General features: G+C 32.7%; 4 protein-coding genes and 1 pseudogene across 10 annotated transcripts; 2 read left to right on the top strand and 3 right to left on the bottom strand.

Annotated features, from left to right (window-relative positions):
* Window positions 1-527: 527 nt before the first annotated feature.
* LOC111022871 (phospholipase A1-Igamma1, chloroplastic) lies at window positions 528-10,275 on the bottom strand. Of its 6 annotated transcripts, none has more exons than XM_022300154.2 (4): window positions 9,005-10,274; window positions 8,326-8,552; window positions 1,123-1,250; window positions 528-726 (listed from the first exon to the last, which is right to left on the bottom strand). In XM_022300154.2, the coding sequence occupies exons 1-4, from the start codon at window positions 10,040-10,042 to the stop codon at window positions 677-679; spliced, it is 1,443 nt and encodes a 480-aa protein (XP_022155846.2). In that variant the 5' UTR covers window positions 10,043-10,274; the 3' UTR covers window positions 528-676. The 6 variants fall into 6 exon arrangements, with proteins under 6 accessions (XP_022155846.2, XP_022155847.2, XP_087973785.1 ...); XM_022300155.2 differs by having other exon boundaries at window positions 528-710; window positions 9,005-10,273; XM_088117659.1 differs by lacking the exon at window positions 1,123-1,250.
* An 8,501-nt stretch (window positions 10,276-18,776) lies between these two features.
* Window positions 18,777-22,342, top strand: LOC111022864 (RAN GTPase-activating protein 1). Of its 2 annotated transcripts, XM_088118125.1 has the most exons (3): window positions 18,777-19,002; window positions 19,817-19,950; window positions 20,419-22,342. In XM_088118125.1, the coding sequence occupies exons 2-3, from the start codon at window positions 19,904-19,906 to the stop codon at window positions 22,061-22,063; spliced, it is 1,692 nt and encodes a 563-aa protein (XP_087974251.1). In that variant the 5' UTR covers window positions 18,777-19,002; window positions 19,817-19,903; the 3' UTR covers window positions 22,064-22,342. The 2 variants fall into 2 exon arrangements, with proteins under 2 accessions (XP_087974251.1, XP_087974252.1); XM_088118126.1 differs by lacking the exon at window positions 19,817-19,950.
* Window positions 22,343-27,757: 5,415 nt separating this feature from the next.
* Window positions 27,758-32,581, top strand: FBL17 (RNI-like superfamily protein). The gene is made up of 11 exons (XM_022300122.2): window positions 27,758-28,506; window positions 28,995-29,096; window positions 29,303-29,447; window positions 29,528-29,712; window positions 29,861-29,965; window positions 30,279-30,376; window positions 30,491-30,708; window positions 30,785-30,851; window positions 30,973-31,058; window positions 31,209-31,307; window positions 32,217-32,581. Exons 1-11 carry the CDS (start codon window positions 27,872-27,874, stop codon window positions 32,280-32,282), a joined length of 1,806 nt encoding a protein of 601 aa, XP_022155814.1. The 5' UTR covers window positions 27,758-27,871; the 3' UTR covers window positions 32,283-32,581.
* Window positions 32,582-42,149: 9,568 nt separating this feature from the next.
* On the bottom strand, window positions 42,150-44,631 carry LOC111022844 (auxin-induced protein AUX28). Its single transcript, XM_022300121.2, has 5 exons — window positions 44,181-44,631; window positions 43,902-44,080; window positions 43,556-43,694; window positions 43,347-43,408; window positions 42,150-42,548 (listed from the first exon to the last, which is right to left on the bottom strand). The coding sequence occupies exons 1-5, from the start codon at window positions 44,462-44,464 to the stop codon at window positions 42,511-42,513; spliced, it is 702 nt and encodes a 233-aa protein (XP_022155813.1). The 5' UTR covers window positions 44,465-44,631; the 3' UTR covers window positions 42,150-42,510.
* A 14,365-nt stretch (window positions 44,632-58,996) lies between these two features.
* LOC148208892 (uncharacterized) lies at window positions 58,997-59,882 on the bottom strand (annotated as a pseudogene).
* Window positions 59,883-60,948: the final 1,066 nt, after the last annotated feature.

Below are 60,948 nucleotides of genomic sequence, written 5' to 3'. Positions count from 1 at the left end.
GATAGTAATGGTCATTCAACGATGTCAAACAAATGTTTAGAAAACGGTGTAAACATATTTCAAAGTGGGCTCTTAAAAAGCTACTCATCCTAAAAACTCATCAAAGATTTCTTGAAATACTCAATATATACATTTAGAAGTTCGAAATTCCATATGTTTAGTAATAGAAATGCGTTGGAATTTTTTTTAGTACAACATGTTGGGGAGGAGATTGATTGGAAATATATGCCAACTGCCGCTCTGAGTTATGCTCGCTTTGACAACTTATTATCCCTTGACCAGAGAAAGTTGCCAATTAACAATCAACTAAACTCTTATTCACAAATCAAATTTATTAGTTAGTAGTAACTAAAATTTGTTGTGACACAAATAATAAAAATCTATCTATTATCTCAAGGTCGGCTTAAACTATAGGTGAGTATTTTGCTACTTTATTATATTAATATAGAAGAATAGAACATTAAAATTTTAAATAATATATTCTATAGATTAAGACTCTATAAAAAAAATTTGTCTAAAACCACATATCATCTTGAACGATCCTCTGTTATCCATTTTGATTTACCATATATGCATAAATGTGCTGCATCAGTTTTAATTAGAGGTAGTCATGGATCGGTCTCACGTCGATTTTGAGCTTAAAAATTGATGCTGACCAACAACTTATCAGTTTTTTTTAATCGGTTGGAGCTCGACGGTCTTGAAAGGCTCTGCAACAACGACCGACTGTAAAGAAAAGGCAAACATTCTAAAAAAGATATTTGAAAACTTTTTTTTAATACTAGTACCATTTAAAATAAAGAAAATTGATATTTTATGTATACATTTAAAAATATATATATATATATGATAAAAATGTAAAGAGATAATACCCTCGAGGGAATGCTAAAAAACTCAGGTTCATGATATTTACTCCCTAAAAAGATGCCAAAGAAAAAAAAAATTATATTTTAATTCCACAAACACTCAATTTAAAACCCACAAAACAAAGTCAATTTAAAAAATTGGAAAGAATTTTAGGATTTAAGAGTCAAAATGTGAGGGTAAATGCTTGAGGATGATCATCGTCAAATTTGGATCGATCAGGCTGGATCCAACGGCCATCCTTGTTCCTTATCATACCTTTATTTTCATCTTGCCTCCAATTTGGTGGGACCAAGTAATGATCCTTAAGAAAATCACAAGCCTTGTTCACCAGCGCCGGATCCCTCCCGCTCGCCAGCACGAACCTACCGCCCTTCCCATGGTATCTGTTCCACCCAATTACTTTTATATACAATTTTTTTAAATATTTCAAACACCATACAATTTTTTTTTTTTAAGTTAAGAACAATTTTTCCCAAGTTTATACCAAACTCAATCATCCTACATCTACTATATAATTTAGGTTAAATGCCCTCATAATTGCATTTTATATGTTTGATAGTAAGTTTTAGACCTCATTTTAATGGAAGATGCTTTTATTTTCCATCCTTATGCTTTTTAAAATATCTATTTTAATTTATAAACGTGTAAAAAGAAATATTATTAGAGTCTCTCAACTTTTAAAATTCTTTTATTTTGGTTCTTAAAATTGTAGTAGTAATAATAATAAATAATAATATTATTATTATTTGTGTTTAAACTTTCAAACAATTTTCATTTTTGTCCTTATACTTTGAAAAATACATTTATTTTAATATTTTTCTTAAAAAAATACAAAATTATTTTAATTTCTAAATTTTATATTAAAAAAATCAATTTTGTCATTACTACTTTTTTTTTTCAAAGTTAATAATATATTTATCAATTATATATTATTACTAATATTTTGCCACCTAACATATGTTCACTCAATACTTGCCAAAAGCTAAATAAATATAAGCACCATAATAAATATACTTTTATATATTTTTAAGTTTAGATACTAAAATAGACATTTTTAAAGTTCAACCACCAAAATAGAATCCACCTAAAACTTTATATAAAATGAACTTTTCTGAAAACTTGAATACTGTTAGGGAAGATAAAAGAAGAACGGATCAAATGACAGGAGGGAGATTCGGGCGCACGAACTGGGCAAGCACCAAAGCCTATTGACCACAGCTGGCCAGTGGTTGGCACCGACCAGGCCTCAGCGCCGAGACTTTCTCGGCGTCAAGGTGTTCTCGGCCATTGGCCGAGAACCTCCTTTAATTCTCTCTCGACCTTTGTGCCACCCAACCCGAATCTATCTTATTTCGACCCCTGATTCGACATTAGGCTCGCGGCGAAACATATGGGCCCAGGAATCCAGATCTCCTAAGCACACTAAGGTTCGACTTATGTAAATGTTAAAGGGATTGGGATTCGACTTCCATAATTTCTAAAGGACTAGGATTTGACTTCTATAAATAAGAGGGGAACCAAACCCTAAAGGTACGCCTAAATACCCTAATCTCTACCCTAGACTACTTCGATACTAACTTAAGCATCGATGTTGGTGTGACTCTAGGGTTATTTTGGTTTTGCAAGTCATGAAGATCCCTTTTATTCTATAAGATTGGTTCGAGTTTGGTGGAATCCCATGAGGTCAAATTTCTGCATCAACAATTGGCGCCGTCTGTGGGGACGATTAAGATCTAAACGTCAAAACAATTGACTACGAATTGACAGAGAATTGCTCGGATCCGAGGAGATCTTCAAACTAGCTTTTTTGGGAGAAACAAATCGACATGAATTCTGGAAGTAGACCACAACATGCTGACGACGAAAGTCACACGACTCAGGGGCTGCCTTTACTCAAGACAGTCGAGGGTGAAACAAGTCGACAGCATCCTAAGCAGGTCTTGGGTGACGCAAGACGACATATCATAAGACAGGAAGAGCGACTAATTGAAAATCTCAAATAGCACAAGAGCAGATGAGCCGCTTTAGAAGAGAAGGTCGCAGGAATGCATCAAAGCATATCTCTCCTTCTCAAAAGACTTGAGCAACAAGAAGAGAGGCTACCTACACTCATCCGGGATCCGCGGAAAGGCAAAGCTCTTGCTATTGAAGATGTAGAAAAATCAACAAAGAATCCTTTAGCACAAAGTAAACGAATAATTTGAGGCAACAACAAACAACAGAACGATACTCTTAACGTACAGGATCTGGTAATGACGAAACCGTAGAAGTTAGCGACACGCAGCAATGGACGAAAAACCCAACCAAGCCTCGAGAACACCTCGACCAACAAAGAAAAATCACTAAGACAGCATGAGCATGCAGAGGAATCGTAGAGATGTATGGAAAACGAAAAAATAGGGGGTACAATCTCGAAGACACCGTAGATCAGGCATATTTGCCATTCGCGGACGAGATAATGAAAGGAAAAATCCCTCCAAAGTTCAAACTCCCTACTATAAAGCAATATGACGGCTCAACAGATCCTATCGACCACTTGTGCACATATAAGGAATGGATGTACCTCTACAGAATAACAGAAGCAATCAGGTGCACGGTATTCTCTTTCACGTTAACCGGCATAACCCACATATGGTTTCAACAATTGAGAAGAAAGTCAATCTTTTCCTTCAGAGAACTGGCCATGGCATTTATCATACAATTCATCGAAAGGCTGAATAGGAGTCAACTTGTGACCTACCTCCTTATTGTGAAACAGAAATCAACGGGGAGCCTTGGAGAATATGTGGCTCACTTCGACGAAGAAAAACTACTAGTCAAATATCTTATTGGCGAAACATCGCTACTCGCTTTCATATCTGGGGTAAAGGATGAAGAACTATTGTTCTCCCTTGGAAAAATAGCCCATCAACTTTCTCAAAAGCATTAAGTTAAGCTAAAAAATATACGAGCAAAGAAAAGCTACTCCATTCAAAACGAGATATTGACAAAACTCAATACCAATCAGATCAACGAGGCCCTCTGAAGAAATATCCTCCAACAACAGTCTCGTTCGAGCAAGAATTAGAAGAGAGCAACGAATATCGCGGAGATGCCTGGCAAACATACATTACAGGACAATATCTAATTTCTCTCGTTTTTACCTGGTTAATAATTTAATAAGTTTAGGTATAACTTTTTATAATTGCTATCGTTTACTTCGTTTCAAATTATATTTGATCCTATGTTTCAGAGAATATTTACTTGCTTTTGGCTAATCATAGCATGTGAAGTTTAATTAATTACTTGAGCATTCATCTTTTATCCTAAATGAAAACTCCTCAAGTTGGGGCATGGTAAGCTAATCAACAGCTGGTCAAAGAGTTCGAATTGGGGCAAACCTAGAAGCAGGCCGATAAGCTAAAAAGCCAGTGAAACTGAGGAAGAAATTCAAAGTTGCTGAGAGACATGCGTACAGGCCCGGCAAGGTTAAAACAAAAGCAGGCATGTCAAACCAATCAACGAAACTCAGGGTATAAAACTATTTGGCAAAAGCCAAAATAAGTTAGAAACCAAGAGTATTGATTAAACTCAGAGTAAAAAACCGACAGACACCAAATATGTTAGAAACTCAAGGGTCCCAACTAAATTCAGGGTATAAAACCATTGGCGAAAGCCAAATAAGTTTGAAACCCGAGAGTAAACTCTGGGGTATAAAATCATGAACAAAAGCCAAATAGATCAAAAACCCAAAAGAAGTATCATTGGCCTACCAAAAGTTAGATCCCAAGACCAAAATCTGACGGTTAAAACTAATCATATAGCAAAACCAGGAAACTTGATTGTAGCTAACTACAACAAAGAGAATGGGGACTACTAAAGCCAGCCCAACTAATAGCAATCGAAAAGAGGACTATTCCACAAAATAGTCATCCACACCAAGCAACATGTATTCTCAATATATAAGCCTTAACATGCTTTTGCCTTCTATTATTTTGAGACTGGAGCTACTATTTTGGGAAGATAAAAGAAGAACAGACCAAACGACTTGAGGGAGATTCAGGCACACGAACCGGGCAAGCACCGAAGCCTGTCGATCGAGTCCACCCGGGCTGACCACAACTGGCCAGTGGTCGGCGTCGAGGTGACCTCGACCATTGGCCGAGAACCTCCTTTGTTTCTCTCTCGATCTTTGTGTTGCCCAACCCGAACCTATCTTATTTCGACCCCCGATTCATTAGGCCCGCGACGAAACGCATGGGTCTAGGAGTCCAAATCTCCTAAGCACACTAGGGTTGGATTTATGTAAATCTTAAAGGGATTGAGATTCGACTTCCATAATTCCTAAAAGGACTAGGATTTGACTTCTATAAATAAGATGGTGAACCAAACCCTAAAGGTATGCCTAAATACCCTACTCTCTACTTTCGACTACTTTGATACTAACTTAAGCATCTGAGCCCGTATGGTAGGAGCCACACCGGTCTTAGGGTTATTTTGATGTATAAATTTTATTTTAGTCTATGAACTTTCAAAAAGTACTTTCGTATTTGTTGGTGCGAATTTTGCCGGATCCCAAGAAGCCAAATTTCTGCATTAACAAATAGGAAAGTACTTTTTGAACGTTCAATAGACTAAAATAAAATTTATACATTGTTAAATTACAAGTTTAGTCATTGAACCTTTAGAGTTTGTGTAACAAGTCCCTAAACTTTGAATGTTATTTCTAATAAATTCTTTCAAATAAGAACTTATTAGAAAATTTTCAAAATGTAAGGACCTATTAGACACAAATAAAGTAGGTTTTCAAAGTTCATAGACAAAAAAAAATTTATACCTCGTTTTGTTACAAATTTAGTCCTTAAACTTTCAAAGTTTGTGTAATAGGTCCCTAAACTTTCACCTTAAGAACTTATTAGACATTTTTCAAAATTTAAGGACCTATTAAACAAAAAATAAAGTAGTTTCTGAAAGTTCATGTAGACTAAAATAAAATTTATATCCGGTAAAGTTACAAATTTAGTCCTTAAACTCTCAAAGTTTGTGCAATTGATCCCTAAACTTTAAATGTAGTGTCTAATAGGTCCCTAAATTTTCAATTTAAGACATATTATACATTTTTCAAAATTTAAAGACTTATTAGACACAAAATTGAAAAGTACCAAAGGTATTATACATTTTTTAAAATTTAAAACTTATTAGACACAAAATTAGAAAGTCAAATAACCTATTTAGATAAAAGTTGAATTTTGTATCTAATAAATCTTGAATCTTAAAAAAATTAAGAAATAAAAATATTTTATATATTATAAATCTATTAGATACCAAAAAAAACGTTCCCACGCATATGATATATCCATCATTTTTAATGATATGATAATTTGACTTTTAAAACTAAGTATAATGGACAACAGGTTTGCTTTGAATGGACGAGCTTCCCAAAGGGCTGTCTCGGACTTCATTAAATCCAAGAAAAAGTATATCTGATTTTGCTCCAGGATACTCAAGTCAAAGAGGACGTAATCGAGATGAGAGGGAGCAGCTACCGCGGTGAATTTTTTTTTAAACATAATATAATATATTATTTGAATAATCAATCTTAATATTTTAATAAATATTTTAAAATTATTTAAAAATAATTAAAATATTTTAATGAAGCAATCATTTTCATTCCAATAATTTTTTAACAGGGAAAATGCATACAATTAAAAAAAAAAAGAACCTAACATAATATTATATATTTTTTCTAATCATGCTCACCGCCACAAAATCATAATAAAAATACATCATAAAATAAATTACAAGAAACTCTACCTTAGTCTCTCCATCCATCTTCTTTAATTTGAAAAGTTAGCCTTTGTTTTGTTTTTATTTTTTTTTCCCTAAAAGAAAATACTTTTTTGTTTGGATTAAGCCTATTGAGTTTAATAATATTATTTATTATATATGATTATATAAAAATTATTATTATAAATAAATAATATTTCAAAGGTATAGAACTCCACATTTTCGATCAAATATAAAGGCCAAATAACAAATTATCCAACACAACTGAGTCAGGGGTCCAACCCCTTTTTCACTTTTCTTAGTCGTGGATATGGATAACTATTATCAAGTCACAAGTATGCTCAAACCTGATAATAGTTTTCAATGACCGCGACCGAAAAGATAAATACCCAATTTTTTTATTTTTGTTAATATTATATTCTTTGTCCAATCTAACAATCTCGAAATGCGAGCAAGACTAGATTTCTCTAAAAGATAATATTCTTTATACCTTTTAATATTAAAATAAATCTCTCCTCAAATTATGTTTTGCATGAGTTATTGCAATAGGAAAATACTTACCTCCTCATCTATTTTCACCACTAATGTTTAACAATAGAGAAATGTAAAAATAAATATTTTTTTTTAAATTAATAATTTTTTAATATTTCAACAGTGGTAAGGAAAAAATTTCATGATCGCTGATAAGAAGCAAAGATTTTCATATTTTTATTTCACTTAATACGCTATCCAACCTACTTCCCTATTATTATATTATGTCATTGTCATGCATAGTTGTCTGTGATGATATCTTAATTTTATTATATTTTTATTAAATTCATTATTTATTAATTTTTGGATTTATTCAACTTTAATTTTTATACTTTGTTTTGGTTCATAAATTATGACTTAATTCTTTGAAGTATACACTCGCATACCATTCATATTTCTAAATTTAAGAGTATTTTGTTAAATTTAATATAAAATTATCTCCGACTCTTATTTTATTTGTCATTCTACTTTGTTGTGTCGTGTCGTGTTAAATCAATCTCCTGCTAATCTAATCAAAAGGATTCCATAAACATAACTATATCAATACTTAGAAATTAAATTTATAATTGATCAACCATTCTTTAAACTTTTATGCAAAGATTATGCATCAAAGATACATTCCAAAGTAAAAAAATATATATTAATAAATAAATAAGTTACACTTAAAAAGCAATGTATGTAATGAAAACCTTTTTTTTTTTTTTACCTATCTATGCATTTTAAGATCAAATAAGAGAGAACTTAAAATCAAAATAAAGTAAGAGGTAAAAAAGAAATAGTTTAAATACTATTTTGAGTGTAGTTTTGTCTTTGTTCTTTTTTTTCTTTTTCTTCTTCTCTACTTTTCAAACATTCTAGGGTCATATATACTTTTAACTTTTGTTCATTTTAATTCCTGTATTTTCAAAAAATGACCGTTTTTATCTAAAAGATATAGCACAAATTTTTATATAAAATAAAAATATTTTAGTATAAATTTATAACTACATTTCAGAAAATGATCTATAATAAAAAACAGTTATTGTTAAAAAATTTAAAAAGTACGTGAACTAAAACAAACAAAAACATAATATTAACTCAAATAAATCGAGCTAAAATATATAAAAATCAAAATAATATTTAAACGTAAATAAATGAAAAGAAAAGAGATAGGAAAGTTACCCGTCAAGTAAATGTAAATGAGCTTCCAAATTATGGGCACAAACGGGGTCGTTTGTTTGCTTTAGGAAGGGTGAAATTTTGTGATCGAGTTTCAACTCTACGCCCACGTGTGAATAACTCCACGGTAATTCCTCTGCGATCTTCATCACCATCCTTGGTATGCCTTCGTTGAATATAAATCCTGGTGATTTTGGTACCACGTCATGAACATTTACCACCCTCAATACCTGTTCATTTTTATCATAATTCATAATTTCATTCCTTAAATTAGATCAGGTTTAAATATTTATTTGGAGACTAAATTTATAATTTAACCTAATAATCTCTTATAATTTGATTTTTGACTCTGGAAGATTAAGTTTATAAATACTAATTTTATCCATGTATTTTTCATTTTACTATCTACATTTTAAAGGCGTTTTTAAAACCTAAGTCAAAATTCGAAAACCAAAAGAGATAGTTTTTTAAAAACTTATTTTTGTTTTTAAAATTTTAGATAATAATTCAAATGTATAAATAAACAAATATAATTTTAAAAAATAAAAAACAAAAACATCAATCAAAATTTTAATCCAATTTTAGAGGTATATTTTTCAATTAAAAACCTATCTTATTTTAGTTAAATTGAAAATGTTGAAACCTATTTTTAATTTTACTTTTCTTTTATTAGCTTGATTACCTTCACTCCTAGTCCTTCAAGTCGTTCCTTGAACGAAACATTCCCAACTCGGGGCCCCGAAAACGAGAAAACGCAAACGGGTACGACCCGCCCATCTCCCATTCGGGTCAGACCCGTTTCCGCGATATCATAAGCGCTCAACACCGCTAAAGCGCTCCCCAAACTATGGCCGGTGATCGTGATACTCACCTCCTCGCCGCCGTACTTCTCCAGCAACCGCTTCATCTCCGTCAGAATCTGCTCTCTCGCCGATAATCTACAGTAGCCGCAGCCTTCATCCTTATCGGTGTACAGATCCAGAAACCCTGACTCGACCTTCACTGAGGAATTAGGGCAGGGGATTTTGCCGGCGGCGACAGGTTTGAGAAAATCCATCAAATCGACGATCCATTCGAGCCGCGTCACGGTGCCTCTCCACGCGACGACGATGTCGCGGCGGCCGAGACGCTCCGATTGCGCGTCGTTCGATACGGCGACGTATCCGATCCAGTTCGCGTTCTTGCTCCACACCTTGGGCCACCGCGATTTCTTGAAGAAATTAGGCATGTTGATGTTCGAGGTCGCGTAGAGGTACCGCGTCACCTCGTAGCCTCCGTCTCCCATTCCGAGGTTGTCGAAGAATTTCCGGCGAGTGAATCGGCAACTGCCGCAGTATTTCGAGAACGGATCGTAATCGAAGGCGTCGTAGCAGGATTGAGCCATTTCGCCGTACCTAATCAACTCGGATCGAAGAAGATCGCTCATCGGATCGAGTAGGCCAGCCCAATCGCCGCCGCCGTGGATTTCTCGCCAGATGTCGGCGATTTCCGTCGCGTCTTCGTCCTCGGTAAGTTTGCATCTGTTTCTTTGTTTTGCAAGCTCTGTACTCATGGAGGAGGAGGAGGAGGATGAGTCTCTGGTTCTTGAAATTACTCGGCATGGCGATGGATCAATTTTCCTTGCTCTTGATTTGAAACCTTTCAACTGACGATTCGAGGTTGAAAAATGATGGTGTGGTTTTGCGATTGGGAAGAGGAAGTTGGAAAGTGGAATCGCCATTGATGAGAATTTGGAGATGACTTGGAGAAGATGATGCAGTCAAGTTTTTCGTTTACAGCTTAATAATGGACTTGGTACTGCATTTAATTATTTGGTTTTTGTTGTTTTTTTTTTTTTTTTGAAGAATATTTGGTTTTTGTTTGCTTCTTCTTCATCATTTTATATTATATTTGAGGTTTAACTAAAATGTAACGATCTTCTTCACAGTTATTATTCCATGGAATTAGATGGTGAAATTTTGAGAAGAACACTTGTTTTTTGGTTTCTATTTTTGAATATTTTTTAAAATTAAGATCCATTGTCATTAATCTTTTACAAATATTTTCAAATTTTAATCAAAGCAAAAAATGGTTTTCTTTTTGTTTCTAAAATTGGACTAAAAATAGAAATTTAAATGTGTAATGAAAAATATCTCAAAGAAATTGTGAAAAAAAAGTCAAATCCACAAATCTACACATCCAAAATTAAAAACAATATAATATATATATATATATATATATATATGCTGAAAAAAACGTGTGTTGAATATTAACGAGGACTCTGTGCAGGAAGACGAGAAGATGCTGAATTTATAAATTAATTAAGAATAAAAAAATTTTGAAAACAAAATGGAAATTTAAAATCAATGTAAGGATAAGAAGTAAGAAGTTTTGTTTTCAAAATTGAAGGTCGAAAATTGTTTTGAGAAAAAAATAATAATAATAGTAAGAGGGGTAAAAATGAAAGAGACAGCAACATGATCTATTTTATTTAAATATAGATGGTCATTTCCTTTAAAAAAAAAAATGGTCACTAGGGATGGAAAAAATACCTGCGGATCATGAAAATTAAACGGATCATGAAAAAAATGATCCTACCCGATCCCTGCCCTGAGTTTTTTTTTTGGGTATTTTCTTATTATTAATTCTTCTTTATATATCATTCAATAATGTATTTTTATATATAAAGTTGACAAACTCAATTGTCTCTATTTTTAGTCCAAAGTCCAAAAATCCATGTCTAACCATGAAATTAAATATCGGTCGAAATGTCGACAATTCTATGTATCTATGGGTTGACGTTGATACTAAGGGTATTCACGGTTCGATTCGATCCAATTTCAAGGTCAAATCGAAACCGAATTTGAAAAAATGAAATACCGAATGTATTATATGAACTGAACTAAGTTTGGTTTAGTTCGGTTCGGTTACGATTTCTGGACTTTCTAGATCTCCTCCTTATGGGCCCGTCTTTTGGTTCAGACTGGACGATTTCTGGATGGAATCTATGGTGGCGGCAATGACGATGGAGACGAAACAGCTCCATTGAACTATTTTTGGGTGGAGGCGGTGGTGGCCGTATAAACGGAAATATGTGATGACAACGACGAAGTAGGATACGGTTCGGTTATAGCAAAAAAAAAAGTATTGAGGCTTGAGGAAGAATTGAGTTCAAGGAAAGTTGAGTAAAATGAAAAAGAAGTGCCAGGAAATATAAGAAAACTAAAAACTGGAGGGATAGAAAGTAGTGGTGAGAAAGAACTAAGAAGAAGAGTCGATGAAGAAGAAGAAAAGGGTTACGCTTTGGAAAAAGGAGAAGGAAAAGAAAGGTAATGTTGAAAAGATAGAAAGTGGGAAACTTAAAAAGTTAAAATAACAAAATAAAATAAAATAAGGAGAATAAGGTAAAAGTTAAGTTTAAGATTTTCAATTTTAATTTTTGAAATTTAAGATATTTATTAATTATTATTTAATCTTTAAATAAAAGAAAAAAATATAAAAAAATAATGTCAATTGAATCGGTGTGCAGCAACCCAAAGGCAATCTCAGTCATCCCATCCGAATCAGCCGTCAACTAATTTTGTTAATTTTTTAAAAGTAGTAAGTTATTATATATATATATATATATATACACACACACATACATACATGCGCGGTTCGGTTCGGTTTTAGGAATTTAGATTTTATTCTAAACCGAAATCGAATCGAATTATTCGATTTTAAAATTTTAACGGATTGAATCGAACTGAGAAACCACTAAAATCGATTTTCGGGTTGGTTCGGTTCGGTTTCGTTGGTTTTGTCATTTTGGTTGTACACCCCTAGTTGACACGAGGAAAATCGACATTTCTATAATATTATAAAATTTTTGATAAAATGTAAAAAATATCAACAAAATATCACTAATATAGATAATATATTAATATTAATTATTTTTAACTTATCTAGAAATGATGAAATGTTTACTTCTTAATTTATATATTTTTTACCATTTTTATTTATTTAATTTTATTATTTACAGTTGGGTTAAGTTTTTCTCTCAATTTTCTAAAAGAGAAACAAAAAACAAATCGAAATCGAAAATATTGATTTTTAAAAAAACATTAACCTAAAAAACCAAGGACTAAAGGGAAAGAAAATAGATCCATATATTAAATATTTGACTACAAAATTAGTACAATAACTAAAATAGTTATTCTTAAAATGTTGGAAAACAAATCTTTTAAAATCTAAATTATATTCTTAGTTTTTTAAAAAAAAACTTTATTAGTGTTTTTTTAATACAACCAAGAGGTGTGAGAATTTGAAGTTCCAACTTTAAAATGAGTTCGATTCATGTTAACAATTATATTTATTTAAAAGTTTCAATTAGATTTTTTCAATAATAAGATTTGTTAACAAAAAGTTGAAGTTACATATTCAGACGCATGAACATGCCACTCAGATGCGATTTGACATATAGAATCCATCATTTAGTTGATCAACAAAATCTATTTTTTCTATGTTATATATCTAAATGACATGTCTATGTATTCACATAAGTTTTATGTTAATGAAGTTTAATGGAAAGATATTTTAAAATTATTAATATATCGAGGACAAAAACGAGAATTTTAAAAAAAATTAATGAGCAAATGAAGAAAACTCATTTAACCATGGTTATTTAGCCTAAAATAAATTAAAAAGTTTAATAACCAAAATAAGATTTAAAACAATTCAAGCCAACCTTTTAAATAACATCTACTCCTCCGTCTGAAGTCGAATACTAAACACTAAAACTGGAAATAACCCTATGATCGACCTAGCTGAAATTTGATGTTGATTCGGGAAAAGCGGAATCAGGAGAAAAATGATATGTTAGTTCAGAATAAACTGGATATGCAGCTGAGGGAAATACTGCTTCGAGAGAAGGCGGTACGAAAAGAATTTAGTAATTCACCTAATACTTCAAAGCGTTACGGTTGTGCTTCTTTAGAGAGAAGCAAACGTACCAAGCTAAGAACAAAACACAATACCCGTCCACTTTTTCATCTACTTGTTGTACTAAATATATATTTTAAAATTTTAATAGTCATTTTTCTTTTATTTATTTGAAGAAATCTCATCTAAACATCTTACAATTATATATTACAAAAACTACAATTATCATCAATAATAATAGGAAGAAAAAAAAATTACAAACTACCATAAAGTTTAGCAAATTACAAGCAACAAAATGCAATTATGAAAAATTCAACTCAATTTAATCTATCTGTGTCAAAAAAAAAAAATCAAATCAAATTTAATACATAAAAGTTTAACACAAAAGAGAAAAGAAAACCACATACTAAGAAAAAAAATCTCAATATTTGCTACTGCTTCTGAATTTGTTTTAAAATCTTAAAAAAAAATCTAAATATGTCAACCAATCGTTACTTTTTTAGATTTTTCTTAGTTTGGTCCATAAATCTTTAAAATTTTAACACTATCGATAATGTACTAAAATTTATCAACAGTTTCTGTGGTAAACAAAGGGTTGTTAAATTTTGTCAAAATGAACGCAGTTTAGTGGTAATTGACTATATATCCGACTAAGAGGTTGTGAGTTCGATTCCCCATCCCTACATGTTGTACTTAAAAAAGGTTGTTAAGTTTTGTTAATAAAAAACTATGTGCAGCCAGCTACTTGAACATGTCAAACTTACAAGATTTTTTTTAGAAGTTAATTGATTTCATGTGTCAAGTAGCATTTAGATGATAGGTCAATGTGTTCAAATATGTTAATCAAAGAATAATTTAATAATATATTTACTTTTTGTTTACAACCTTTGTTATAAGACCTAATTAAGAACTACTTTGGGTTTTTGGGTTGTATAGTCATTTTTTCAACGGAGGATTTGTTTTTACCCACTTTTTTCAAAACTTTTTTCTAGACTGACATCACTTTATGACAATTTACTTTCATTATCCTTCCACTCTTTTTTTTAGATTTATCTCTTGTTTCCTAAATCTTTTTCCCTCCCTCATTTTCTAGCGAGATACCAATCCAATGACCCAATCTGACCCAACCCAACCCAACCCGAAAATTTGGTTTGGGTTGACCATCATATTTGGTTCCACCGATTCTGTGATCTGATCAACCTGAAAAACCATGAACACCCAGAGAGAATAAAGTTTTCTGATATCTAAAGTGATGTCAGCAAAGTTTAGAAAACTTAACTTTTGAAAAAAGTGGATAAAAACAAATTCTCCCTTCGAAAAAGGACTGTACAACCCAAAAACCCGACTACTTTTAATACATTTTGATAAAATTGAGACTTTTAAAAGATTAACTACCAGATAAAAGATCTAAAAGATTGGACCACAAATCCCTTCAGACTAGTAGAACGTCGGACGTCAGGAAATTTTTCTCTACTTCCCTCGATAATATATTTAGAATTAAAAAATCATAGTAAACTTATCATATTAGAAACACATAAATATGGGGTGGATTACTATTTGGTTCATGTACTTTAAACTTTGATTTGGACCTTGTACTTTCAAAATATTCGTTTTGATCCATGTCATCATTTTTGTACTTTAAAAAAGTGATCATTTTGGTCTCTTAATTTTATTTTTTCTATCACAATTTCAATACACCACTACACTCAATATATTTCTTAAAATGTTATTACTTTATATGAAATGATTTTCGTTGTGTAGAATTTGTGTTAAAATTTTACAAATATAGACTAAAATAATCACTTTTTAAAAGTAAACGTACAAATGAACTAAGGTTTAAATACAGAGACAAAATAATATTTTAACCCATAAATATACATGTAAGGAAGTTTCAAACATTCCATAAATGTCATTCTTGTTTCCACTCTCATACTTCAAACCACCAATATAATCATTTTGCATCTGATGCCAATGGGAAAAAAACTTTAGAAAGGATTTATTTATATGTAAATTGGAAAGGTTTTTATTCTTTTGAAATCTAAATCCTTACCCTTTATAAAATTGGAACCAACCTTTCCATTAATATCCCTTAAAAAAAAACTTTTTAAGAAATATAAAGTTTAGATCTTTAAAAAGGAACAAATATAAATCAAAAAGAAATTATCTGTTCAAATTAGATTCCATTCTATTATTATCTCTATCACGTCGGTTGTTCCATCAATCTATATAAAAATGAAACTTAAAAGAAAAAAAAATTGACAACTCTCTCCCATTTTTCATAAAAAAATAAATATAAAAATAAAGAAAGACGTTCCATCTTGTACTTTTGATAAAGTAACAATTTAGTCCTGAAATTTAATTGCATCAATTTAGTCCCTTTATTCTCAAATTAGTAGCAATTTAGTCATTTAGCTTTATACTCTATTTGGTGTATAAAATTGGTCAAAAATGATTTCAACTTTGCATAATTTTAATAATAAAGACCTATTTGACCGGCGGAAAACCAAAAGAAATTACTAATTTCTCAAGTGTTGATCATGGTATTTGAATCCATTCCCTCTTAATTAATTCTAGTCTCTTTGGACCAATGAGTCACCTAGGATGGAAACAGGGTTAGTATGTAATAATTTAATCATGTAGTTCAAAGTTGGTAACAATTTAGTGATATATACTGTGAAAAAATTTGTTAAATTTCTTATATATATAGATTAATAAATGGATGAGGGGTCAAATGTGTTTTTATAAATTACAAAGACTAAATTGTTATTGATAAAAATCAAACACTTATATTTTGATGATATTTTTCCTAGTAGGACTAAATTGTTACGATTTTAAATTATAAAGACTAAATTGTTACTCGAGCGAAAGTAAATTGACCAAATATGTTTTTGAACTCAAATTTTTATTTTTTGTTATTCTTTTTCTGCTAAATTTAACATGAATTATTTGATGTTATAATGTATTCATGCCTTCCCATATTACTCCTCTGGTGATAACAAAAATATAAAAACAAAAAACAAAAAGAAAAAAAATACTCCGAATAATTTTGTAAAGTATGAGCATTAGTAATTAATTATATATATATATTTTGGAAAGATTCTGCTAAAAGGAAAGAAAAGTAGTTAGTACTTTGTCAGTGTAAAGATATTATTATAATTTATTATTTATACTATTAATGAAAAAGGTAAAATGTCTTAAAATAATTAACATTTATTATTCTATATTTTGAGGAAAATAAACACAATTGTTATTCTACATTATCATATAGATCTAATTAACTTTATAAAAAGAAGTGCATTAAGAATAATTCTCTTCACTCAAACAAACGTTTTTCGAAGAATAATAAACTGAGATAATAAAGTGGAGATAATGAATTCCTAATCTATTAAAAAAAGTTATTGATATTTTAATTAGTTAAGAATATTTAAGTTGGTAGATAATTTTGATATTCAATCTATAATTAGGAGCATGGAGTATGATATCTATACTAGATTAAAAAGGAAAAATGTAGGAAAAACATTTTTGGACACTTTCATCCTTTACTAAATTTACTAATTTACAAACTATCTCATTGATACATTATTATAAATATTAAATTAATTATTAATTATTAATACTAATAAATTTATAGAAATTAAAAGGTTAGAATGTAAAAAGTTTTCCAATAACATAAAATTAATTTTTTTCTTTAATTGTAATTCATACTATATTTCGAAGAGTTTAAGAATTTTAAAAGCTTTTGTAATTTTTATTATTAATACTAATAAATTTATAGAATTTAAAAGATTAGAATGCAAAAAGTTTTCTACAACATTAAATTAATTTTTTCCTTTAATTATCCATACTAATAAATGTATAGGACTTAAAAGGTTAGAATGCAAAAAAAATTTCCTACAACATAAAATTAATTTTTTCTTTAATTGTAATTCATGCCCAAATTTGAAGAGTTCAAGAATTTCAAAAGCTTTTATAACTTTTTATTCTTTACTAATATAAAAATAGGTTTCTTCCACCATTTTTTCCAACACTTTTCACTACTTCTTTATTTTTAGTTTTTTCAAAACATCTCTCAAATATTATTCAATTTCGAAAACATCTCAAGATGTTGGTGGCATATTCATCAAGTTGCAAAGGATGCATGTGTCAAATCTATATACCTCGAATACCAAGTTTGCAACGTTACCGTTTTACAATTTTATGAAGTTTGATATATTATGAATATGATACATGAGTCAATCTATATTATGAATTATAGATTTCAGATGTTACAATTTGTTTGGAAGCTAGGTATGTTTATCTTGCAATAATAAGATACTAATCTTAAAAGAGGAGATATGGTGAAAGGATTGAGACTTGATATGAAAACTAAGTGATAACTTTAAAATTCATAGAAAACTTGAAATTAAAAACACACAAAATATTTAGCCAAATCCTCAGTAGAAAACAACGTGTATATATATATGCTTATTTATTTATGAAGTTGGTATAGATACACATTTTATTTTTTTTCTTTGTTTATTATTGTTTTTTACTATTAGTGATATTATTTTTATAAAATTAATTAAGTTAAAAATACTCCGTGCAACGCATGTGGTAGCACACCAGTTATATAAAAAAATCTTAATATGAAAAAAAAATCCATTGCATTGAAGAGATGAAATTGACATTTTTAAAAGGTTAAAAAAAACGCCATGTTGGTGCCTCATAAGTTTAACATAAAAGCCCACATCACCGATTTGTTAACTTGTTGACAAAATATTACCCATATGACTTCAACGGATCAATTTTTGAAAGTTTAGAGACTAAAATTGATGATTTGAGTCATCAAACCATTTTAACCATTCTAAAGAACAAGACGATCAAGGAAAGGAATGAATCTGTTTAGTTTTATTATTCTCATAGTGTTTTAGCACACCCATGTCATAACTTGTCATAGTAATTTCAACTGAGTTAATAATCAATGGTATTCCTCTTAAATAAAGGCGGGTAAAACTCAAATATCACAGGGACGAAAATAAGATTAAATTTTTTTTCCTTTCAAATTTAGAGATAGAATTTGAAAAATAAGGACTCGTCTAGTATTCATGTTTCTTGTTTCTTGTTTCCTCTTTTTTGATAAATATGATAACTATTTCTTGTTTTTGGTACGTTCTTCATTTTTTATTTTTAGTTTTCTAATTTTTTAAATTAAAAAAGTAATATTTTACATAAAAATTACTTAAAAAAAAACTCAACATCAATTATATATATACCTTGTAATATTTTATGCATTTTATAAGTATAAAATAATACTCTTATTTATATTTTGAAAAAAAAAATCGAAACGAGAATAATAAATAATCAAGTAGATTTTGTTATTACTAAAATTTCTACCCAATTTAAACAAAAATAGAATTAGTTACCGAATGGAATCATGAATGAGAACATTAAATAAACATGATTAAAGCTGGGAGGATTTCTCAAAAAAAAAAAAAAAGCTTGGAGGACTTTTTGGTAATTTCATAAAAAGCAAAGGAACAAAAAAAAAAAAAACCGTAAAGGAGACGCTTCGCTCTGATTTTTAAAGTGTTTGGTTTCGATTGGAGTTTCCATCATTTCCCTCCAATTCCCCACACGCTCTTCTCTGTCACCAATTTTTACATATGATTACACTCTAAACCCCTCAATTTCTTCCATTAATCCCAACTTTCCAGCAAATTTTCGTCACCAAATTCATTTTCCCTACGTTTTTCTCCTTCTAGGGTTCCGTTTCTGACCATTTTCGCGCTCCTCCCTTCCCAGGTATTGGATTTAACCTTCCTTCTTCCCAACTTTCTCTATTTATCTCTAATTTTTCTTTCTCCTGCGGTTTTGTATCTATACATCTTTGATAATTTGACGTAACCCACGCCGAATTTTGTGTTATTTAAGATCTTAGTATGTGCAATCTGTGCTCCCGAAGGGTTCTTGTTAAAGTTTGATTTGTTAGTCGCTCATTTTTTTTTTTTTTGCAAATTAAGGTGCTTTGTAGGATTGTGAATCCTCTTAATTTCCCCCTTTTCTTGTTTCTTCTATTTTTTCTGCGGTTCGTTTCATTGCTTAGAAAGTTGAGGAAACTTAACGGTAGTTGGGAATGGTCATATTAGTGCGAACCCGACTTATAATAGTTAAAGGGATTCTTGGTGCTAGTTCTTGAATGGCTTTGAACTTCCACGGTCCACCCATCCCTTGTATCTTTATTTAATTTATGTGATTTGCGCTTTCGAATTTATTGGCAGTGATTTAATGGGCTTCCTTTTGAGGGTTGGTTGTTTTGCTGCTTGTAGTTGTGGCCTTTTGTCTGATTGCTTTGAAATAAATTTACACAAGAAAAGTATGCAGTTTAGTAGTATCCTCTATTGTATTTGTATCACTTGGTTTAGTTCTAACTTTTAAGAATATGCATTTAATGGTACTGCTGATATGCATTGGGCTCCTACTCCAGGAATTTTTTCCCGCTAGACGTTTATTTTCATCCTCTTGGACATCCTAACCAAGTTTTTGTGATTTTTTAGCATATGATCTTTGATTATTGCTGAATTTATTTTTAGTTAATATTTGTTTGTTGAGCTGGCAGCCGATTACATGCAGAATCCTGTCATCATGTAAATAAACATCTGATTTAGGATACTCTGAGATGACTAAAGAAAGATGAAGGCTAGTGATGCCTTACCATTTTACCAGTTCCATAAGTAATAGCAATTATAAATCGTAAGTCTATAGCTCCTAAAAGTTTGACATTGATATCAGGTATCAGCTGTTAACAATGATTACCAACTGCGGTTTTTATAATGCCATTTGTGTAGTATCTATATCCTTTCTATCTACCTTGATTGTATTGTAGTCAAATTAAGCTTCATCATGGCATCTTTCTTATAATTTGCATGTGAAATGATATCTATTGCATGATGGCTTATGCATCTCTCATTTGTTATTTTCCCCAAAATTAATTTTTTAGAGTTCATTTAGCAGATTACTTGATGTGAATGATATTTCACCATTCTAATATATTTGGCCGTTATAGTATGAGATAAGCTGATGACTGACTGGATCTTGCTACATAGTTTTGCTTCTAAATTTAAGGACATTATTTGAGATGGAGGTTTGGTATCTGCCTGAAAATTCACCAGACGTCTATGCTCAGGCAATAAAACCTGACCAATTTTCTTTCTCCCTCAGAAGTCCGAACTTCGAATACTCTGCAATGGATTCTGCAACCCAGACATTCCAACCTCGTGTAATGTCAATTAAATTATGGCCTCCTAGCCAGAGCACTAGGTTCATGCTCATAGAACGAATCATCAAGAATCTTACGACACCTTCCATTTTTTCCCGGAAGTATGGTTTGTTAAGTAAAGAAGATGCTGAAGACGATGCCAAGAAAGTAGAAGATATGGCTTTTGCAACTGCTAACCAACACTTTGAGAAGGAGCCAGATGGTGATGGAAGCTCTGCAGTTCAAATTTATGCCAAAGAATCTAGTAGGCTTATGCTGGATATATTGAAAAGAGGTCCAAGAGTAAAGGAGGATGGAGAGGCAATAATATCTGAGAAGGCTATTACTCCAGGAACAGTTTTTGACATATCAGGAGGACGAAGATCATTTATTGATGCAGAGGAGGCTAAGGAGCTTCTAGAACCCCTCAAAGATCTGGAAAACCTGTTTACTAAGATCTGCTTTAGCAATAGAAGTTTTGGCTTAGACGCAGCTCGTGTTGCTGAACCGATCTTGTTGTCCATCAAAGATCAGTTGACAGAAGTAGACCTATCAGACTTTATTGCTGGAAGGTCAGAGGGGGAGGCTCTTGAAGTCATGAATATTTTTTCTTCAGCATTAGAAGGTTGTGACTTGAGGTACCTGAACCTTTCGAACAATGCCATGGGTGAGAAGGGTGTCCGGGCATTTGGGTCACTTTTGAGATCACTGAGAAACTTAGAGGAGCTTTATTTGATGAATGATGGCATTTCGGAGGAAGCTGCTAGAGCAGTTTGTGAGTTGATTCCGTCGACAGAAAAGCTTCGTATCCTTCAGTTTCATAATAACATGACAGGAGATGAAGGTGCCGTTGCAATTTCTGAAATTGTCAAGGGTTCTCCTGCGTTGGAGGATTTCCGCTGTTCCTCGACAAGGGTAGGTTCGGACGGAGGTGTGGCTCTAGCTGAAGCTGTGGGGATGTGTACCCGTCTCAAGAAGCTTGATTTGCGTGACAACATGTTTGGGGTGGAAGCTGGAATTGCTTTGAGTAAATCTATATCTGCCTTTCCAAGTCTCACTGAAATTTATCTTAGTTATTTGAACTTGGAGGATGAGGGGGCAGAAGCTTTGGCTAATGCCCTTGAAGATTCTGCTGCTTCGCTCGAAGTTCTTGAAATGGCTGGAAACGATATAACTGCAAAAGGTGCTGCCTCAATTGCAGCCTGTGTAGCAACAAAACAATTCCTCAGTAAGTTATTTTTGGCTGAGAATGAACTGAAGGATGATGGTGTGATTTTAATTGGCAAGGCACTGCAGAACGGACATGGTCATTTGAGCGAAGTCGATGTTGGCACAAACTCAATTCGAAGGGCAGGGGCGAGATTCTTAGCACAAATATTAGTGCAGAAGCCCGGATTTAAGTTGCTAAACATCAATGCCAATTATATCTCTGAAGAAGGGATTGATGAATTGAAGGAGATATTTAAGAATTCTCCTAATATGCTCGGGCCTTTGGATGAGAATGATCCAGATGGGGAAGACTATGATGACGATGGTGAAGAGAATGCTGATCACGACGACGAACTCGAATCAAAACTCAAGGGCCTCGACATTAAACAAGAGGAGTAGGAGCTTCACAGGTCAGATTAGATCATTCTTTGATCTCCGCCTCTGTTTTTATTTTTTGTTTTTGTTTTTGTTTTTGTGGATTAAATTAACAAATTCCTTTTTTCTGTATTGTGGTAGTTCATACCAATATTTAACCAAGTGTAACAGATCTCTGTTATTAGCTAGCTAGGTATCAGTTTTCTAGTTTAGAGATTGTTCAAGTAGAATTAGCTGCTTGCTATTTTTGTTGCTGCTACTTTTTCAATCTCTATTACTTTTGTTGGGGGCATTATTGTTAAATTGTTACAGTTCATCTAGAAGTTGAACCATTTTATTAGTTTGAAAATTTCTCTGCTATCTAGTAAAAACTAGTAATTCAGGTTCCAACACAATTTAAAATTTTAATTGATTCAACCTACCAATTTTACTTGTAGCTATATATCATTGTCTTTCCTTTTCTTTCTAAAACCAACCCTAATTGGCTTTCAATAAAAGGGATGTATGTGCCCATTAAGAGACCGAAACCCATGTTTGCATCGCGATCAGGGTAAATTTTGATCAACATTTTCATGTCCTATACATCGACCTAAGAAATGAATCAACAAAATTTTAACAAAATGTCACTAAGTTAGAAATAATATTAATAAAAAGAATTTTAATTTCTTTAAAAGAGTGAGATGTTTATTGAATTTTAATTTCTTTAAAAGAGTGAGATGTTTATTTGTTAACTCGGATATTTCTTTATTAATTTTTTCAAAAATATTCATCGTTATTTCTATTTCTATTGACATTGACATTTCTGTTGACATCAATCTTAAAAATCTTTGGTTGCGAGATATGATGTCATTAAGTTTCTAAGCGAGATATGATGTTCTAGCCAAGACTTGTTGATCATCGTGAGTGATTTATGACTTCTAGAGCTATCTATATCCACACAATTTTGGTTATGAGCACCAATGTCTCGAACTAGTTGAGACGATAAAAGTTGAGGAGCTACATAAATTCACATGAATGATATTAGGTCGTAGTAGTTGTTAATGCACGATTCCAATAGGGGAGGTCATCAGAACCTCTTTGGTCATCGGTGTGGCTTTGAGGCCACATGACTCCAATGGATAAGTTAATGTGTAGATTAGAGAAAGCTTGAAGTTAGTAGGGTGAGAATCATGTACTTTGTCTGCTCGTTCCTGTGCTCTTCGTAGTGATCTCCCTCTATGGAGGGACAATTCGTTATTATACATACATGGTCGTACAAGTGTCCGGTCACTTGAAACGCGTAGGTCTGTCAAACCGTATGTGAGTTCGTTATGCAAAACGTGTCGGGTTATCAAACTAATGAGGATTAATGGAACAAACCAAGGTGAGGCCTTCATCGGTTTTGTCGCCATCCCGAGTTTCTCGTGGGTTTGGTACTTTGTTCAGATCACTTTAAACTCAATTTTTTTTCAAGCTCAGTGGTGACCTATCACTAATTGAGTCTCTCTGTAAGGTTTTGGCCCGTTGCCGTTTCAACCTTCCCACCATGTAACCTATTGATTATTCGACCCACACCCGTCGTTTATTTATTATTATTATTATTTTTATTATTATTTTTGTTTGTGAGACAATGATTCATCCTATTTGAGATAAAGCAAGATGATATCATACTGCATTGAAGTTATTCTGGTAGGAAAAATCCAAAGTCTTGGAGATCTCAACTCTACTCGTAGGGATGTCTAAAGAAACCGACAACCCACACTACCAGAGTAGAGCAACCCAACTCAATTGATAGAATGTGGGTTAGAGTCGGTTCATTCTTTATAAACCTGATTAAGATGGTTTGGTTCTTGGAGTCTACTAATTTGAGCCAACCCAACCTACAATAATATATGATCATAAATTTTATAAATCTACTCTTAACCCAAGATTTATTCCCACTTAAAACTCATTTCTATTTCTAACCCAGCCAAACCCAAATGCATTTTGAAAGCTAAGGTCTGCCTAACATCCATGAGGCATGAATTTTGATTGAAATCAAAGTGAACCAAAGCAAATCAACTCAACCCAATTTTTGAGTTAGTTTGGATTGTGTTACTAACTTAACTAGGGTTATTTGGATGATAGGAATCTACAATCGAGAGGATTGAATTGGGTCCAAAATCTCGTAAAACTCAATAAAAGTCAATCTTAGGTGTACAAACAAAAATTGTCCTCATATATGGAGTCCAACATTGGAACTAAGTATATATAGTCAATTTGAGCATGATTCAATCTATAAGATGTCGATGATTAAAAAAAATCAATTTATCTACATGACTTGTTTCCAAGGTTTCAAATGTCGATGGAAATACAGATTGATGTCGATGAATATTTCTAGAAAGGTTATGAAAATAAAAAAATGAATATTTCTACAAAATTTTATGTCTAATAATATTTTGTTGATACTTTCATATTTTATCCCTTTTTTTTTCAATTATATGGAAATGTCAAAAATGATCAATTTTGAGAACGTCGGATCGGCAGAGATGAACTATGAGATCCTGGTACCGCGTAGAAGACCTGCAAAACAGAGTAAACACTTCAATGCTAAAGTCAGTAAATGTCCAAATCAACTCGAGAGAGAATTTGGTTGTTCGCGTACCTCAAAATGGGACGGAATGGTTCTATTTATAGGCAAAGACCTCGACAACGTTTCCGACAAAGCCTCAACGACTCTTTAAGGTTACTGTGAAACGCGGCGTGATATCGTGGAGTGTGTCGGAGACGGGAGCAGACTGAGGTAAGCTAATTGGTTCAACCAATGATATGAGAACGAGATTATAAACATGCTTGTTCGGCTCTGCCACCGAAAGAGTTTTGCTCAGGCAAGTGGCTGAGTCGAGATGTGCGTACTTGAGATAATCTTCTATTAGGTGTGTGAACCATGTGTCACATTCTAGGTCCAATTATTTCTGGTCACGTGTATGTTGAAATCTACCTCCAACATACTCTTCATATATGGATGTCGCACCCATAGTCACATGAAAATATCGATATGTCGACAGAAATTCAATACCAACATTTTTCTCCCCATTAACAAAGTCAATATTATTTTATCGTGTATTTTCATGCATGTAAAGACAAGAGTAAAGATGGGATGGGGGAGCCCTCACAAGTGTTTGGTCCTCTGACAAAAAAAAAAATGTAGTGAAGAGAAAGTGGCACGTGCGAGCTGACACGCCCTTCGTGTTTTGGCTACGAATTACCGAAACTGCCCCTCAATATGGCCGTTGAGCCAGCCGCGACATAATCGCTGGCATGTCTTTGACCCAAATTATTCTCTATTTTGATGGGAGCCCTTTGCTGAATTTTCAAGCAACCAAACCAACCAAACCATGTTACTTTATTCCTAAACATTTTATTTTCTTTTTTTGTTATTATTGTGAAAGAGGAAACCAATATGTAATTTGTTATCGATCACAACAACATGCTTCAAACTTTGTTACAATGATATAATAGAAGAGTGGTAAAAAATCGAGCTTAAAGCTCATTGGAATATTGTTAATATTGAAGATCGAATGACAGATGAAAGGATTGATGAGAAAAACACTCTTCTAACTTTTCACGTGTTGAAATTACTATTAATAAATCTATCTAACCGCGACGGAATCAACTTAGCTCCTAAATGAGTTATAAAATCGATATCTGATTCAATTCCAATAATTTGCAAATACCTTTAAGTATAGTGTATTAGTGGCTTGTTTTGTTTTATTCGTAAGATCCACTCCTAAACCCACCTTTTTTGTCAAGAGTAAGATTTCTATACTAAGATTGACCCGTAGATTAAAGACACGGTTCACATAAGAACACAAATTAAAATATGAATTTATTCAATTAAAATAGGAAAAAAAAGTCGATCCATAATATTTTGGAAGTTAAATCATTTCATAGTTATCCATAAAAAATAAATTCAACACATCATTTTGTCATACTGTACATATTTGTTCATTTAGCTAATTCATATCCATATATAGACACATAAATAAACAAGTTTTTGAAGTTAGTTGTAGTGACTTAGGTCATCTCTGGATATGATTAATAATTAACAATAGGATTAAGATGATTTTCTAATAAAAAACTAAAAAAAAGGCATAAAATATTTGAAAGGTGAGAGATTAAAGCATATAATATTTGAAATGTTAGAAACCAAAAGAAAATCAATAGAAAAGTTTAATGTGTAGGGGCTAAAAAGCATAATGTGAAAGTTGTGAACTAAGTATAATATTTGCATATAGTTGAGAATTTCTCTCATTCTAATGTCGTGTTAGTTCATCGATGATCACTAATCTCTACCTTCTTCAATCTCAAGTGTACGACATATGAATGTTATAAGACTAGACAAAGTTTCGTTTTCAATTAAAGTTCGATCAAATTATCATGTCACATCAGCACAAGAGAATGTTGCTGGCGTACTCAAATTTAAAAACAATTAAATAACAATCTATCTTAGACGAGTCTTGTGGTCACAACAGTGAAACTCATCATTTGGTGATCTCGTATAGTTTCGGTTCCAAACCAATCCTACCAAATTTGAATGTATGAAAACAAAAACTCCTATACATCACTTTCATTTAGTTTTACATTAAAGTTTCTAAAATAATTTTTCTACCTTTAGTCACAAATTGTTGCTTTGTTCATAAAAATTATTCTATAAGAGATCAAGAGAAGAATAAATCCAACACAAATACTTTATCATATTTAGTTTCCTAGGAGAAAATCATGAGAGGTAATATAGTATATAGTCTATATGAAATAAAATGCTTCACATGCTTCAGTAAACATAAATGAGCTCAAATAATTTTCCTAATTCTTCCAACTACTACAAGATTATGGTTTTTAATTTTTATACCTAGCTACTCACTTTTTTAATGCCCCAACTACTTACTTTTTTTAGCTAATAATAAATACAATATTACTTAGTGTAATATCCCTTATTTTAAACATTTAAAATGATTTCAATAAAATTTCATTGAAAATTAAATTTAAAGAAAATCTCTCTCGCTACTATATAAACATAATTCAATTGGTCAACACATTATTTAATTCTCTCCATCCCTATTTTTCTTATACTCCTCCTTTTTTTCTCTCGTTGTCAACAAAATTTTAAACGTCCACGTGGACAAAAAAATGTTCTAGTCTCAATTTTTTGGAAAAGTCTAGGGATATTTTTGAAAAAATTATAATAAACATTCAACATAACAAATAAAATTTTTACTATTTAAAAACAATTTAAAATTTATTTATATTAATATTATATATATAATAATGATATACCTTTTTTATCTTTTGTAAATTTTTTTTTATATCTATCTACATAAATAGCTTTATACCTCTCTCAACATATTGATGGAAACTTAATACCACACACTTTATTTATTTATTATTATTATTTTGTTTGCATCAATCCACAGCATATTATCATAATCATGTTTGGAAACTAAGATGTTTTAGTAAATATTTGTTGTAAATTAAATATATAGTTTACATAAACTACAAATCTTAGATGGAGTAATAGTAACGGATACATTTCTGGGGAATAGGAAAAAAAAAAATAACGATATTTATTTTTTTCTCTCTCTCTCGCCAACTCATCGAAATCAACGGAAAAGGGTAGTTTAGTAATTTCAGGAAAAGCACGTAACGCTCAATATATAAATAAAATTTTCGCCAAATTTTCTTTTAAACTCAGCGCGCGAAACCTACCCGTTCTCCCGCGCCTTTCTAAACCCTCCTTTTTTTTTTCTTTCTTTCCCCTCTTTTATCTCTTCAGCCCTCTCTCTCGCTTGCGAATCCCTTCTCTCCGCCGCCGCTATGGAACGCTTCCACCATCCCCACCCCTCCGCCGCGTCCCCCGGTGGCGCCACCACCGCCTCGTCGTTCTCGAATTCCGAGCTCAAGCGGGGCAAGAAGCGTGGGAGTTACAACTGTGGCCGGTGCGGTCTTCCAAAGAAGGGCCATGTCTGCAATCTCACTCCCGCGGCCGCCACTTCTACTCCCACCGATTCCTCTAATTCCGCTCGCGGATCCACCATTGAGCCGCCCTCTTCTCTCTCCGCCGCCCGATCTCTGCCTCCTCCACGTCAGCCCTACTCCCAGCTCCGCCGCGCGCTCTCCTTCGATGAGGCCGACGATCTTCGCAGCGGCTTCCACTCCGAGGCTGAGGACGTTGAGGAGTCTGGATTGGTGTTGGATTATCCCGACATTGATCCTGACTCCTCTGGATGTTTGCCTGCGAGTTGTCTGTGGGAGGTGCTGCGGAGGCTGCCGCCGGCTGGGATTTTGTCGGCGGCTAGGGTTTGCAAGGGGTGGAGAGAGACTACCAGGAAGCTTTGGAGGGCGGCGGAAGTGTTGACTCTCAGGGTTCCTTCTAGGGCTCAGGTTGGATTTGTTGGTTCGTTGCTGCAGAAGTGTCCTGGACTTGTGACCCTCTCGCTTAGATTGGAAAGGTTAGGGTTTTCGATGGGACGGCTTAGATCTATGAGTTTATTTGACGATCTACTTATGAAGTGTTGATATGATGATAAGTTTAAATGAACTAAGAGAAATCAACTGGATCCGGAAATTGTTGAACAAAATGTGACAAAAAATAGGCAGATGGAATGATATGTGAAGAACTATATGGGAAATGAATCCCTGATTCTTCGATCCATGATATTTGAAAGTCATAGCATTTCTAGTTGATGATTTAGATTCTAATACAATTTATCCACTACCATACGGTGGATGTTGACTTTATTGTTTTTGCTCACTAATTTCCCCCCAAATTTAGCTTGCAACTACGGACTTTCTTGCTCGTAAGTATTTGTTTTACTTTTAGAGTTATTTTTTTTAAAGTACACTTAAAAATTCTAGGGATCAATCTTAATGAATACTAATAGGGAGTGAAATTTGATGGTCAGATTGTTTTAACATATAAGTTTTTTTGTTGTTGCAGTGACTTGGATTCGATGATGTTGGCCTGCATTGCCTTCTCATGTCCTAATCTTGAAGCTCTGGAGATCACTAAGTCCCAATCATCAGTAAATCGTATCACAGGGTAATTTATATCTTTGTGTCTTACTGCATCTAGTACTGCTACTGAATTTATTTTCATTGTTCGTTTTTTGCTTTTCCTTGATGGTATATGATTGTGTGAAAGTGGACCAGTGGTGTGATGATATGAATGATGATGGCCAACATTTGTAAAAAACATTTGATCCAATAACTGATATTTGGCCATTTCTTTTTATTTCCAATATACAGTGATGAACTTGGTCGTTTTGTTGCTGATAAACGTTGTCTTAAGAGCCTCAAGATGGAAGGTTGTTCTAGTTTAGGGAGTTTTTACCTCTGTTCATCAAGTCTTGGCACGCTATGGCTTTCTAATCTTTGCTCCCTTTCTAGGATGGTTGTCTCTCTTTTCCTTATCTCTTACAACCTACTTCTGTTATAACAGGAAGTATGCTCATTCACGTATTATTTTGACAGGCTTTCAATTGCCCCAATTTGAAGGAGATTTCATTGGAGTTTTCTCGTCAAGAAAATGATAGCACCGATCTTGTTGCCATGGTTGACAGCATGGGAAGAGGCTGCCCTAGATTACAAAACATACACATCTCATCTTTCTGCCTCTCTCATGCTGTTGTACTGGCACTCACAGCTGCACAATTGAGGTTTGTGCTACTAATTTGGCTTCACAATGAGTTTGTGCCAAGTAAACTTTCATCCTTTCTTGATTATTCAGGGCAGATCCTTTGTGTTCATCAATAATTAAAAAAAATTTACTATAGACTAAGTTTCTTCCCTCTCTTCATTGATCAGTGGCTTGCGGATGCTTTCACTTGTTCTTGGAGCTGACATCACTGATGCATCTGTTGCTGCTATTGCTTCAAGCTATCCAAACTTGGAGTTGCTTGATCTTAGTGGGTATGCATTTAGTGACTTATAAACTAATTGTATAGTTTCTGACTAATGGATAGGCCACACATCATTGTATTCTTGAGCTTAATCTAGCAATGGCTATACTGGTGCAGGCAGTCAATGTTAAGGGTCACATTTTGAGAGAATTATAGAACTGATCTTGCAGTCAATTACTGAAAATTTTATCATTTCTTGCTTTAAATGCTTACTTGAATGTTGAATCTCTAAAGGAAGCTTATTGGTATGAAATTGTTCTGAATTTGTAATTAGTCAAAAGAAAAAAAAAATTGCCTGATTCGACCATTAATTTTGTTTTCAGGTCTAGCATCAGTGACAGTGGCATTGGAATGATCTGTAATGTATTCCCAGATTCATTGTCTAGACTTCTCCTTGCCCTCTGTCCTAATATCTCTTCAAGTAATCACTTATCTCTGTTTATGTTTTTTTTATGTACTTTCATCTTTGTAAAAACTTTTGAGTTCGCTGGCTCTTGGTTTCCGATTACTGATAAAGTTGCATCGTGCTCTTCAGGTGGCATACAATTTGCAACGGCTGAATTGCCACTTCTTGAACTCATGGATTGTGGGATGACTATTTGTGATCCTAATTCTCAGGATTCTACGTCTGAAAGTGGTGATCATGAAATATCAAAACCGCCCAACTCTAAGTTTCATCTCATTTACCAGAAGCTGATTATCAAACACAACCACCTGAAAAAGCTCAGTTTATGGGGTTGTTCCGGTTTAGATGTGAGACTCTTTCGCCTTTATCAATCAAAGCTTTACACCATTATTTCTGCATTCTTAGTCTGTTCTTTACATTCAGGCCCTATATCTCAACTGCCCTCAACTAGATGATCTCAACCTCAACTCTTGCAAAAATTTGCATCCAGGTGAAATATTTTTGCCCTTCCTCCTAATTGATGAACTCCCTGAAACCATAATATCTAATATCTATATATTGGATGACAACTTCCGTGCCTAATAATGCTCTGCATATGTGTCTGCTCCCAGAGAGATTGTTACTTCAGTGCCCTGGTTTACGAAATGTGCACGCGTCAGATTGTGAGGAGTTATTAGTTGGAGCTATTCGGAGTCAGGTACACGAATCGGTTGATTCTAATGTCCTATTGAATTTGAGGTTTGATTATCTGAAAGAGTGGTGGGACATTCAGATTCCACATACATGGTAGATGACTCTAAAAAGGATTAGAATTCTGATGCTAATGTGTATCTCTTGTCCATTTCAGCTTGATAGGTCTGTTGCACACGAGGAGAATCTACTATCTTGCAAACGCTTGGCAGATGGCTCAAAACGTATTAGGGTTCCACCTCTTGTTAGTTCACAGGTAAGGCAGAACCTTTTCGTTTGTATAGAGGTCTAAACAAAAGGTGATAGTATAGTTAAGAATGTATACAAAAAGCGAGAGTATACTGACCATGATATATTTGATTAAGTTTTTAGATTTGGTGATAATTTAACATAGAAATAGAGTAGGGAATTCGGTATTTAAACTCTTACAATATCATAGAAATAGAGTAGGGAATTCAGTATTTAAACTCTTACGCGATTGATATTAATGGTTCACTAGGGAATCTAGTATTTAAACTCTTACAATATCATTCTCTCCGATTGATATTAATAGTTCACATGTCGGACTTCACGAATCAAATTACTATTCAAGTCCACGTGTGATTGATAGTTTTAAGTATATATATAAGTTTAAATACCATTTTGATACCTGAATTTTCAGCTTTGTTCTATTTTGATCTCTATATTTTCAAAACGTTTATTTTGGTCTTTGTATTTTAAGTTTTTTTTTTTCCATTTTGATCTCTGTACTTTTAAAACGTTTATTTTGATCTTTGTATTTTAAAAAAGTGACCATCTTGGTCAATTAATATTCTTTTTCATCTCTTTTCTTTCAACCAAATTTTAGCATGGTACTTCACTCAATACATTTCAAAATGTAGCCATGAAATTTATTAAAAGGTTTTAATTGTGTATAAAATGTGTTAAAATTTTATCAATAGAGATCAAGTTGGTCACTTTATAAAGGTACAAAACCAAAATAGATGTTTTGAAAGTAAAAAATTAAAATAAACAAAAGTTTTGAAAATACATAAATCAAAATGAGCTAAAACTAAAAGGGATCAAAATAGTATTTAAACTTCCACACACATTAACTTTGAACTTTTGAATTGAGCAATAGTATGATGGTGATCCTAATGTGAGTTATTTTTGTTTGTATTTGCAGTCGTCCGATAATTATTCGAAACGAAGACGGGTAGGAAGCCATCCCTGTAACATTCTTGTGTCTTAAAACATTGAGAAGTTGTCAATTTGTCTCTTGGTGTACACTGATAATAGTTATGCGTTTGTGAATTATTAGCCAATGAAGAGGCAGAGAGCACAATGCCAAACCAGTTGGGTTTATTATAGGCAGAGTGCCTCGCCTGTGTAAACATTTTCGCATTGTAACATTTCCTCTCTTTCTAAAACCATATTTTTCAGCATGGAACTCACTCCACCGCCCAGACCCAAACCATACATGGAAAACTTGTCCAGCTTTATAAGTTCCATTCTCTTTTTTCAATAAAGAATATTCATTATTTACTATCATATTTGTTTGAGATTCCACTTAGTTTTTCATATTTTTGAAGATAGGGTGTGAAAAAACTTGCTTCTCACAATGCATATATCGGGGCCATTGTTGAAGCTTTAAAAATTGTCTAAAAATTATTGATTCTTGAGATTGGAGGTTGAAATTCTCATCCTTATATTTGTTGTATTTTCTCGAGATTAGCTATTTGTTTTGGCAGCCAATGATTAACTTAAGTTTACAAATGAAGCTAACTTTTGACAATTATTCAAGAGATAGCGTAGCTCTCCCTAAAGAGGGTAGACATCAGCTAACATTTTTCTTCTGTCAGCTAAATATATTTTGCATTTTGTGTGGCATCCTATTTACGTTCAACTCGACCCCTTTATAAATATCGTGCTCTTTGTCATTTTAGGTGTTGTGTTCTTTGAAATCAAAATTTTGTTAATGCGATGTCATAAGTGATAAGATTACATCGTTGCGGTCGCATCGACAAACGGATGATTAAAGTTAAACACACACGAATGATTATTTTCTCCATTGTTGGGAGGACATCAATTTGTTAATACCTTCACTTGTAAGGGTTGATAACTCAAAACTTTGTCAAATTCACCCCACTTGTCATCATTATACCATCCCTTTCTCTGCACTCAATTTCTAAACTCTACTATTAATACCTCAATTTCAAAGTAAATATTAAATATTATTGTACTAAAAAGTATCTTTATGTTTAAATTGAGTACAATTACAAAATTTTTAAGTTTCCAGGTGGAGTTTGAATTTTAAAAAGTGTCTCGTTAATTTTAAAATTTTTAATTTCATATCTAATAGATTCATAAACTTTCAATTTTATGTCTAATAGGTTATCAACTTTTAATGTTGTATTTAATAAAGCCCTAACCTAATCAATACTTTTTATAATTCATGAACTATTTTTTTTTATATTCCGGAATCGATCGTGTGGCTTACAACAGAGGTTCGACGACCACCCACTACTGCAATTGATGTTATGAAACTCGTCTCCGAGGGTGGGGAACTCGAATATGCTTGAGCCCTGCGAGGTGCTCAAGCAGGAGAGGGAGGTAACTCCATTTGATTACAAGCCACTATGCCACCACCCTAAAATTCATGAACTTATTAGGCACAAAATTGAAAGTTTTAGAGATTTAGATAAAATATTCAATTTTATATTTAAAAGATCCATTAATTTTAAGAATGTCGAATATGTTAAAGATGTATTAAATAATATATTTTTTAAATTTAGAGATGTATTAGACAGTAAAACAAAAATTCAGGTAATTAATTAAGGGTATTAAAATCAAAATTCAGGTAATAAATTGGTAATTTAACTTTTTGTTTAAATACCCCTAATTAATGGAGTATCTCACCTATTTTATAAAATTGAATAGACTAATAAAAAATAATTTAAAAGGACAAAATAGATAAAATTCGTACTCCACATTAAATTATGTAACGAATTGTTTAAATAAAATGAAAGTTATAAAATAAAATAAAATATCAAAATTAACTATATCATATCATAAAATAAAATAAAAATATCATTGAGCATAGCTCAACGGTAATTGACATATATCTCAAATCTTGGTTGTCAGTTCGATCTCCAACCTCATATGTTGTACTAAAAAAACTCATAAAAGTCTAAATGATAATGAATTTTTTTTGAAAGATTTTTTATTTTTTAGATAATATTTAAATTATTATTTTTGTTAATTTATTTTATAGTTTACACAGCCGCGTAAATAATGGTGTAATAAAACACTCCACGCACACATAAATGTAAATTTAAATAATTAGGTGCTAATTTTTTAGAGCTATTAAGTGCTAATTAATGGGTTTAACTCTTGATATATATTTTAAATAATCCGAGTATAATGACTTTATAACCCATCAAAATTTTCACGCACGTTAAAACATGCGTATCATTGATGAAAAATTGGAAGTTTGAATCTTAGATAGTAATGTGTGTTATTATACATTAATTAAATTGTAGACGATAGGGTTTGTAATCCAATCAATCATTGAAGCCTTTAAGAAAATCATGCGTGCACCTTTTTTTTAGTTCAACAACTCACAACCTGTTGGTGGAGGTATATGCCAATTACCGCGGAACTATGCTCGCTTTGATATATAATTTTTACTTATTGTTTCATATAAATTAGACATATTTATAACCTTTATATATCCTTTCAATAAATATTTGTATTACTTCTTTTGAATTATGATCACTCAGAGAACATAAACAAAGTAGAAGAAATGTAAAGATGTATTGACACAGAGAACGGAGATATTCGGACACTAAGAGATGAGATATTAGAATCTTGTATTTGCATATAGAATTTGTCTCTCTATTTATAGGCATGAGTAGGTGGGTCCCATCCATCGGCCACTTAGCATTATAAGAGGTTATTGACATGAGACTTGAAGAGTTGGCAATTGGAGAGCGGTTTTGTATCATACCTCGACACCGACCTCTACTTAAGTCAGAATCTAAAATAGGTTACTGAATACAATTCATCAAAGTGATACCTTGGGCCTCTCTTATCATGCGGAAGCGGAAGGTCATTTAATGCCACCCAACGTTTATGGTTATTTTAAATCTTTTAACATAAAGGCTTTAGTGAATATGTGTTTGGTAACATTTGACGGATTTGTTTTTAAAAATGGTTTTCAGATTATGAGATCAAAGCAATGAAAATTTTTGAAAATAGCAATTTTATGTTTTCAGTGTTTTCAGAATTTAAATTTGAAATTTTAAAATGCAGAATTATATTAAAAAGAATAAAGATAAAAACTTTGATAAATATATTATTTCGTGTTATAAATAAATTTAATTTTTTTTGTTAAAATTAAAACATGTAAAATATAGTATATTATAGATTATACATCATTGTAAAATAATAATTATTATGAAATTTAAAACAAAAATGTTAATAAATTAATTAATATTATTTTAGATTGAACTAAATATTTAGTTGGTTGTAACTATCAAATATATTACTAAACGCATGTTGAACAATTTTTTAAATAGAAACTCAATTTTGAAATCTGGTACCAAACACATATATAAAAATACTGAAAACAAAAATACAACTTTGTTTTTCATTGAATCCGTTGTTTTTCAAATTTGTGTTTTCTGATCACCAATCAAACACACTATAAGGTACCTAAAAGAGTTAAATATAAATGAGTCACTCCTCTAGTTGCCAATTGGTGTTGAAATGAAATCTCATGAATATTGATATAGTATCATAGCTAAAAATCTTAAACGAGCATCCAATTCAAAAATAGGATGTGGCTAAGATTGATGAACCCAAATTGAAGCACCATCTTGGGGGACCATTTTAAGGATCCACGAGAAATCTGACAAGGGTTTTATAATATAAGTGGACTATATCTCTCATTGTCAAAGGACCTAACAAAGATTTATAATATAAGTGGACTACTTCTCTTATTACCAATTGGTTAATATGATATCAGAGTCCAAACGTTCAAACAAGCATCCAGTCGTGGGATTCGACCAAGATTGGTGAATCCAAAAGAAAAATCCTCTCAATTATTAATTGGTTTTGAAATAGATGAACCCAATGAATATTGATATACATGTGTGTATATGAAGTAGAATATTTATTATGAAAATTACATATTTAAGTAGACATTTTCTTAAAAAAGATTTATCTACGTTGTGTATCTTTTTTACTGACTACATGAAATTATTCAATTAAATATATACAATTGATATATATATATATATATATATATATAATTTACGGATTTTTTTAAATGAATATTTTTTGTATATATTTATATAAATGATATACAACGGATATAAATAATTTACAGATTTTTTTAAAATTACTATTTTTTAAATTTATTTGAAAAATATTCTCAAATTTAAACTTAATCAAAAAGTAATGCCTCGTAAATTCCTCCCGCCGCTAGGTTGTCTCTTATAGATGTACAATCTAGTCCACTTTAGTAGTAGGTCCAAGGTATTGTATGTCGTCTCTTCATGCAACTACGTCTTTTTTTTTAATTTAAAAAAATTATTATATAGTCTCTTTTAAGTAACGATATATACTTATTCTAAATAATTATACCAATCTGGTGGTGTGGCTACATATCCATCCTACAAATCTTGAGATCCTAGATTCAATCCCCATTTCACATTTAGCAAGTAAAATATTATATTGCATTTTTTTCCCTTTTAAATAAAATTTACTTGTTAAATTTTCTCCTCCTGTAAAATAAAATAACTACTATTAAAACATGATGATCTTTTCAAATAAAAAAAATAAATACTACAAAATATAACAATTACTATAAAACAAATTCTCTCTTAAAGTACATTATAGTAGTTATATAAAAAATTATAAATATCTTTAAAAATATCACTTTTAATAGTAATTATTTTATTTAAGATGAGAAGAGAGATTTTAATAAATAATACTTATTTCAATTTGTTTAAAAGAAAAAATTACAATATAAATATTTTAGGAGAGATGAGAGAGTTTAACAAGTAACATGGCCATTTATTTGAATTTTAAATTATAAAAGCTATAATTAATATTAAAGTACTATATATATAGTAAATTATAGTTTTTCAAGAGTAGTTTTGTTGTTTTATGGGGGAAAAAGATTTTATTAAAGTTTTTTTTGAAAAAAAAATTAATAGTTTTTCAATAGTAATTTCTTTATTTTAGGAGAGGAGAAATTTTAATAAGTACAATTTATTTTAAAAGAAAAAAATATCCTTTGCTAGAAAAGAATATTATAAAGTTATTGGTGATTTAACTTAGATATCCTAGTAAGATGGATATGCAGTGACTCTACTAACTTGATATCTATATCTATAGTATATATAAAAGGTAGGATCTTGAGAAACTTTTTTTACTGTTTTTGCCCTTCATTTTTTATACTTTTGAATATGAAGTTGGAGGTAAATTGGTCCTTTTACCTATAGCTTATTAAATTTTTAAATTAAGGTGAGATTAAATGATAAAGAAATAAATGGTAGGTGGAAATAAATGCTTAGATTAAGGATTGCTTCATATTCCAACATTTTGCCCACGAATTGTTCCATATTAAAAGGTTTAATAGAAGTTAATACAATTTTATGATTGAAACTGTTTCAAGAAATTCAACAGATTTTGAAAATGAAATTGGCTATGGAGAAATTAATAATGGTTAATTCAACTTCCTATGAAAGTTTGTAAAGTTCTCATATTTAAGGAAGAACGAGAAAGGAAAATTTAGCAACATCATCTCAAATTTTGTTTTTCCTTTACAAGCTAGAAGCAAGAATAGATTGTCACAAAATTGTTGGTTTTTTATGATTTTTTTTGTTTGTGTTATTGAAGGAAATTAGCTCTCTATCACAACGAAGATGAGAAACAAAATGGGTGTGGCCATATTTATTTGGTAACGGTTGAAAATAACATTTTATCAACGTCTACTTCAGAGGTCCAGATTGTCTTTACGTTTCTTGTCCATGATAAACTCAAAGACAAATATTAAGGTAACCCAAATTCCTCAAAACATTCGTTACCTCCTTTGAGGTTTTGATTCCTCAACAGATCATCTCCTTTTAGTACCAATTTCAAATCTGCCACAAGTTCAAGATCAAGTTGATTAGAGGTAAATCTAAACTACATTTAACTTTTGGTTTTTTTTTACCCAAAAGAAAATGTTTGAAAATAATTAAGCCAGTGTAGATTTAGGTATTGAGGAAGAATATAATAGCAAATACCAAAACATAAATAGATATAAAATGGAAAGATTGATCAAAACAAAACTGTAAATAAACTTTACCTCATTTTAGCCTGAGATTTGGTAGATCGAAACAATATTACAACTTAAGAAGTGATGACCTAGGAAAATAACGAACTCCCTAATGGTGAATAACTCATACCATGTACAACTCTAAATCATTGTCTTTCTTTATATTCACATGGTGCACCCTCTCATAAAAAAATTGGAATGTTGTAGGTTAGAGTTTATAGGTAAAATACGTGTGTTATGGAAATTAACAAAATAGGTATTCCTTAATTATGACATATTTTAATAATGCGAGTCATTAGTTTTAATTTAATTTAAATTTATTACTATTCTTATTATTATTTGAGATATTTAACTTCTTAGATATGGAAACAAAATTAAGTGTAGGTTCAAAAAAATTATCCCATATTTTAATAATGATATCCCATATTTTTTTTACAAGAAAAATATCTCATATTTTAATAACTTTAGTCGTTTTGAAAATTTGACCTATTACATATGGTAACAATATTAATTATAGGTTTAAAAATTCATTTTTTAAAAAATAATAAATTAGTCATCATAGAATAACTATTTAAAGTAATAAATTAGTTCCCTTAAAGGTAAATATTTAAAAATGATTACAATTGATTGTGGTCCTTTTATATACGTAATTTAATTTAAAATAAATAAACTTAAAATAATAAATATTTTTTCTATTATGTTAAAATTTTCTATTTTACTTTGTACTTAATTAATATAACCCGAAAAATGAGAATTTGGGATGGCGACACAAGTTTTTTAAGTACTTTAATTTGGATTTGATTTTTATAGACACAAAGGTAAAATGTGTGATATGGAAATTAACGAAAAATATGTATTCATTAATTACCGCATATTTTATTAATGTGAATCACTCATTTTAATCTAATTTACCCCATATTTTAATAATATTAGCCATTAATGTTTTGAAAATTTAGCCTATTAGATAGGGTAACAATATTAATTATAGGTTTAAACATTTATTTTTGACAAATAATCAATTAGTCATCCTAAGATACTATTTAAAGCAATAAATAAATTCTCTTGATGGTAAATATTTTAAAATGGTTACAATCTTTTTTGATCCATTTTATATACTTATTTTAATTAAAAATAAATAAACTTAAAATAATAAATACTTTTTCCTTTATATTGAAATATTATTTTTTACTATCTACTTATTAATATAATGAATGAGGTTTCACTTTTATATATATATATATATATATATATATATATATATATATATATATATTTTGAAATGATTGGGATGAGGACACAATTTTGTTTTATAAATTTTCTTAATACTTTGGATTTTGATTTTTTGATATGAACAACACTGAATATGTGTGATATGAAAATTAACAAAAATATGTATTCCTTGATTACCGCATATTGTATTAATGTGAGTCACTAATTTTAACTTAATTTTAACATATTATTATTATTATTTTTTTTTTTTAGATTTGACTTCTTAGATATGGAAGAAAATTAAGTTAGATCTTAAAAATCGATACCATAAATTAAAACTGAATTGTGCAAATCAGTACTTAAAACTATAAGTACACAATTATAACTATAGATTTGAATTATTCGTACAATTTTTCAAATCAGTACTCTCAAAATTAACAACACGGACATATGTATGTGCAATATTTACTATAAATTAAAACTACACAATTATACGTGCAACGCATGTGTATTTTAATAGTAATTATTAAAAGTTGGTATACGTCGTCTCCTTAAGAGACAATTTACCGTTATTTTTTTAAATTTTTTTTGAAGTAATGTGATTTCATGTGGATACAGTGTCACGTATGTAGGTTATTTATGTTGGAGTGGACTAGGTGATCTCTCGAAGAGACAGCTTAGAGGCAGAGGAATTTAATTATGAAGCATTTTCTTTGAAATAAGTCTGTATTTGAGAATATTTTTAAAATAAATTAAAAGAATAATAATATTAAAAAATCCAATAATTTACTGAGGCAAACATTCATAAAATCTCCCCATTTTAAAACATATTATCTATGTATTCTATATTTTTTTATTGACTATACAACTAATCTAAATAAGATTAAGGAGCCAATTAGTTTAGTGATAACTGGTAATTGTCTTTTAAGTACCGAGAAAATTAAAAAAAACAAAAAAGAGATAACAATTAAATATAAATGGTTGAAAATGTAATGACTGAGCCCAAACAAGGCCCAAAGTTAAAGCCGAACAGTGCATGCATATAAAGCTAAAAATAAATGAAAGGTAGACAGCAAATAATATCTAACTAATTGATATTTGGTTAACCATTTCTTTTCTTTTTAAGTTCAACCATGGTAAAAGTAGAAGATGGAATAATCAAAATTTTAGAACAGTAATAGATGTCTTGTCCAGCTTTGATCGAATTATCGATGGACTTTCTTATATCACATATCATGTTCTATACACTTTTTTTTTTTTTTTTTTTAATAACATGTGGGGACGAGGGTTCGAACTCATGACTTCTTGGTCAGAGATAGATACTTTAATCATTTGAGCTATGCTCGGTTTGGCTTGAAGGATTAATTTGTAATGTTACAAATAATATATAGTTACATTTGAATACGTTAAAATTTTGACTAAACATATACTTTAGGATATATAATGCGTGTCATTTTTCAATTCCATCTCCGATTTCTTTTGTGCACAAGTTTTCGTTGTCAATAAATATTTAATAAAGAAAGCTATGTGAGTTGGAAAATTATGATATTTTTATATATGAGGGTCGGAATTGACGTCAACAAAAGTTTATAAAAATTGACGGTTTATCATGTGATAAACTGTCGACTTTAATATAGACATTTGTTGATGTTTTATATAGCTGTCAATATACGTATTAAAAAAAAAAGGTGAAAATTAAACTTTTATTAATATTTTTCTTTTTCACAGACGTCAACTAAACAAAAAAGTTATGCTCTATCTGTAGAGATCAAATTTTATAGTAGTAATGAGTCGACCATTGTCAATAACAAGTCATTCTCAAGTTGAGTAAATTATTACTGATCATATATATAAACTAGGAAGATTTTTTTTTTCTTTTTTTTTCCATTTTCTAAATAATGACTATTTCATCAAAATTAAATCCTACGATATTTCCACAACTCAATTAATAACATACATTTTAATATCATATGGAATCTAAGAACTTTAACACATCACAAACTTGATTGGAAAAAGAAACAAAAAAAACACGTACATAAAGATGTGAAAATGTGAATTTATTTTCTCAAAAATCGAACAACGAAAATTTGAAAAAGAGAACCCCTTATTCATTTCGATAAAAACTAAAGCAAAAGTGAAAAAAATATCACATGGAAGGACACCCAGAAAACGGGCACACGCGATGCATAATTACTCGACGAACACATGGTCAACATCCACATGTGGGTGAGAGACCAAATAGAGACATAAAAAAGGGATGATTAATACCAAAGTTTGAAGTGTTTGGTCTTTAATTCATTAAAAGCTTAGGCCATTGCATTATTAGCATCAAAATAGAGACATCTTTCACTATATAACATAAACATAAATGGGTCATTCACATAAATGCCCTTCCTCAACATCCACATGATCTTGTTCCCTATACTCAACATTTCCCATTTAATTATTGGCCTCCCCTCTATGTTTTGTATGAGCCATTAAAATTATATAATATATAATATTTGTGAAGAAATTTCAAGAATCCAATCATTGAGAAATTATATCATCAATAAAGTAATGAATAAAATGAATCATATGATATAACTACAAGCAAACATATATGGAGTTTATTATTTAAACTCAAATCCAAGCAATACTTAAAACAAAAGGTTTTGTTAGACAAATCTCAAGCCCAAGTCTTGGAACTTAAACAATAAAGTATGTATGAGACAAATATATAAAAACTACTACTTAGAAGGGTTTCACATCTTGGTATAGAATAATATTACAACTTAATGATACATGAAACATCCAAACAACCCACCTGAATTCTTCCTCAAATCCTATATTTGAATCTATGACTTGTTCTAGATCATCGGTGTTTCAATAATCGAGGCGAGTCGAGACTTGAGATTGGATCGATAGAAGCTACAGGTTTGATGCTGGCTTTGATTTTCTTGCTTTAGCTTCTATTCTTGCATTTCTCCATGGCCCTTGGTGCTGGTTCGAAGAGAGAAAAATTAAAGGTCGGTTTAGCGACGAGAGTTGTGAGAAAGAAAAAAGCCTAATGCATCATTTCGAATGCCAGTTAAGCGGAAACATGTTTTGCATAAGAACTCAATTTTTATTAGTAGATTCCTTTCAAATGAGTTTACCTAATAGTTAAAATCTCATTTTAGTCTTAATTACATGTTCTACATCATTTCAATTTTATCTTTATAATTATAATATTTAAATGTAGTTCTTATAATTTAGTCGTTGAATCTCTAGAAATATCTCTGTCATTATCAAACATTAACATTGCCACTAAACTCTATTGAAAATAAAGATGGGTTGTCAACAATGACCTAGAAGAGGTAGGATGAACAATTAGTCAGATCTAATAAGGCTCACATGTATTCTCAGATAGTTTTTCTTAATTAACATGATTTTTTAATTAAGACGAAAGGGAAGATCTTAAGCTTTTAATTAATATATTCTTGCTCACAAGTGAATGGGAATAACCAAGAATGAAAAACTAGAAAGACTACAAATCTAAACATTATAAGTATAGTGGTAGTAATTTAATACATTTCTATATTCTTGTACAAAACTTTTAAAAATAATTGAAACAAGTATTTGTAACTACCTATAATATCTATAAACCTCACTCACAAACCCATTTTCTAAAATTACAAAATACAATAAAAAAATTTGTATTTTAAGGGGAAAAAAAATTCCCCAAAAATTATTGATTTAGGGTTAAAGAAAATTTATATTATAATTTTTAAAAGAATTTTTAGAAATGGAAAAACTTACCAAGTCCTATGGCCTCCTTCCCCTTCATGATGCGCAGACGCTTGCAGGATTGAACAAACATCCTATAATATTTCCATAAACAAAATGAATCAAAAATATTTTTCAAATTATTCAAGAAATTATTGATTATGTTTGATGAAATGAATTTTGGTACATAAAAATTAAAATCAATGGCTCAAAAAAAGGAAAGAAAAAAAAAAAAAACTCACTCCCAAGGAACATCTCCGACCAGCATCCAATCACCATCTTTGTCTTCATAGGTTGGAACATAATCAGAGCCACTCAGAACATCCATCAACTTACTCTCGTTCATCAAATCCTTCGTCATTTCTTGAGCCCCACAGTTACCTCCAAAAACAAAAACAAAACCCGGGTTTCGTCAAGAAGTTGCCATTTATGTAATTAGCGAAGAAACGATTCCTTAGTTTGTCTTATAAGATGTATGAGCTGAAATTTGATATGATATCAGAACTCAACAAACTCAAAACAACGTCTGACTGAAAAAAAAGAAGAATTCTCGGTGAGTTTAAAAGAGTGAGGGAGTGTGCAACTTACCAATGGTGGTGAAGGAGCCAAACATGGCAGCGAGAGCATCGGAGAGCTGTTTGTAGCTCTTGTACATCTTCAAGTCCACTTTACGCAGATATGGTGCCCCGTCCATGCTCACCTTCACAAAAGCCAACATGTTGTTCTTTCGGAATGATCGGACGGGTGGCCATCCCACCACCTGCGCCCTACGCACAGTTTTACATGGTTGCATGTACGAGAGAGAAATTAAAAAATATAATTTGAGCATTGAATAATTTTTTAAAAGGCGGTGGAAGTTATATATACTTAGCCGGAGGCTTGGCCGGATCCCCGGCGAGGTGGGATTTCTCTTTCTTCCCAGAGTCGGGATCAACGACAACATCGTCCGCCACCACTGGAGCAGCTTCCTTTGAGGAAAGGTTAAGCTTGAGATCAACTTTGGAAACCGTCTCGGTTTCAGCAAAGCCTCGTTTACGAGCCGCTGCCACCGCTGCCTCGCCCGACTCGCTGCCACCGCCGGTGTTGTTATTGTTTCCCGGCAGACCTAGCCGGAGCTCCGTCTCTTCAAACCCCATCTTCTTCTTCTCCATGAACTCTCTCTCTCTTTTCTTTCTCTCTCTCTAGCTCTATAATGATTTTTCTTTTATATATTAATATTATGAGTGCGAAGCAAGAGCTTGGTTCGGTTATAGTAACGGGGACAGAATGAAAATAACCCGCCGGTGAGAAGGGGTCTGCGTGTTAAAGTTACAGGGCGTTGAGGTGGGTTATTTTTGTTAATGGAGGGTTTGGGGCGGGGGATTTGAGACTGTGACATATGGAGGGTGAAAGAGAGGTGGATTCTTCTTCCAAGCTCTCCGGGATAAATGACGAGCGGGTAATGTTAGCATTTCATTGTAAAAGTTTGGCGAAGAAAAAAAAAAAGAAAACCCACCGTCTTCTCTAGCTTTCCGTGGGTTTGACTGATTTTTTTTTATAATTTTTTATTATCTATAAATCTAAAAAAGATTTATATTGTTTTATGAATGTGAGATGGATGTTGGAGTTCAAACATGGTGAACATTTTTTTTTTGGCAATTTACAAATTTAGTCTTGGTACGTCTATTAATTAGTTTAACGCCATAGTTTATAAAAGAGATTTAATACATAGCTTCAAGAAATAGTATTGTTGCACGTGCCAATTTGTTTTGTCCAGTCAAAGATCACTATTAAAGCGAGCATAACTTAACGGTAATTGACATATATCTCCAATCAAAAACTTGTGAGTTCGATCCCTCACTCCACTTATTGTACTAAAAAAACTGAAATCACTATTACCATGATTATTTAACATCACTATTCTCATAGAATGAGAGGTAAGTCGAATTTTATAGAGAGAAAAATTCTAGATACTATTTCATATATATAATCTTTTATTTTAAAAAAATAGGAGGAAAATATTAGAAGAAAACTACAATTTTTTTTTGTTTAACTTTCTTTTATTAAAATTAATAAGAACACCATTTCATTGAAGGCACTCTAAGGGAGAGAAATGATGGAAATATCATAATTATAAAAGAAGTACAATTTTAACGACGAAGATGAAGGTGTAAATGTAAAGAGTTTAGTGAGAAGTAAATGTGACTTTCAAAGTGTTAGGTATTGAAATACAAAAATCTCCTAAATTAATTTGAACATAGTATTGGATAATGGTTTGATCTCCACCCTACAATAGTTGAATCGGTAAAAAAAAACAAACAAAAACAAAAATCCCCTAAAATAGTAGGAGAGTAAATAAATAATAGAATATGTTGCATAAAACTTCATACCTCCCGCTCTAATACCATCTCAAAGATGAATAAACCACCACCTAACCCAAAGGTTTAAGCTGATGGGTTTCGTAAATTTAATTCTCAACATAACCCATAAAAATACTTCTCACTCAATTACACAATTAATGTAAACTTATTTCACCTTAGTTAAGTAAAATAGTTGATACAAAAGAACGTATCTTTCGCTAACAATAAGTGAGCGATCATTCCAAAGTGAGCATAGCTCAGTGGTAATTGACACCTACTTCCAACCATGAGGTTGTGAGTTCGAAACTCCTCCCCACATGTTGTACTAGAAAAACATATATATATACACACACACATACATAGAAAAACAGAGAGACATTCTTCAAACCTTTCATCCTTTTTCTATGAGTACGAGTTTCATTTTCTATTTCCTGCACCCTCTCCTGATTCAACGAAAATTCGTCGCTAAATTTTCTAGACACTTTTTCAATCTCTACTGCTAGCATGTACACCAAATTCATTTAAAACTCTTTCCCCCCCTCTTTTTGCCCAACTCAATGCTTTCAAAAAAAAGTATGTTCACCCTCCCTCTCCTCTTCGAGTCGAGCTACTTATCTACCCGGATCTTACAGAAAGAAGTCCCCCCAGCAACTTGATACTTGATGGTGGACAATCCTTTCTTTCCTCTTTCTAGCGCTTTCACCAGAATCCATGCAGAGGAAGGATATGCAGGGACCTTATTTTAATTTTCAATTAAATTATTAATTTATAAATAGCCATCCCTACATATTTGATTGATCAATGACGTGGGAACTATAGACTCCCCACTCCTTGCAAATCGAGGAGGGAGTGTTTAATTTAATATTATTATTAATTAATTAATCTTATTAATAATTAATTATATATATTAATTAAATAAATAATTAACAGTGAATTATTTATTATAAAAATAGAATAATATTTTAAAGCATTTCTCTTGTATAACATATAGTTGTAATGATTATTTTTAACCTTTTTAACCTATAGTTTTAATATGAATCCTATTCATATTAATTTTAATCTCACTCAAATAATTTCTCTTATAATATATAGTTTTAATCTAAAATTAACCATATATATAATGTATGAAAATATATGTATGTATATAATCCCTTGAGCGATTTAAAATTTTCAAATTCTTCCAAGAAACTTGATTATCATTTTACTCATTGTGAGCTAGCAAGGGGACCTAATGGACCTACAGATCAGAAACTTCAACGATATGAGATTAATTGGTCAAACTCATTAACCGAGTTAATCAACATTTGTTAACTACAAGTCACTCCACTAAAGACTCGCAGCTGCACTCTTCTCACTGTAGAATTTTTTCGTATCAACGGATATACGACCATTAACGGCAAGTCAATCCTTCACGAGTGTTCGTAATTCTAGCTGGGTCAAATTATCATTTTACCCCTGAATTACATCTTGCTCCTTAAATACCACTACTCATTCAATGAACAACCCAGTTATGGTTCAACCAATAACAGGAAGTCCCTCTTGGGTTAGTGAGAGGGTGAGGCCCCTTATTCAAGTCCCAGAGTCAGCACTTATGAGAACACTCATCTACTTCCCTAAAGTCGAAAAGGAGTGAATTTCGTCTTGTGTAGTTAAGTTCCCAGTTCTCCACTCAATCTCGTCCCCAAAATGGTAGGAATGTTGAGTCGGCGACTCGGCCACTCTCACCTATGCTGATCAAAGGACAAGCCCTCACGGGCAAGAGTCCATAACTCACTCAGGATTGATCAGAATGAGTTGCTTGGTCATCCTATGAAATAGTAATATATTAGTTAATGACGTTACATCTAAAGATTGACTATTTCGTGGTCTGGTCTTATACAAACTCATTGTAAAGGATACTCCCACTTGCATGTCTCCACACAAACGACCTGAATCGGATCGTTTGTAACATTTACAAAGTGGACAGTATTCATAGTATTTCCAGGATAAGGTTTCCATCCTTATCCATATACTATAGACCCTTTAGATTATTCCCGGGACATACATGTATATCGATGGTACATCAAATATATATCCAGCATATATATATACTGTCCCGGTTACATGAAAATAACCTTGGATGTTTAGTTTATTGGATTTGGACAATGAATTCAACAACAATTTGATTGAATATGAAAACATAACTTTATTGAATATAAATCTGTTTTTACATAATTACAAACTATGAGTTTAGCGCAACACACCCAACATACGTGGTTGATATCTTTAATACAATCTTCTTTTATTCGAAAAAAAAGTGAGCAATTATTTGTTGCTTCGTCTATGTTGAGTAATGAAAAAGCTTTTATTGAGAGAGTTGGGTCGAAGTAAATCGAGGAAACTCGAAACGACCTAGAGGCGAGTCTGTGCAATTTGAGAATAATACTACAAAATTCATGAGCACGGACTAATTAAGATGTCTTCCTATCAATGATATCAACCTAAAATTTTCGTACAATATTTCCCTTGTGAAGAAGGAATTTTTGTTTGATATATTAAGGAAACTAAATATACCTATGCGGAGTTACCTTAAACTTTTAAGCTAAGTTACTAATTTAACTTTGTATCTCTCCTTATATAAAGTGTTAAAAGATATTTAAAAAGGACTAAAAAAATTTTATGAGTATATATAACTATACTTGAATCGTTTCACAAATCAAATTACAATTTTGAAATGGATTGATTGACGATGCTTTCACTATCAAGGTGAAAAAAAAGTAAATAGTATCAATATTCATGGAGTTCCATCTCAAAATGACAATGAGAAAAGTATTCCAGGTATATATATAAACCTTTCTTAAGTCCTGTATCTTTTTAATGTGGAATCTTTAACATACCCCTCAAAATCGTAGTTCTTTTGAAACATCGATCTTGACTAGATCCTACTTTTTGATCGGATGCTCGTTTGAACATTTTGGACTTTAATACCATATCAAATATTCATAGGGTTCTATTTCAAAACCAATTGGAATGAAATAAATAGTCCATGTCTATTATAAATTTTTGTTAGACCGCTTATCTTTGAACGTGGAATCCTTACAAAAAGATCCAAATAAAAAAAAAAGGGGGAATACATACTAATCAATCCATTTTCACCAAACACTTACTCTTCATTTCATTCAATACCATATTTCCTCTCCTCACCCTCTAAAGTGGGTTGGAAAAAAAACAAGGAATATGGAGATGTTGGGCTGTGCCCTTTATGTGTAGCAAAGTGCTTTATCTTGCCTACAAAAAGATGAGAAAAAAGAATAAAAACCAAGTCTTTTTCTCTTTAGAAATGGACAGCAAAAACCACTCAAAACTATTTGTTGAAAAAAACAAACAAAAGAAAAGGAAGTTTTTGCAATTATATTAGAGAGGGAAGGGGAGAGTCACACTCAAGAAAGAAAGAAAAAAGAACTCAACTATTTGATGTGTTTAAAGAGCAATAGAGAGCATGCGCACAAGAGGAGAATTAAGTGGAGCTTTTGCTTGCGATGTTGTTCCCAAAATTGCATGCCCACGTTCACATGGGTGGCCACCTTCACAAATTGCAACAAAAGAAAGGAAAAAAACCCCACTTCCAAAAGAAAAAAAAATCATTACTTTTAATTACCGTTAAATTATACGTGTTTGGATGTCACGACAAATAAGGACAGAGCGAAGAAGCAAGGAGGGAGCATTTTCCCTTGGCCAAATACCTAAGATTTCTTAGTTTTTCACTTATTTGCCCCTCCCAAAGTTTCTATATACAAAAAGTTAACTTCGTAAAATTTCACCCCCGGGAAAATTTCGGACTATGTTCTTGAGAACAAAGTGGAGAAGGAAGGACTAATAATACCGTTCTTCTTACGCTACAAGAAAAGAGCCTTTTTGCGACGCAGTTTTAGCGACATGTTACAAACACATCGCTAAAACCTATTTTTAGTGACACTGTCAGTTGCTCGCATCGCTAAAACTGAACTTTCAGCGACGCGGTGTTAACTTTGACTGTCGCTGAAAGTTGTTTTAGTGACACGGTCAACGTGGCGTCGCTGAAAGTATTATTTAGCGACGCGGGCGACTGACGATGTCGCTGAAAATAGATTTTAGCGACGTGTTTTGTAACATGTCGCTAAAACTGCATTGCAAAAGGGCTCTTTTCTTGTATAAGAAGAACTGCATTACCTGCGTCGCTAAAACTGGACTTTCAGCGACGCCACGTGGACCGTGTCGTTGAAAGTACTTTTAGCAATGCGGCATTAACTTTGACGATTTCGCTGAAAATTCTTTTTAGCGACACATAGGTGGATATGTCGTTGAAAACCCTGATTTACAAACCCCAACCACCCATCTTCCTCATTTTCGAACCCTCGCCGTATTTGCCTCTTTCTGCCTTTCGCCTCCTTGCGTCTCGTCGTCATTGCTCCGTCGCCCATCGTTGCTCCACGCTCATCGTCGCCACTTCGTCACGCGTGTGGTTTCGCCTCTCTCTACCTCTCATCTCGTCTCTCCGTCGCCACTCCCGTCGCCCATTGTCGCTGCTCTGTGGCGCTCGCCATAGTTCACCGTTCTGTCGCAGATCGATTTGGGTTTCGCCTCTCAACCATAGACAAGTATGCTATAGTTATTCAATTGATTTTTTTTTGTCAAAATATTGTTCAATTAAGCTTATGTTTGCTATAATTTCTCATTTCAGGTTTGCTTCGTCGTGTCTTTGTTGCGTGAGTTTTTTGACTACTGTCTAGCTGTGCCGGCTGCTGTAACCCTCATCATTGTGAGGTTTGCTTCAAAATTCTAGATGTTTTTTTTAAATTTTTTTTAAATCGACATTATGGATCTGAACTGAAATTAATTATTGAGGTGTTTGTGTATTTATTATTATGTCATTTGATTTTTATTGTATTGGGATGTTGGTGAAATTGCTATTTATGTGGGTTGTGGGAGTAATAACGGAATGGAAGGGAGTAGGTACATTGTCCACATACCCATACATACCCAAGAAGTCAATACTTAGAGGTTGGTGTCCCATGTGGCTTCTTAATTTGTCTTAGATTAAAAAGATGTCGGTATAGAAACAAAGTTTAGATTTTGAAGTTCTCTTTCTAATTTGTACTCCTGAATATTTAAAATGGAAAGATTATTATATATATGAAATATTATTAGGTAAAACTTTGCCTTGTTTGTTGGATGAGTGAGAAAGTGGAGGGAAAATGAATAGGAAAGCTTGTATTTGTGTTTGTGTTTGAATGATGATGATGATTTTGTTAGAAATACGGAGTTATGTTGGATGATCTCCTAGTGAGGTTTTGATGAAGAACTCAATATCAAAAGAAAGGAAAAGTCACTGTTCATTGCCTTGTTTCCTCTTTGTTTCTGATGTTCAACTATCATGTTTGTGAAAATAAAAAGAGTATTTGGAAGTTTAGTGTGATTTATTATTATTATTTTTTTGATCTCCTGAAATCGATGTTGTGTGGTTTATGCTAGTATATCCCTATTACTGAGGCTTGTTGGTTGGACTGAGTAATATTGTGACTAACACAGGACTCAAATTTGAGACCTTAAATTAGATGACATTAAAGATAACTGTACTCAAAGTACTCCGAGTATATCTCCACAATGGTATGATATTGCCTGTTTTATATAGCTTTGCTTTTAGTTTCATTTAAAAGACTTATCTATATACCTATGAATCAATCCCTTCTCTAACCAATGTGAGACTTTATTTGTACTCCTTGCAACCCAACAGATGGTACGACTCAAAGACCCCAAGCGCGCTTGCCACTATTTACATCTTTAGGTGGCAAAAGTTTAGTATGATTATGGTATTGATTTAATTGAAGATAATGGGGAATATGGGTGATTTTTGATGATGATAAGTGATAGCAACTTTGTTAGGGTTTTGTGGAGTTTAATTCTAAAATATTCCAAAATCAAATCAATTGGGGGTGCCAATATTAGTACATTCTCAAAATTTTAAGCATTTTCTCTTTTGAGGTTTTGGGAGTGATGGGAAATCACTACCCTTGAAATTGAGGTTATTTTAGGGTTTTTTTAAAGACCAAATTGTACCATGAGAAAAATATTCCTTATTGAGTGATTCTTGAAGTTGAGGTATCAATTTAAGGAATTTTTTTTTTGACATCTCTATTGTTCTACTATTATATAGTCTCTTCTTCCATATATAATAATGGAACTTAGAGAATCAAAGGATGAGACAAAAGTTGTTGAAATAGTGCCATCTATAAAGAATTAGGTTAAATTTTAAGTTTAGTCCAAAAATTTTAAGACTCGTGATAATGTCTAATAGGCATTTGAATTTTAAAAAACGTCCTAATAGGTGTTTGAAACTGATATATATATACACACACAGTATTTGAAACTAAATTTTCCATTTTTGTTTAGATCATTACCTTATAAAACATCTTTTAAAGCTTAGAGACCTATTGGACACAAAATTAAAAGTTGAATAACTTAAATATTATATATTTTTTAAAATTTAGAGACCTATTGGACACAACGTTGAAAATTTAATGATTTATTAGACATTTTAAGTGTTCAGGGACCTATTAATTAGCACAATCTTCAAAATTTAGGAACTAAACTTGTAATTTAACCTGAGAATTAATATTTTTTTTCTCTTTTACTTTTAATTCTTTTACCTTCAAATTTCCAACCAATATGGTATTAGAACAAGAAGTTATATTAAGGAATATTTTGTAGTAAATACCCAATTGGCTAGCATTTGGAAGAATTATGTTCAACAAATTTTGATGAGATAAAGTATTTTACTAATTAATTTGTATCTTCGTATCAAGAAGTTACATCTATCATTAATAGGGAAAGTATTATGGGTTATGTTGTCCTCTTAATTTTGTCAAAGAATGTTTGTTCATAATGTGGCAAAAGGAGACAACCACAACTATTTTGATGAAAGGATTGTGTTAGAACATGAGCATTATTTTGCTAAAAAACAATAATATTATTTATTTTACTACAAAAATCTTCATTCTAAAGATGGTCGAAGAGTGTATGCATACTCCTAAAATACAAATCTTGGTTTCTACGAAAAGAGAGCTGAAAAAACATATATTTTTACCAACACTGGAATTAATTCAATAGGATGATTAATTAGTTTAATTTATCTTTGAAAAAAATTGAATATAGCCTTCTATATTGAGATCCCTGCTTATAATTGACCTATAAAAGAAAATTTTCCAAGAAAAGTTTAAAAATTTGTACATATTATGACAAACACATTCTATAAAAAGAAAAATAATTTCTTCTTAATTCAGCGTTTTTGATTGCCATGGATTGCATTAAAATTAAGGATCCCTAAGATGCAATCATGAGTAAAAGTTTGTGTAGATATATGGGAAGATTTATATGATCATGTAATTACATAAGGAGTCTTGACAGTAAAGTTGAGCGTATGGATGTCAAAAATACCTGTGGGATCCGATCGGATCGGGGATTTCCCGGTTTGACCGGAGACGAGGTCAAACCGGGGATCCCAATCGGATTCCCTGGCGGGGACAGGGCGAGGACGAGGATCGGTCCCCCTGCCCTGTCCCCGTCCCCAACCCCGTTTAATTTTGTATTACTTTTTCTGTTTTTTATATAATAATATTAATATATATTAATTTTATAAATACTTTATAAGAAAAAAATTCAAGCTAATACCTCATTTAGCAACTTTTTTTCACTTTTTAAACTAATAATAACAAAAATTAATTTAAAAAATTAAATTAAAAAATTAAAAAAATATTTTTATAACGGAGACTGATTCCTCGCCGCGTCCCCGCCCCCAAAATTTCGGGGACGGGGGCGGGGATGGGCATGGCCCCCTGGCCCTGTCCCACCCCATTGTGATCCCTAATTGAATGTTATTAAGAGAGATACGAAATATATCATTGGATAGAAATGACTTAATCTAAAACTTAAGACTATAAAAAATAAAACATATAATAATGAGCTATTATATTCCATGGTTAAGAAAAATGTACCCATTTCTTGAGGGGGTTTTTTTGGACAACCACTCGATCCCACAACATTTGGTATCGAAAAACACATAAAAATTACTAATTTCTAAAGTAGGTGGCTATACGATTAAATAAGGCCATTAAAAGATTCAATACTTAATCAGGACCATTAAAATGTTCAAATGTCTATTTAGTTGGGCAAACCCCATACACAATAACATGTGGTAGGTAATTTTGACTATGCATGATAAGATAAGACACATAATATATGATTAAACCACAACAAACCCATATGATTTCTAGTCAAATTTAAATGTGCTCATTTAAATTTATTTGTCGACTCTGATACCATATTAATATTCATGGATTCCATCTCAAAATCAATTGACGGGGAGAGAAGTAGCTCATGTCTATTATAAACTTTTGTAAGGTCAATTTTCTTTTCAATGTGGGATCCTTAACCGTGGTTTAGTTTTTTTTATGTATTAGCTTTCTCCAATGTAGGTTGTCGGGCATGTACGTATACCATACTATCGACTACTATCAAGATATACATATCTGCCTCCTTTGAGAGCCTAGCTCCTAGTGTCGCGACTATCACCGGGGCCATAGTGTCCCAAAAAAGAAATTGTGTTGACAATATTTTGATCTTACCAAGTACTCAAGTTATTTGATTACAATGTTACCATGCCAAAACTTTTGGAGGTCAATCAAACCCTATAGTTCGACAACTTCATAATAATATTTGTTAGAAATTAGTTGGAGTTGACCACAATGAATATAAGAAAATCATTAAATAAATGCCATAAATTTTGTTACAAAGAACTCAAATGAGTTTGCATTATTCTTTTGAAAGACAAAATTAAAAGTAATTAACATGAGCACTCTAATGCACAATCTTTATGGCAATCTTCACAAACATTAAGAAATAGACTAACACATATTTAAAGAGATCATTAAATTATATGCCTCTAATTTATAAACTTTAAAGTTTTTGATTTAGTAATTTAACGTGATATTAAAATAAAGTTTCTGAATTCAAATTTCATTTTCTCTTAATTACTAGTTGATATTAGTAATTCATGTGCTTGGCTTTAATTATGAGCCGTATTTAATAAGATTTTGAATTAATCACTCTCAATTTATTTGAATAAGCATTTTTGGAAGCAATAAATTGAACCATATTTAAACCTAATCTCAACTTATCTAACTCAATAATCCTCAATCTAATAAATCTAATTCAACCCTAATTGTATTTGATTATTCACATCTCTTATCACCATTAGATAATGACAAACCCATCAAAATTTTACCTATCAAAGTGTCAAATACTATTTCTTCACCAACCAATGTTAATAATCCTAAGTTTACTAAAGATAAACATATATAATTTATCCAAATTTAGCGAGAGACACAGTTAGAATTTCACAAGAGGAAGTTTCACACAGAAGGTATGATGTTTATATTTCACTGTATTATGATGGCACTCAAAGGCTCTATTTATACAAAAGTATATCCTAAGTTTAGAAGAAAAAGAATCTAAACTTTAACAAAAATATTGTAACAAAAATGCACAATAATAGATATTCTTGTTTTGACTATGACGTGGTGTATGGCTTCAACTTCCTCGCTGAAGTTACGTTAACATCCCCCCGCAAACGAGCGGGTAGGTCAAGCACTCCAAGTTTGGATCGTAGTAGGTGGAACTGAGAGTGAGTGAGTGGTTTAGTCAGGCAATCGGCTAGTTGATCAGCAGATGGTACATAACGAACTTCAAGAGCACCGCGTAACACGTGATCCCGAACAAAGTGGACATCTATTTCAATGTGCTTGGTCCGAGCGTGGAAGACTGGATTAGTTGCTAGAGCACCAGCACTGATATTGTCACACCAAATAATGGGCGGAGAACTAACGTTGACACCAAGTTCACCAAGGAGTTGTCGCAGCCAAATAATTTCAGCGGAAGCATGAGCAAGAGCACGATATTCGGACTCAGTACTGGAGCGAGCAACAGCCGTTTGTTTCTTCGACGACCACGAGACAAGAGTGTTTCCAAAGAAAACACAATAAGCAGCAATTGATTTGCGATCATCAATGTTTGATGCCCAGTCTGCATCAGAATAAGCTGTGAGAGAGACCGTGTCACTTGGTTGGATGTGGAGGCCCATGTGTTTTGTACCACTTAAGTAGCGTAACACCCGCTTCACAGCTTGGCAATGTATGTTGGTGGGCTGTTTGAGAAATTGACTTAGGTGATTAACAATATACGCGATGTCTGGCCGAGTGTTGGTAAGATATTGAAGGGCACCAAGAGTGCTTCTGTATAGAAAGGGATCACTCATGGGCTCTCCATCAGAAATTGACAAGTGTTTGCCCAAATACAGTGGGGGAGGGGGTTGGCTTTAAGCCCTCCATATCCAGGCGACGCAACACGTCATCTATGTATTTTGCCTGAGTTAAAAGAACTCCGGAAGGGAGATGAGTGACCTGGAGGCCAAGAAAATAACTGAGCAAGCCAAGATCTTTCAACGCAAAAGTTTTATCTAGTGTGGCAACAAGACTGTCTATGAGAGCAACATTATTTCCAGTGACAATGACATCATCGACATAGACCAGAAGGAGGATGATGGATGGACCGCGGTGATATATGAACAAGGATGTGTCTGATCTACTGTTGGTGAAGCCCCAAGAAAGCAAGGCAGATTTGAGAGTGACATTCCAAGCTCGAGGAGCTTGTTTGAGGCCATAAAGTGCTTTATGTAGTTTGCAGATATAATTCGGATATCTGGGATCGGCATATCCTGGAGGTTGAGACATATAGACATCTTCATCTAACTTGCCGTTGAGAAAGGCATTGTTGAAGTCAAGTTGTCGTAGTTTCCAGCCTCGAGATACAGCTAATGACAGAACAACTCGGATAGTGGAGGCTTTGACCACAGGACTGAAGGTTTCAAAAAAGTCAATACCGGGACTTTGATGAAAGCCTTTGGCCACCAACCGTGCCTTGTGGCGTTGAATCGAGCCATCAAAATTGCGTTTGATGCGGAAAATCCATTTACACCCAACTACATTGACTGAACCAGTAGGAGGGACGAGGGTCCAAGTCTGATTTTGCATAAGAGCATTATACTCCAAATCCATCGCTGATTTCCAGATGGGAGTAGCAAGAGCAACCTTAATAGTTGTGGGTTCTGTTACCGACCAATCAGTGGGAGTGGAGGATAGGAGCACCTTGGGCTTGAATATTCCAGCTTTCCCTCTTGTAATCATAGGGTGGATAGACTGAAATGGTGGGGGGAGGCTGAGGTGCGATAGAGCTTTCAACCGCTGAGGTAGTTTCCGGTACAGGAATAGAGAGAGAAGGTAAAGGGGACGAGGTTGGTATATTTAGGTCAGATGCTTCAGGTGTGGGTAGTGGAGATAGAGGGAAAGATGGTGGATTGGAGGGGGTGGAGAACGCATGTTAGTCAGCTGAAATCGTACTAGGGAGCTGGTGGGATGGGCTAGAAATAGGAGATGTGTCAATTGGTAAAGGTTCATGGCTTAGGGGACTGTTTATGAGGAATTCTAGATTATTAGGTCGTGATTGGGGAGGTGAGGTTGGAGAGGTTGTTAGGGCCTGGGATCTAGGAGGCTGAGAGTTATGGGTGATAGGCAAATTTGGTGGGCATGGGTGAGGGGTGTTGGATGGTGGGTGAGTAGCAGGTTCAAGAGTAGGCAGGCTACCGAACCACGTGTGTAGGTTTGGAGCAGCGGTGGAATGAGATAAAGAATTGTCAGACACAGTGGATTGTTGAAGGCCAAATCCAGAAGCAAATAGATAATCACCTTCATTGAATTGAACATGTCGTGAGATGAAGACTCTTCCTGATGAGCTGAGACATTTATGACCCTTATGAGCTGGACTTGGACCAAGATAAACACACTTGTTAGTTCGAAATTGAAACTTATGAGTATGGTAAGGGCGTAAAAAGGGATAGCATGCACACCCAAATATTCTCAACTCGGAGACGTTAAGACTTCGTTGTATCAATAACTCCATTGGAGACTTACCATTAAGCAGAGGGGAAGGAAGACCATTGATTAATAAGGTTGATGTCAGGAAGGCCTCCCACCAAAAACTTAGAGGCATGGAAGCTTGAGCAAGCAAAGTGAGACCGGTCTTAACAATATCGCGATGTTTACGCTCAGCTCGACCATTTTGCGCAGAAGTGTACGGGCACGAAAATCTGGATTGTATCCCCAACTGATGGCATAACTGATGGACTCGTTTATATTCTCCTCCATTGTCAGACTGTAACATTTTAATATGGCTGCCAAATTGAGTCTTGATCATAGTAGTAAAATGATTAAATGCTGAAAGTGTGTCACTCTTTAACTTCAAAGGATAAATCCATACAAATCGGCTATAGTCATCAAGAAAATGAACATAGTATCTATACCCATCAGATGACATAACAGGTGCAGGTCCCCATAGATCAGTATGCACTAACATGAATGGAGCAGTAGCTTGTGAACTAGATAGAGGGAAAGGCAGACCATGAGATTTACCATATTTGCATGCTTCACAAAAGTTGACATTATCATGAACTTTCAAGGGCAGATTACAACGTTTAATTAAACTTCTAAAAACTTGAGAATACGAATGTCCAAGTCGACGATGCCAAATGTCCTTGGATACCACAACATTTATACTACTGAATGATTTGGGAAGAGACACAGAACAAATAGTTTTATTAGCAGCCAACTCCAAGCCACAGTCAACTGGAGTCGAAGTACTCCCAATGACTACTCCAACAGTATTGAGGCGGTAAAGTCCATCCTTAAGAGCCCCTTTCAGCACCACCTTGCCCGAACGTATATCCTTTACAAGACAAGAATCAGCATGAAATTCAAGGTATACGTTATTGTCTTTAGCGAGTTTAGACACGCTAACTAGATTTTTAGCTATGTTAGGCACGCACAACACATTTTCAAGCATGACCAACCCACCGTCAGAAATTAAACAGGATTTGCCAACATGAGATATTTTTAATTTATCGCCATTACCTACTGTAACTCTTTCCATACCTCCATATTCAGTAGGTTGAACCATACTATTGTAGTCGGCGGTGACATGATTTGAAGCACCACTATCCACATACCAATTCGGGTCTATCACTGTTTCTGGATTGGCCAAAAAAGGATTGTTATTTTGGGTTGCTGTGAAGGCATAAGATGTACCTTGTCCAGAGTTGTTGTTAACCCCCTGGTTAGAGTCGCCATTGAAGTTTTTACCCTGGCTTTGTGTATTGTTCCTGTACTCCTTATCAAATCGATGGTAGCACGTTAGTGCTGACACACCTGACAAATTTGCCGACTATTGTTGTTGTTCCACCGTCCTCTACCTCGATTTCGACCACCCCCCCGATTGTTGTTGAATGGTGGCCGAGAGTTTTGATTTTGGCGTTGGTTTCCACCACTTACACTTCTGCTACTATTAGCCATATTCACAGAAACAGAGTTGTTAAAAGATACTGTATTTTTATGAGAATTCTGAAGTTCTAACCTCTTCTCAAATACCAACAATTCGGCTTGCATTCCAGGCCACGAAATGCCTCGTTTTCCTTGGATCGTTGCTACCACAGGATTATACTCTTCATCTAATCCCAGCAAAACTTGAGAAATCAAAGATTGAGTGGGTACGAGGCTTCCAGCTTGACCTAAATTGTCTGCATGAGACTTCATAACACGCAAAAAATCAGTCATTTTAAGAGAACCTTTTCGAGTTTGTTGAAATACCTGACGGAGATAATCTTCTTCCGCCTGAGACTGTACTCCAAAGAGTTCTTGTATGGCAGCCCATAAATCACAAGCATTTTCGTACCCATCACCTGTGTTGCAACTTCTGGAGTCATAGAGTTGTACAACCAACCAAGAAGTAGCTGGTCGGTAGTTACCCATGACTCATATAGTGGATTGACGGCTGCTTCTGTTGCTATAGAGGAACTCGATGGTGCAGATATGTTCGTTTGGCTTGTTTCCATATTACCAATCGACTGTTGCACAAACATGGGCGGGCATGGGTGCTCGCCGGAGAGGTGTCTCTCTAGTTTGTAACTTCGTAATATGGGTAAGGCTAGGTTTTTCCACAACAAGTAATTGGTTCTATCTAGCTTTATTTTGGTGATTTGGTTAAGCAATTGATTGAGTGGTGGGCTGCTAAAGGTGGGGTGGGTAGAGGTGTTGGAGGAGGCGTTGGCCATTACAGCTCTGATACCAAGTTAGAATTTCACAAGAGGAAGTTTCACACAGAAGGTATGATGTTTATATTTCACTGTATTATGATGGCACTCAAAGGCTCTATTTATACAAAAGTATATCCTAAGTTTAGAAGAAAAAGATCTAAACTTTAACAAAAATATTGTAACAAAAATGCACAATAATAGATATTCTTGTTTTGACTATGACGTGGTGTGTGGCTTCAACTTCCTTGCTGAAGTTACGTTAACAGACACAAGTGACGAAACTTTATGAAAATTTAATTTAGAGCCCTAAAATAAATACGATCCCCAAGTTTGCAACTTAACTAAGAAATTAACACCAACCTTAACATGGCTAAAATCGGTTAAGACATATATTTTAATATTCATAAGTTTCATCTCAAAATCAATTGGTAAGGAGAGGAGTAGCCTAGGTCTATTATAAACATGCATTTGTAAGATCACGTTTCTTTTCAATGTAGGATTATCCTTAACATACCCCTTCAAGAACGTGGCTCATTTGGCTCATCAATCTTGGTCGGATCTCATTTTTGGATTGAATGCTCATTTGAGCATTCTGGGTTATGATACCATATGAATATTAATCAGCGTTCCATCTCAAAACCAAATGATAATGAGAGGAATAGTCTATGTCTATTCATTTCACTACAAGAAATATGACTTTTAATAGCTTTTTGGCATAGCACTTTTAGAAATGGGCTATGGAAAGTAGGGGGATGATAGAAATATAAAATTTTGGTGCCTGCTCAAATATGCAATAATTTCTTTATTTTTCGTGGCTCAATTGTAGCTCTTGAAAAACGCTATCAAAGGTCATGGATTTTTAATAGCATCCGCTGTCACGATTCTCAAAAAAGTCTTTTATAACGTTTTTAGTAAGCTATTGTATCCATTTTTTCTTGTAGTGTTTGTAAGGTCCCTTTTTTTTCAATGTGAGATCCTCATCAATATATTCTTGATTAAAAGGTCAAAATTCTCGAATCCTCACTCTCACATGTTATTGAACCAACAAACATGGTTTACAGAGTAGAGAAAATTGTAGGGGTAA

Source organism: Momordica charantia (assembly GCF_013281855.1).
Source record: "Momordica charantia cultivar OHB3-1 chromosome 9 unlocalized genomic scaffold, Mcharantia_2.0 BLBB01000009.1, whole genome shotgun sequence".
Taxonomy (NCBI): Eukaryota; Viridiplantae; Streptophyta; class Magnoliopsida; order Cucurbitales; family Cucurbitaceae; genus Momordica; species Momordica charantia.
Note: the sequence above shows the minus strand (reverse complement) of the source record. Positions and strands in the feature narration are given on the sequence as shown.

Bases quoted from the DNA above. Each gene is read 5' to 3' on its own strand.
- LOC111022871 (XM_088117658.1), bottom strand. From the start codon at position 10,042: ATGGCGATTCCACTTTCCAACTTCCTCTTCCCAATCGCAAAACCACAC. The intron at 8,553-9,004 runs GTAATCAAGCTA...AAAAATGAACAG, and splicing joins TTGAAGGACTAGGAGTGAAG to GTATTGAGGGTGGTAAATGT. The intron at 1,251-8,325 runs GTAACTTTCCTA...TGGGTGGAACAG, and splicing joins CATTTACATTTACTTGACGG to ATACCATGGGAAGGGCGGTA.
- LOC111022864 (XM_088118125.1), top strand. From the start codon at position 19,904: ATGCCTTACCATTTTACCAGTTCCATAAGTAATAGCAATTATAAATC. The intron at 19,951-20,418 runs GTAAGTCTATAG...TTTCTCCCTCAG, and splicing joins AGTAATAGCAATTATAAATC to AAGTCCGAACTTCGAATACT.
- FBL17 (XM_022300122.2), top strand. From the start codon at position 27,872: ATGGAACGCTTCCACCATCCCCACCCCTCCGCCGCGTCCCCCGGTGGC. The intron at 28,507-28,994 runs GTTAGGGTTTTC...TTGTTGTTGCAG, and splicing joins CTCTCGCTTAGATTGGAAAG to TGACTTGGATTCGATGATGT. The intron at 31,308-32,216 runs GTAAGGCAGAAC...TTGTATTTGCAG, and splicing joins CACCTCTTGTTAGTTCACAG to TCGTCCGATAATTATTCGAA.
- LOC111022844 (XM_022300121.2), bottom strand. From the start codon at position 44,464: ATGGAGAAGAAGAAGATGGGGTTTGAAGAGACGGAGCTCCGGCTAGGT. The intron at 44,081-44,180 runs GTATATATAACT...AACTGTGCGTAG, and splicing joins CCGGCCAAGCCTCCGGCTAA to GGCGCAGGTGGTGGGATGGC. The intron at 42,549-43,346 runs GTAAGTTTTTCC...TCTTCGAACCAG, and splicing joins GAAGGAGGCCATAGGACTTG to CACCAAGGGCCATGGAGAAA.